Genomic DNA, 72,089 nt, shown 5'->3' with positions numbered 1-72,089 from the left:
CACTCACTTTTATCAGCCTGATGCTGTCCTGGGAGCTGTTCATCAACTGTCACCTCCCCAGGATCTGGGGTATCCTTTGCTATTTTAGTAAATTCCCTTTTTCTTTTTTTAATTAAAGCAAATAGAGTTGGTGTATTAGTCCATTTTCATGCTGCTGATATAGACATACCCGAGACTGGGCAATTTACAAAAGGAAGAGATTTAACTGAACTTACAGTTTCACGTGGCTAGGGAAGCCTCACAATCATGGTGGAAGGCAAGGAGGAGCAAGTCCCATCTTACATGAATGGCAGCAGGCAAAGAGAGAATGAGGAGGATGGAAAAGCAGAAACCCCTGATAAAACCATCAGATCTCATGAGACTTATTCTACCAGGAGAACAGTATGGGGGAAACTGCCCCCATGATTCAATTATCTCCCATCAGGTTCCTCCTACAACACATGGGAATTATGGGAGTACAATTCAAGATGAGATCTGGGTTGGGATATAGCCAAACCATATAAGTTGGTGTTTTCCCACTATTTTGCTGTTTCCAAGTGACTGAGGCACACTAAAAGCCTCTTATCTGCTATCTTGGGAAAAATTAAAAAGTAAAAATCCTTTTAGAAATGTACAAGACACTTTTCTTCAGTTTCATTGTTAAATACTGATAATAATACTTGTCTCATGGTGTTGTGCTTTTTTTTTTTTTTTGAGGATTAAGAAATTACACCTAGTACAATAACTAGGATAGAGTATACTTTTAAAATATATTTCCCACCCCTCTTCCTTTTACAAACACATATCCATATCTCCCTTTCCCAGCTGCCTCTTGCAATTGGTATAGAAGTACACTTGCATTAATAATGTCAAGTGACTTTATTGCTCAAAAATTTCTTAAAACTAATTATGAACTGGAAATGAATATTTTTACATATACATTTATCTTGACTTTTTTACTTAATATGTTTAAAATGTTTAAAATAGAGAGAATAGTATAATACAGTGGTTCTCAAACTTTGGCATGCATCAGAATCACCTGGAGAGTTTGTTAAAACACAGATTGCAGGGTCCTGTCCCCAGAGTTTCTGATTTAGTAGGTGTCAGGTGGGATCCAATGCACTTCTAGCAAGTTCCCAAGTAATGTTGATGCTAATGGTTAAGAGACCACAATTTGAGAAACTCTCATATGATGATGAACCTCTAAGTATTACCATGCTACCATCCATTTCGGCAATCTTGTTTCAGATATTTCCCCAATTTTTTTCAGAGGGTAGAGGTGGTGAGTGAAAGGAACTGGATTTTTTTTTTTTTTTTTTTTTTTTTTTTTTTTGAGACAGAGTCTTGCTGTGTCACCCAGGCTAGAGTGCAACGATGTGATCTCAGCTCATTGTGACCTCTGCCTCCTAGGTTCAAGCAATTCTCCTGCCTCAGCCTCCTGAGTAGCTGGGATTACAGGTGTAATCCCACCATGCCTGGCTGATTATTGTATTATTAGTAGAGACAGAGTATCACCATATTGGCTAGGCTGATCTTGAATTCCTGACCTCAAGTGATCTGCTCGCCTCAGCTTCCCAAAGTGCTGGGATTAAAGGCGTGAGCCACCATGCCCAGCCTGGAACTGGAGTATTTTAAAGGAAATTCTGACAGCATATGATTTCACCTGTAAATACTTAAAATTTTTGTAAACACAGTAATTAACAGCCTTAATTTATTATGTGAAGATAGAATCCTATATACAACTGTGTGAAAGTGTTCATTCTTCTAAAGCACACGTAGAACATTTATAAAAATTAATATGACACTGGGAGTGGTGGCTGATGACTGTAATCCCAACACTTTGGGAGGCTGGGGAGGGGCAGATGGCTTGAGCTCAGGAGTTCGAGACCAGCCTGGGCAACATGGTGAAACCCCTATCTTTACAAAAAAAAATACAAAAATTAGCGAGGCGTGATGGTACGTGCCTGTAGTCCCAGCTACCCGGGAGGCTGAGCTGGGAGGACTGCTTGAGCCTGGGAGGTCAAGCCTGGGAGGTCTTGGCTGCAGTGAGCCAAGATCACACCACTGAACTCCAGTGAGACCCTGTCACAAACAAAACAAGTGGCTAGGCATATTTCTGGAAAGACAAAAAATTTAATGAGTAGTATTTGGGGTAGTATACTAAACATAAAATACATGTTTTTTTTTTTAACTTTTATTGTAGATTCAGGGGGTACATGTGCAGTTTATTTACCTAGGTATATTGTGTGATGCTGAAGTATAGGTTACAAATGATCCCATCACCCAGGTGCCCAGGTACTGTGCATAGTACCCAAGTTACCTTTTCGGTCCTTGGCCCCCTTCCCTCCCCCCACCTTCTAATAGTCTCTAGTTTCTATTACTCCTATCTTTACGTCCATGGGTACCCATCGTTTAGCTCCCACTTATAAGCAATAACATTTTGTATTTGGTTTTCTGTTTCTGTGTTAATTTACTTAGGATAATGGCCTCTAGTTGCATCCATGGTGCTGCAGATGACATGATTTTGTTATTTTTTATGGTTATGTAGTATTCTGCGATGTATACGTACCACATTTTCTTGATCAAATCCATTGTTGATGGGTACCTAGATTGATTCCAGGTATTTGCTATTGTGAACTGTGCTGCAATGAACATATGAGCACATGTGTCCTTTGGTAGTATGATTTGGTTTCTTTTGGATGTATACTCAGTATTGGGATCAGGGGATGGAATGATAGTTCTGTTTTAAGTTCTTTGAAAAATCTCCAAACTGCTTTCCACAGGGGCTGAACAAATTTACATTCCCACCAACAGTGTATACGTAAGTGAGGTAGGAGAATAGAGAATTAGGATAACCAGGGGTTAAGGTGGAATCAAAAGAACAGCAGGTACATCTAGTTCTAGGAATTTAGGCAGCAGACAGGCTGCTCCTGTATAACAAGACAGAAGTTTCCACTTCAGCCTCTGATTGACCACAGGCCAAGTCTCTACTTAGCCTCTGATTGGTCACTGGCCAATCCTTCATGGGGTGTAACCAATTGGAGGCCTCTAAAGGGCACTTAGGAGTGTTACCAAATTCTTTTAGCTTAGTGAAAACCCTAAAGAACATTGTAATCGGAGCTCTTGAGCCGCTTGCTCAAGCCTGCTCCCACTCTTTGGAGTGTACTTTCATTTCGATAAATCTGCACTTTTGATGATGCTTCTTTCATTGCTTCATTCTTTTGTTGCCTTGTTTTTGCACTTTGTTCAACTCTTTGTTGGATGCACCAAGAACCTGGACAACTCGCGGATAAGACCTTCCATCTGGTAATGTAAGCATTTCCTTTTCTCTTCACCCTTGCCAGCATCTGTTGTTTTTTGACTTTCTAATAACACCTATTCTAACTTGTGTGCAATGGTATCTCATTGTGGTTTTGATTTGCATTTCTCTGATGATTAGTGATATAGAGCATTTTTTCATGTTTGTTGGTTGCTTGTGTGTTTTCTTTTGAGAAATGTCTGTTCGTGTTCTTTGCTCTTTTTTAATGGGTTTATTTGGTTCTTGTTTGTTGCCTTAAGTTCCTTATAGATTCTTGATATGAGACCTTTGCTGGATGCATAGTTTGCAAATATTTTCTCTCATTCTGTAGGTTATCTGTTTACTCTGCTGATAGTTTATTTTGCTTTGCAGAGCTCTTTAATATAATTAGCTTCTACTTGTCAATTTTTGTTTGTGTTGTAATTGCTTTAGAGGACTTAGTCATAAACTCTTTCCCAAGGCCTATGTCCAGAATGGTGTCTGTCTCCTAGGTTTTCTTCTAGGATTCTTGTAGTTTGAGGTTTTATATTTAAATATTTAATCCATCTTGAGTTAATTTTTGCATATGGTGAAAGATAAGGATGCAGGTTCAATCTTCTGCTTTTGACTAGCCAGCTAACCCAAGACCATTTATTGAATAGGGTGTCCTTTTCCCATTGCTTGTTTTTGTTGACTTTGTTAAACATCAGATGGCTATAAATATGCAGCTTTATTTCTTGAGTTTCTATTTTTTCCATTGGTCTATGTGTGTCTTTTTTTTTTTTTTTTTTTTTTTTTTTTTTTAACCAGTACAATCCTGTTTTTATTTCTGTACCCTTACAATATAATTTGAAGTCAGGTACTGTGATGCCTATGGCTTTCTTGTTTCTACTTAGATTACTTGACTATTTGGGCTTTTTTCTGGTTCCATATGAATTTTATAATAGTTATTTTCTATTTCTATGAAAAAAGACTTTGGTAGTTTTATAGGGGTAGTGTTGAATCTGTACATTGCTTTGGGCAATTAGGGCCATTTTAATGATATTGATTTGTCCAATCCATGAGCATGGAATGTTTTTTTCATTTCTTTGTGTCATCTTTGATTTCGTTTAGCATGTTTTGTAGTTCTCCTGATAGAGATATTTCACCTCGTCGGCTAGATGTATTCCTAGGTGATTTATTTTGTGCGTGTGGTTATTGTAAATGGGATTATGTTCTTAATTTGGCCTTCAGCTTAAACATTATTGGTGTACAGAAATGCTAGGTTTTTTTACACTGATTTTGTATCCTAAAACTTTACTGAAGTCATTTATGAGTTCTAGGAGCCTTTTGGTAGAGTCTTTAGGGTTTTCTAGCTATAAAATCATTATCTATGAAGAAAGATAGTTTGACTTCTTCTTTTTCTATGTGGATGCCTCTTGTTTCTTACTCTTGACTGATTGCTCTGGCTAGGCTTTCCCAGTTACTTTTAAATAACATTAGACAAATGGAATTCTTAATAATGGTACCAGTGTCCAACCTATAAATTAGGCTCTTTAATTATACTACCATATTTTAAGGTTTTTTTTTTTCCTTTCATGGCAGCAGTGTAGCCTGGATCTTAAGAGGCTGACGTTTTAATCCTCTCTCTGGGATTTCAGCAAATAGTTTCTTCAAGCTATAGTGTTTTTGTCTATTTAAAATGACATAATAATACTGTGATACAATAATACCACAGTAAGAATCAAATTAAATAATTGTGAAGGTTGCAAATCTAAAACTTCCAGGCAAAAGAATCTTATTTTTATGGCTGATGAAGAGGTGTAAACATGGTCAAATCCAGGCAGTCACAGAGTATAAACGTAGTTACTGGTAAACACCTCTGATCATAACAGAAAGACTCAGAAATCTCAGAGAGGGGAGGATGATTTATAGGCTGATTAGATTCTCCAGAAAGGATCCACTAAAGACAGGATACTGAAGATCTTTGATTATCATGCTGAGTAGTTTGGATCTTATTCTGTAGACAATGAAGAATAAAAATAATTCAAAACAGGTAAGTACAACAGTCAAAATTATGTTTTAGGAGAAAATTCAAAACTCAGTGGTAACCCTAAGGGGAACGAAAAGATAGGGAAAAAAAAACACCCAGACAGCTATACATCAATTAAAGCATGATGATACTCTGCCTGCAGTGACCAATGCAATGAAGCAAAATTAGAAGCTCACATGTTGGAACTCAATAACCATCTACCATCTCTTAATTATTAGAGCAAAGAGCTTATGTCTCTAAATAAAAATGTCATTAGTCAAGCAGAGGTCTAACCACAGGCATTTTTTTCAGATGGAGTCAACATTTTAAAGTTTGATAATGACACTCTTACCTACTTGCAAAATTTACTCAGAATTACAATTGAAAGTTGAATTTCAGGGGGTGGTTATAATCTTGTAAAGAATTACTAGTAATACTTATGAGAGTTAAATTATTTCCAAAGGCAATGTTGTAATATGATGACAGATCATCTTCTATTCTTGAAATCTGCAAGTTTTTCTTCTGAGACTACAGACATTAAAATCCTTCCCTCTATCTTTCCCCATACTTACCCTCCTCCAGGAACCTGGAAAGTTCCTTAACACATGTACAAGTGAGTGATAGCACTGCCAGCCCGTGGTTGATGTTGCCTCATTGGGTCAGAATGAATTGCTGTCTTAATTCTGAATTGAATTACAATCCATGGTAGATTCTTCTGCTAAGGGTCAGCTGATTCGAAATATGTTTACAAGTTAGTAGGACATAAGCCATAAATCAGCTTAAATCAGTAGAGGACTAGCTATGTACCTTCACAGGCACAGACGATGAGCTAACAACATGACTAGGGAACACAGAAGGCAAAAGCCAGTTGATTCTACAGTTGGACTATATTAGAACCCAAAAGCACGTCATCACATAATTCTAAGCTCCATCGCACCTCCGGGCATTGGCACATGGGGTCTTATAAAACCTTTTCTGAGTATCACAAGTTTCTGATTAGTGTGATTAATAAGGGTTGGAAGAAGTGTGCCACAAGTCAGAAAAAGGGTAAGAGCCTCAGGAGCCATAGCTAGTTTCTGGAGCATTCTACCTCACGGAAAATGCCATTATTTCCTAAGACATCACTGAAAGCATCACTAAAGCACAATTTTAATATCTGCCTAACCACAGTTTGGAAAGCAAATAACTATGTAATACATCTAATTTTAGCTTCTTTAATTCTCAGGACACTTTTTAGCTCTCTGTTTTATATTTTCTTTTGAGTAGCTCTGTGAGGAAATCACTAATCTTATAAAACCCAAATCGTAAAGTGATGACAAATGTCACGATCTTCAAAAAACGGTATACTATTGCCATTTTCAGCTCCTTGAATAGTTCCAGTTTTATGAATTAGGATACTTTACATGGAGATTTCAGAACAATAACATTTAAAGTGACTAATTAAAACATTTTAATCTGTGTTTATGTTTAATATTCTTTGTAAACCTCATAGGAGCCAATGACATATTCTTCTTAGGAAGGAGAGAAACTTTCCTGGATGGAACTATGTCTTGAAAAAGCATAGCCTGGACTTTTGCTTCTGCTGTTAGCTTTTCTGTTTTTCCTTACCTTTGAAATACCATTTGTTTGGAATTACATAAAAGACTCTGTATTTGTAATGTCTTTAGAGTGGCATTTTGCATCCAAGTATTTTTATTTGTTTTTGATTCCTTTATTCTCAACTGTCATTCTAATTATTTTGAATAAAATCCATTATAATAATTTACTTGTTCCAGAAGAAAAGGATTAGCATTGTATTTTATTTGGAAAATAAATGCCCAGTATCCCCTGGAGAGCCAACAACTTATTAAAGACTTATTTTACTAGAGTAGGAAATTATCTTAAGACCAACTGGACTGAAACAAGAGTGGAAAATACAAGGATCAAAGAAGATTATAAACATTGAAAGTGTAAGAATGAAAATGTAAAATTAATCCAAATGACCTGGAATTTTTAAAAAGAAGAAAAGCTTTGGTTAGAATAATAAAATATAAGCAATATTCCCAGAGATGACTATGGGAATTTTGCCTGTCTACATGATGACAATAATCATTTTGAAACCAATAAGAGATTTTAGACCAGCTAACCCTTGACTCACTTATGTGTTTTGGTTTTTTTCATTTTTTACTTTCAATTGATATCATCTCATGTTCTTGTCCCTTTCTGCACAGCTTTTACATTTTTCAGGTCTAAATGGTTTGGTGTTGAGGCAAAAAATACAATTTAGGAAACTGATAAAATTGCCAGTACTAAAAGAGTGGAGCCACTTTGCATTATCAAAAAGCTTCATGAGGCTGGGCAAGGTGGCTCATGCATTTTGGGAGGCCAAGGTGGGAGGATTGCTCAAGCGCAGGAAACCGTCTTGGGTAATACAGTGAGATGTGTTTCTACAAAAAATAAATAATAATTTTTTAAAAATTAGCTAGGCATGGTGGTGTGCACCTGTACCCAGCTGCTCAGGAGACTGAGGTGGGAGATGGCTTGAGCCCTGGAAGTTGAGGCTGCAGTGAGCCATGATTGTACCGCTACACTCCAGCCTGGGCAACAGAGTGGAACCTGTCTCAAAAAAAAATCTCCATGGTTATTACATATTTCTTATCATGCCATATAGCTGCTTAGCCTAGTTGATTTGGCCAGTCGTTCTCAAAGTCTGTTCCTAAGATTAGCATTGTCTGGGACCTGGTTAGAAATGTAAATTATCTGGCCCCTCCCTAGACCAACTGAATTAAGTCACTGATGTGGGGCCCAGCCATCTGATTTAGTAAATCCTCCATCTAAAAAGGATGCATGCTAATGTATGAGAGCAACTAGATTAGCTGTAGGGCCAATAAATCCAAATTAACAGACTCAGTACCTGTGTGGACCAGTTAGCATAGCTTTATGTCAACATCACTAACTATACTTTTGTTACAGACTGAATCGCGTCCATATAACAAATTTATATGTTGAAGTTCTAATCCCAAATCCTCCAAATGTGACTGTTTTCAGAAGTAGGATCTTTATAGAGATATTTATTAAATAAAGCCACTAGACTAAGCCCTAATCGAGTGACTGGTGTTCTTGTAAGAAGAAAAGATTGAGACATAGACACACACACAGAGGAAAGACTATATAAAGTCACAGGGAGAAGATAGTCATCTACAAGACAGACAGACAGGCCTCCGAAGAAACTAAACCTGTCCACACTTTGGTCTTAGACTTCTAGCCTCCAGAATTGTAAGGAAATAAATTTCTGTTCTAATCCCCCAGTCTGCATTACTTTGTTATGGCATCCCTAGCAACCCAATACAGCTCCTAACTACCCCCATTTAGCCATCTGGAAACTCAATGCTGTTGGTCATAGCAGACATCTGGCAAAAAGGGAAAATGGTGTTGCATAAAATTATGTTCTTTACTAGAAAAACTCGTGATAGGTCTTAAGGTCAATGTTGAATACTAAGGGTAGTATTATTTTTATTATTTTATGGTCTTACTAGTGTTTCCCAATCTGAGTAAATAACAGAGGCCAGATGAGATAAATTCAATATTTCAAAAAAACTAATGGAAACCTGTTGGAGGCCAAAAGAATGAGGGTCATGATCAGCTCAGTATGCCACTGGAGGCTATATGAGTAAACAGCAAACTGTTCTCATAAATGCAGAATGTTGGCAAACTGACAAACTGTGTCTGCTGTCCACAGGGGGTGCTGAGGGCAGTCATGCCTTAGGTGCAGGTGTTTCTTGTGATTAGGCACATCTGAAGCCTGTTAGCAATAATGTGAACCTGTGATCAACCAAGCAGTTGACCAATTGTTACCTCCTCCTCCCTGCTCTTTCTACCCAATAAATATGGAAGGCTGTGGAAGCTCAATGCCTTTGCTCACTAGGAGCCCCCGACTCCTTCTTTAAACAGATTCTTTTGTCTTAAGTTTTCATTTCTGTGTTCATCCTCTTTCGTTCAGTCCCGTAGTAACTGTCACAAGTGGCATTCATCCTTGTTTGTTCAGTCCCATAGTGACTGTCACAAAAACCTACCTCATATGATTTGGATTTGTGTCCCTGCCCAAATCTTACATTGAATTTAATCCCCAGTGTTGGAGGAGGAGCTTGATGAGAGGTGATTGGATCTTGGGGGTAGATTTTCTCCTTGCTGTTCTCATGATAGTGAGTTCTCATGACATCTGGTTATTTAAAAGTGTGTAGCAACTCCACCTTCTTTTTCTTCCTCCTGCTCCAGCCATGTAGGACATGCCTGCTTCCCTTTCACCATGACTATGTGTCCTGAGGCCTCCCCAGTCATGCTTTCATATAGCCTGTGAAGCTGTGAGCCAATTAAACCTCTTTATACGTTACCCAGTCTCCAGTAGTTCTTTATAGCAATGTGAGAATGGACTAATATACTACCTAAAGTAAGATTTCAAGAATGTAACTTAAAAACTATTAGTGTCTATTGACTATACATTTAGGGGAAAATAAAATTTCTAACTCACATGAGGCACAAAAAAATAAAATTCCATAAAATCTAGAAAATCTAAAGATAAAACTCTAATTGTAGAAAATGACAATGGGAATATATTTATAATCTTTGAGGACAGAAATGTTTTCTAAACAAGAAACAAATCAAAGAATCTGCAAAAGATAAGTCTTCCTTAAAACTTTGTAAAATTTTGTAAAACTCTTACATAGTAAACAACAAACCAACAAAACACCCTCACTGCAGAATAAAATGGCAGCCTGGAAAAAAAATTGTAACATATACTGTATTCGTTCATTTTCACACTGCTGATGAAGACGTACCTGAGACTGGGCAATTTACAAAAGAAAGCGATTTATTGGACTTACAGTTCCACATGGCTGGGGAGGCCTCATAGTCGTGGTGGAAGGCAAGGAGGAGCAAGTCACATCTTTGTGGATGACAGCAGGCAAAGAGAGCTTGTGCAGGGAAATTTCCGTTTTAAAATCCATCTGATCTCCTGAGACTTATTCACCATCATGAGAACAGCATGGGAAAGACCTGACCCCGTGATTTCATTACCTCCCACTGGGCACCTCCCATAACATGTGGGAATTCAAGATGAGATTTGGGTGGGGACACAGCCAAACAATATCATATATCTAAAAAAAAGGTAAATATCCTTAATATACATAGTCTTACTGCAAGTAAAAAAAAAAAATTAAAAATGGAAAAAAAGTCAAGAACAGGAAATTCATAGAAGTGGTATAAATGACTTACCAATGTATGAAAAGATGCCTCAACTTTATTAGCAATGGAAAATACAAGTAACATAAATATGATTTAAATGTGATTTAATTTTAGTCTATTAAACTGGTAAAAACAGAAAGATTGCTAAAATACACAGTGGGTGATACCAAGAATCAAGCATTTTTTCTTAGAAGAGAATGGGAGTACACAATACCTATTTTAGCAGAACATATCGACACTGAAAATGAGCATGTCTAATCTGGTGATTCTGCAAACTTCAAAAATAGTTAGAAATATAAGAACATACGTATTGAAATAGCATTATTTGAAAGAGGGAGCTGGACACAGTGGTTCATGCCTATAATCCCAGCACTTTGGGAGGCTGAGGTGGGCAGATCACTTGAGGTTAGGAGTTCAAGATCAGCCTGGCCAACGTGGTGAAACCCCATCTCTACTAAAAATACAAAAAGAAATTAGCTGGGCATGGTGGTGGACACCTTTAATCTCAGCTACTTGGGAGACTAAGGCAGGAGAATTGCTTGAACCCAGGAGATAGAGGTTGCAGTGAGCCAAGATTGCACCACTGCACTCCAGCCTGGGTGACAGAGAGAGACTCCATCTCAAAAAAAAAAAAAAAAAAAAAAAAAAAAAAAAAAAAAAAACAAGAAAAAAGCAAGTAACTGGAAATAAAAACAACTCTCCATCAATACAAAAATTGTTATTTAAATTATGATACATTCATGTTATGTAATACTTTTGATATGGTTTGGCTGTGTCCCCACCCAAATCTCATCTTGAATTTTAACTCCCACAGTTTCCATGTGTTCTGAGAGGAACCCAGTAGGAGGGTGATTGAATTGAATCTTTCCATGCTATTCATGAGTGAATGGGTCTCACCAGATCTGATGGTTTTAAAAATGGGAGTTTCCCTGCACAAGCTCTTTCTTTGCCTGTTGCTATCCATGTAAGATGTGACTTGCTCCTCCTTGCCTTCCTCCATGACTGTGAGGCCTCCACAGCCGTGTAGAACTGTAAGTTCATTAATCCTTTTTTTCTTCTCAGTCTCAGGTATGTCTTTATCAGCAGCATGAAAAGGGACTAATACAACTATTTAGCTGTTGAAAAGAATACTTTTATGTACTGACATGGACTATTGAAATAAAAATTTTCAGTACAACAGTATGTCTAGCATGGCCTCACTTTCTAAAACTAAAATTGTGTAACTATATACTAGTACAAGATTACCTCATTTAATATAGAATTTAGCACTACAACAACACAATACATTTTGTTAATTTGGGGTTTTACAATTCAGGCATTGAAAATAATTCAAATCAAGTTAAATATGAAACACTAAGACTGAGTTTAGATCCTTGTTAAAATTTAAAGTGCACTTCAAATTTAAGATATAGTTCCTTCGGATTTCAGTAATCTGCCTCTTCTTTATTATAAGATAAATATAAAGTGAAATGTTCATGATTTTCTCATAAACTATCTAGATTGTTTACTGAAAATACACTTTAGCAAATATGAGACTAATAGCATAAAAACCTTCAAACTACTTTCTCATAATCGCATATCTTATCTTCATCATATTGCTTTCAGTTGATATTTATGCAGGGCAGAAAAACAGCTCTGCCAAAAATTCTGTGCAATAACTTTCAGTTGAGGCTTAGAACAGAACATTTGGTTTATATGAACCTACATCTCAAGATTGCTATGATTTAATTTTACCAAGTTTCTGACTTACTTCATGTACTGTCATGTTTGAGTTCAAAATGAAGGCACTGTTCCCACTTGGAGAAAAAGAAAAGAAATTTACATTTTTATCTTGTTCTAGTGTGATTATACTTCAAGTTTTCCAATAATTTGATAGAACTCAGTGAATTGCCTTTATATCAAGGTAAATATATGCTATTATAGGGAAATTAAAAGTGCAAAGGTAAAATATGTTTTAGTCATTTTCTTTTATTAGAAAAGCATCCATTTCAGACAATACTGCAACAATGCTCGGTATTGTACAGAAATGTTTCAATTGTCTGAATTTTTAAGAACCAAGATTTCCCTCTTTCTATTATATTGTCCTTTTAGTCATCTAAAATTTCTTTTAGTTCATTTATTCTACCTTATCTTTACAGATTACAAGACCATGCTTGTCAGTACTTACAAAGAGTGAGTCCCAAATGTTTTTATGCCATGATGTTCCTAAATGTTAAACACAACTTTTAAAAATGGTTTCTGTTTAAATGCTATTAGGAAGATAATGAAATCATTAGTGCTGTCTACAAATTAGTTTCTGTTTTCCTCCTAACATATCATAGTATTGCACTTAGCTGCCCCCTGGGAAGTTAGTAAAGCCACATTATTTATGTTAGCTGGGGAAGTGTATGCAAATGTGTGTTGCCTCCAGATGGAAATTTTAACAGCCTGTGTGTGACTCACCATGCTCTGTTGCATGAGGAACAGCCGCATATAATGGTGGCTGTTTTGTCACCTGAGTTCTCTGAGTGATTATGGCAGCAGAGCTCCCCTTCAGAGTGGACAGGAGCCATAAGTGAGATATAAACTTTTGTGAAGTTTATGGCACTGTAATTTGGAGGTTGTTTCTTATTACAGACATATCTAGGCTTTTCTGAATGATATACCTAAACCTGGAGGTTTGGGAAATAATCAGATTTATATCTAAATTATGACTTGCCCACGTAAGTTGAGACACAGGTAAAAGAGTGAAGATATCACAGAAGAGTGGGTAGGGTGGGAGAGCAAAAGGTAGTAATGGAAAACAAGTTGAAATTCTTCCCATCCAGTAGCAGATAAAACGGGAGCTTAGGTTCAAGCGTTTCAAGTTTTATATGGCCCTCCTAAAAATAATCACTCTTGAAAAACATTAGTCCAAATTTATTATAAAATTACTTATTTGAAGTTTTAAGCTAGTCAAAGCACTGAAATTACATGAATTGCATACCAAAGCAAACAACAATATATACATATCACTATTTAATCTCTATACAATCCAACAAGTATGAAGAGCACAACATACATTTATTCACACAACAAAGAAAAACATGTTTCATCTACTATTAAAATGTGCCAGTAACAAGTTGAAGTCCAACATTATTTACCAGGTGGTAAAATCTTTGACACCTAGATTAAGAAGTAATAAAATGTATATTCCCAGCATTTATATTCTGACCCAAAACAGTTATTTAATTTCGAGCATTGATGATATACAGGTGAAGCTAGCAAGAGTTTTAACAAAAAGTTCACTCTATATTTAACAAGTGCTCTTATTTGGGTTCTAAACTCAGAGTAGGCACGAAACAAAAGCAGATTTCTCAAGTCCAAAAATGTGCAAAAAAGAAATATTTATCACATAACACAAATATATCTACATAAGTGTGTATTAACTTTCAGGTATTTTTCATTTTAGCTATATAGATAATTAGAAGCAACTTTCTGCCTCTAGGAAAAAAAAATTAAGCACACATTTCTATCACCTAGTTAGACCCATCAGTAAAATGTCTGCTGTTTTGGATACACCCATAGCTAATTGTGAATCAGCATTATCTACCTTTGTATTCATAGTAATAAAAACCTATGTGTGATGATTTTGCTTTTGTCTCATCTTTTTAGAAAAATTCACTAACACTTGTTAAAATCCTGACATGTTTAGGTTATTTGTCCAGAATAATATAATTACCCAGAAATCATGTTTAAATAGTATGTGAAGTTGCTTGGATAATGCCTTACCCAGTTCAAAAGGAAATTCAGTAACTCTGAAGATCAGTTATGAGTTTTGAAATAGAGCTGAAAACACTCAAATCGGTAAATTTATTGAAACTATTTGTACTATTTATTTTACAGTTTATTTCCAGAAACCTGAACAAATATACTTCCACTTTGAACATTTATATGAAAGGTATTGGTAGATATTCCAGTCTATTATACATTATACAGTAAATTGCCAAGCTACATGCAACACATATAATAACAGAAATAAAACTCTGAAATCAGATGTGCACATTGTTGCATTTGTTTTCTTTAATTTTGTTTTACTCAGAAGAAAAAAAACAATGAAAACATATTTTTTTTAAATTTTTGATGTCTACTTCTTGGGTTTAACATCATTTTTAAGACCAATTTGGTTACCCAAACCTATGCTCAGATAACATAGATAACCCTCCTGTGATATGTACACTTCTCTCTCACTCCTCAAAGCCTTACATGCTCATACATTCTCACACATGGTCACGTTGCAAGATCTCCCCAAGTCAGTACACATGGCCAGGGTGACATCATGGCAATACAGCAAGAATTCTGCCATTTGTTTAGAAGTCTCAAGAAGAAGGAGCCTGGAGCCCCTAAATGAGAGTTCCTTCTCCATGTCTCTCCCCAGTCAAAATACATGGAAATATTCATGGAAGCATTGTACCTAGCATGATGAGGAAGGATGGAGAATGGTTCCTTATGTCTCTGTTCACAAGATATCAACACTCTTAAGTAACTGTATGAAATAAATTCTCCTCTGAAAGCAAATAAACCATCTGAAAGGTCTTCTGGGCTTTAAGATTTCGTGAAACAAATGAGAGCATTTATGTAATGTAATAACAGTCACTAATTGCAGCAGCTTTTTTAAAAGTATATGCACTATAGAAACACATATCACACACATATTCATTTGTGTATATACATACATACACTCATATATACTACAAAAATCTATAACCATCAGTTTAAATTAAAACTGCACAAAACTTTGCAATTCTGTGTTCATTTTGCACCAAGAGGTTCTTGTCTGTAGTTCAACCTGGCAAGTATTTACCAAGCATCTACTATGTGCTCTATAAATGAGAATAACCTAAATTTGTGTTATTAATTATTTACTGGCCTTAAAATCAGAATATCATGTGCCAATATGTTTGTGTTTCTCTTCTTTAAACTTACTGGAAAAGTATTGCCTTTAAATCTTCAGTGAGGCTATTTGCTTAATTCCTTTTAATTTACTTATGGGAATTTACAAAGAAATCACTAAAAGTTAACATGACTTCCAATGTAAATTACCAATCAAAAGCAGATATTTATGAGCATAATAATTTAAGTCTCATTGAATTACACAGATTTCCTAGAGAATCTGAAATCAGCCTAACAGAGAAGATTAATTTTTAAATGAATCCAAGTTCATGAAAGCAAAGAACTCTTATACAGAAATGCATTTTCCTATTATAAAGCAGGACTACCTACCCTTATTTCTGATAGACCTAGGACAATTTGAATGAGTACTGAAATTCTTTTGGTTGAATTACACAAACAAGCAAAGAAAAAGTCTCAATTATTACTGGAAAATTTGGAGAGAGATTATCTCTTGATCGCCTAGTTAATCGTTATAATAATCCCCAAGTACTTGGCAAATTGCCATTCTTCCTCTCTTAGTACTGGTAGCACAGGCTTTAGAATATGCCATCTTACAAATTTAATGAACCTGCTATCAACAGAATTTTCTGATGTCTGTATGTATATGTGTGTAAAGAAGAAACATACTAGCGGCAGATAGTCTTTGAATATTGTATATTGATTATGTTTCTTTTGTTCTCTGACACAAATAATGGCTCAAAGTAAAGCACCTTTTGCCAATATTATTTGCACCTATCACTGACATGTAGCTTCTGTTTGTTTGCATTATCCATGGTAGAGTTTTGAAACTGCTGTAATTCTAGTTGTCCATCAGTGTGCTGAGATAGAGCCTTTGTTTCTCTAAAAATTATTTATTGCGCAATCATGCGCAAAATTTTCAGAGAAAAAAATGATTATTTGAAAATCGCTAATCTGTGACATCAAAAAACACTTCCAACAACAATCGACCTTCATAATAATAAATGTAAGTAATCCTGTTTGTCAAATATGACAAGAATGGGCCCATTCTAGATAGGATTGCAAGATCAGGCAACCTGTCTGCCAGACCTGGAATATGCAAAGGTTGTTACAATAAACCGTCATGACTTCCGGGTGTCATGACCATGCATGTATTAATTAAGGCTACATAATGACGGGCAAAATAGGCCAGATCAAAAAATAAGAGTGCTTTATTTTATTGAGCCTAATTTATAAGGATTAGCTACAGAGCAGTGATCTCAAAATAACCATTTCACTATGCAGGCCGCAATAAGATGTTCTCTGGCAAACAGGCCAAATAAAGTCATTAGACCTCAACAGATGATCACTCAAAGCATGAATAAGACAGATAAAGCTCAAAATTGCTTTCAGTGTGACTCCCATGGCATTATTTCATTGTGTCTACCTCCCATTGGCAAAAACAAGTGAAAAATGTACAATTATACTGTTTATTTGACAAATTTCAAAACTTGAATCTGACAAAAGTATTTTCAAACTACATGATGAGGTCTGAATTTTCCAGTTAGGCTACAGGTATTTAACTAACTGAAATATTGCCAAACATGTCTTAATTTTGTTCTAGCCCTACACTGACTTACTGTCCTATTAAATTAGGTGCTTGCTGATTTCTCTGCAACTGGTGACTCAGAAATAGCAGCAACCTTTAAGGAATTTTTAATGGAGCTAAGCTCCCAAATATGTAAGCTGATAACATGCACTCCACAGCATCGACTGGCAAACTTGTAGAGATTCTTAAGGACAGCCTTCCGTAGAAGAATATATACCCAAGGATCTAAGATCTGATTCCATGTTGCCATTCGGAGAGCAAAAAGTGTTGTTTCACAGGTTTCCAGAGAATGATTTCCATTTATTCCAATGTTGGCCATTGTCACCTAGAAAAGAAGAAAACAGGGAAATTAGTTGATGCAGCCTTTTTTCAATCCTATAATTTTTTAAAACTTAACTAGCTATGCTGGATGACATTCATTTCACTTTCCACAGAGTGATGCTATTGTGCAAAATACTGATAGAAAGAAATGAATGATAGCAGAAACACTCATGGAGACAATTGAATCATTTGAATTCAAATTGACATTAGAACTACAAAATTGATAAATTCTATAGAAAGTCAAATATGCATAAACAGAATCACCTAAGGGAGGACAAACATTGATATCAGTAACTGACCTTCTCATACTTCTGAGAATAGTAAATGCAAAGCCAACACACATCTGTTTTATTTCAATGAAGTATTTTTAAATAAATAAATTATAGATAAGCTAACAAATAGTTTTACAAAATGAATTTAGACCATCTGATATTAATTTGTAAATGGTATATGACGAATGTTACTTTTAGATTTTCTGCTTGTTAACTACAAGGATACCACTCTCCTCAATTTTATATTTCTTTTTCTACATCTCTTTGCTCTAGCCTTAACTTGGCTAAAACATTTCAGAAAGTATGCAATGGAATTTTCTAAGGACTTTGAGGAAAGGAGTTTCTCTCTACACTACCATTGTGACTTAACAGTACCAATGTATTTCGTGGTTTCATGTGTCCATTTCCTGACCACCCATGATTTTGAAGAGATCATTTCATGGAATCAGTTCTATAAAATTGTCCCAGCTATATGTTAGAACTAAGCAAATCACTGGTCCCAGCTTTGACTTCCAAACAAACAGTTGTGGAACATATAAGGTGACTTTGAAAACGTCTTGGATGTACAAACAAATAAGAAATAAATAAACAAAGGGTAAAACTGAAAAGTGAAATTTGGGTCAATTTGCCACCATTAAAAGATGATGTAACAAAGACCAAAACACAAGTAAAAAGAAAATCAAGATCCATTACTAGAAAGAAATGTACATCTTAATTTGACCCAATGATACCAATGGTTGAAGATCTTTATCAAAACCTTCTTTGTCTACACAATAAAGTACAAACTCCTCAGCTAGCTTCTTGATGATGCATCTGAAGTCTACTTCTATATTCTCATCTCCCCTGCAAATTCCCTATGATACAACCACTGTGAAGGTCTCATCTGTCCCAGATGCACCATGCCCTTCTGAGCTTTTGTTTGTATAACTCCTTTTGTTTTGAGTTACATGGTGCACACTTTTCTGATTCTCCTCTCTCCCCTATAAACAGCAGTGTAGTCACGAGATATGGAAAGGCATGGAGTCCTCTTCTGAGGGGTCCCAGTGCCCAGGTTTCTCCCCAGAACAGTAGGGCACTGCCCAAGCACTCATTACTCTCTCCCCACCTTTAACGCCCAACCCCAGCCTTGGATAGGGGTTACTCCACAGCCTGACTTGGAAGAAGCACTAATTATTTAGCCACCAATAAATGTGGGGAAAGTATTTCTGTAAAAGAAATATCATTTATCATTGGTATATTAATAATAACAAATACATTCATAATATTGATAATTCAGGACCACCTAAGTATCCAACAGAAGATAAATTATAGTACTTTCACATAATTGAGATTTAGGCAGACTTCAATGTTTGTGATTCGGTGTTAACTTTTTAAAAAGCAAACTGCCAAACTGTATTGATTATGTGGTTCCATTTTTTAAAAAAACTCAAATATGTAATTTTGTGCACAGATAAAAGCCTAGCGTGTATGTCATTGTTTTCACTGGTTAACTCTAGACAGCAGAACTACAGAGACTTTTGATTTCCTCGTTTTGTTTGTCTCAAATTCACTAATTTTCTACATACATCATGCATTACTTTTATAAATCATGTTTTTTCCTAAGAAATGTGTGGAAATATACTATTTTACTAAAGAATCAAAACTGATGTGGATTATTTGTGTACATCTCTGTGGATGTAAGTAGAGCAGCACTGAAGTTACCACAGAATCTCCGGAAAACTGAAGCCCTGCTAAGACTGGCAAGGGACATGAGGGAACCCGGGTCAGAACAAGGATGTCTGCAAGCTGGTTCGACAAAAGCAGTCGGAAGCCGTTTTCTCTGGTCTCTGGCAACAGCCTCCTGACAAGCCTTGAGAACATTATTGTCTGTCTAGCCCACCTGCACTTGTATTCCAGACACTTATGTACAGAGTCTCATCATACACACAGCCTTTCATAGAGTTTCCAAGAGCTACCCAGTACATGGAACTAAAGGAATATGGGTTATTTTCTAAAATATCTTCCTGCGAACCTTGGCACATTACAGTTGTATATCTTTGTTGATGATTAGAGTTCTGAGAAGTAGACAGGACAAAGTATTTGAATATTCTATGAAAAAATTAATCAATTCACCTGATGACTGTAAAACACTGGACACTAACATAAGAGAAATAATGAGGTCAAAGAAGCATGGAGGAAGGAGAGTATATGTTTATTGCCAGGTTGCAAAGAACAAAATAGTTGGTAATACAATGGATCTCCATTCATTTGGGCCACCTAAAACAATTCTATCAACTGTTAAGGTCACTAAAGTTAATGAATATGCCACCTACTTTATTCATAGATAATAGAGCCTATGTTTGCTAAGGTTTCATTCTGGATGTTATCCCATCATCTCTCCCCCATGTCTGTACATGTTTTGGCCAGAGTCAGGCTCTGTGGCTGTTTACTCTTCAAAGCAATGGTAAATTCAATAATTATGCTTCCATTCCTTTGCATATTTATAAATGTAAATCAATCCAGCAGCAAGTAGTTTTGAGTGTCTACTGTATCTAGGCATTGTGCTAGATGGCACTACCACCAAGACCCAAGTTAATGTGAATAAAACAGAAATGTAACTGAGGGGATTCTGAGAACAGAAAGAAGCAAAATGGGCTCCATTTATTATGCACATAGAGGACTGTCTACATCACCTCTCATGAGAAGACAGAATCACAAATCTTACAGGGTGCAGGAAAATGTTATCTAGTCCAGACTTCTATACAAAGCAGAAATTACTTAGGGATGCCACTAAGTATGTGAGAAGAAAGTCTCAGCACTACTCAGGAAAAAATCTTTTCCATTTGAGCTGTATGAGTTGTAGAATGTTTTCTGTTACCAGGAACTAAAATTTACTCAACATATTTTAATGTTGTTTTCTAGAGCATCATGGGATAATCAGTCCATTTACTAAGTGTCAGCCTTTCACATATCTTAAAATAATACTAGTCTTATATTTCTTCAGCTGCTTTTCATACAAAACGGTTTGCAAACCCCTACCTCTTATACTCTAGTTTCTCAATCTTTCTTTAAGAAAATACACTGGACAGAAATAAACTAACTCTATATATGGTCCAATAACTGCAAAGCTCAATGGAGGATCAATTCCTTTTGGACAAACTATTCCTATCTGTGCCTCCAGGACTACATTAGCTACTTTCTCCCTTGCATATTCCCTTGTGAATTGATCCTAGTTCATAGTATATTACAGAAAATACTCTCTTACTTAATAATTTTACTCAGTGGATATGTAGAGTAAAACAAGCTTCAATTTTCCCTGCTTATTTTTCAAATTATTCAAATACTTAGAAAATATGGATATATAAATATTTGTACATACATATGTGGAGTTACAGTGACATATCTGTGACTTGATATTAATGAATTTAGCAGCTAGGCATGGTGGCACCTGCCTGTAGTCCCAGCTACTCAGGAGGCTGAGGCACGAGAATCACTTGAACCTGAGAGGCAGAGATTGCAGTGAGCAGAGATCACACCACTGCACTCCAGCCTGGGTAACAGAGTGAGACTCTGTAAACTTCCAATTCTGGAGCCTCAGATGTCACATGTGAGGCAGCACCCACGTATAAGTTGTTTGATCCGCTTTCATGTTGCCTCTCAACCCACACCTTGTTTTTCTGTCCTTTCTCGTTGAGTGTCTTATCACTTTAAAAGCAAACATAGTATTATAGACTCCTAAGTGGTTTTCTAGTCTCTATTTATTTGTTCTTCTTATTTCATTTTGTTTACTCTAGTTACAGAATATTTCGCAAATGCCAAAAACATGCCATTTTTCCTGCCCGTCCCTCACTAAAAATTACCTATCTAAATCCTCCTATCCTTCCTGTCCCATCTTCTGCAGAAAACGTTTCTTGATCTCTCTGTAGCTGAGTAATCTCTCATTCTATACAGCCGTTATGTGTGACACCACTTCTTTAACATTGATAAACATAGTATCAGTATAATATGTAGAACATATTGAAATGAGATAATGTCAGTATGTGTATCATAGTCCCTCGTGTCTTGAGGGTAGGAACTATGTCTTTAACTTTCTCAAATCCTTCTCCTCTGCTTTGTACAACATCTTTTAGGAAGAGATTCCTACGGTTGAATTGGGGAAGACAAGAAGAAACAGGCAATTACAAGTACAGGAGTTAGGAGGGTTACACAAAAAGTAGGCCAGGCAACCTCAGGTCAAAAGAGTCAAGTTGGATTTAAAGTTAAAAAAAAAAAAAATATATATATATATATATATATATATATATATATATAAGGAAAGAAAACTTAAATGAACTTTTGTTTCAAGGAATTCCTCGGATTCTCTGTAACCTTTAACTTCTAGTCTGCACAGAAGTTTCTATTTACTCAAGATAAGAAATCCTAGTAAAGTTAAAGTGAGTTTTAACTTGTTTAATTGTTATGGTGATAAACCTTACATCTCCCCATAAGCCTTTGCTGTTCTTAAGGAAGGGCCGCAATTGAAGATCACTGGGGCAGGTGAAGAGAAGGAGGCAGGGGTGCAGAGACTCCTACCTGAGCCAGATCCCAGAAGGGTTTGGGAACTGGGATGGGGGTGGTGGGATTCGAGGTGCTACAACAGGGACATCTCTGTCTTAGACGACTTGTTCTTGTTTAAAGAAACTCTGCCATCCCTGCATCCTCTGCATAATAGGTTGTCAGTTCCATCTTTTTAAATCAAACTCACTGACTAATCAATTAATTTGATTCAACTTTAAAGCTTTGACCCACCTACTGCTGGTCATCAAATATACCTGTCTGTCTCAAACCTCCAGCCACAGGGGTGGTGCAAGAAGACCAGGTCCACTGGCGTGGCTTAGGCACAGCAGGGATCATGGAATTTCTTTACCCCAGTGTGTCTTCAAGGAAGGAGGAAAGGGAAGGAGAAAGTCGTGTTAACACTTTATAAATATGAACCCATTTCATCCTCCTAAAACCCCCCAGAGGTGGTTGCTGTGTTTCTGATATTGCCAAAAAGAAAGCCAAGTCCCAGACACATTAACTTGCCCAAGTTCACACTGCTGGTAAGTGGCAAAGGCAAAATTTCAGCCCAAGTCTATCAGGATTCCAAGTCTGTCTTCCACTACACCATTCCCAGTAATGAGGCCAGTGGTGCTACGTTTTATTTACGAATAAGATGATTTTAAAAACTAACATTTATTACTTAGTATGTTTCAGGCACTATTTTAATATTAACATCTATTGTCTCATTTAATCCTGCTAACACCTCTGAGAGATGAAGCTGAGGTACAGAGTGGTTAACTTGCCCTAGGTCAGGCCTAACAAAAATGTGGTGGAGTCAAGATTTGAATAGTTGGAGATGATGACTAAGGATTTGTGTGTGAGCCTCTGTGGCACTAGGAGAGCTCATTTTTAATTCTCCATGATTCTAGTTCCATCTGCCTATGTCTAGTTGTCTTTCAAGCTGATTCTAGCCCTCTCTCATCCAATATTTCTATGATTATATTTTTACTAGCATCTCTTTAAAAAATTAGGATCTGGTGCTAATAAATATTTTGCTCCAAATCTCCTGTGCCCATAACAACAGATATAACCAATAGGAAAATCAAATGAGTAAACACCACGTAACCAAGGTGTCCTTCAGAAGGATGGACGTCAAAACAATGAATGTGCAGAGGACAGCTATCTGTCCCAGAATGAAAAGGTAATTGTAAAAAAGTATCACCAATAGATTCACTAATAGTGATAGATGGAATAAAACAATGCTCAGTGCCTTTTATCTTCCTTCTTCTTATCTGTCCCATGATGAATGGCATGATTTTCATTTCAGTAGTTCTTTTTCTCTCATTCTTTAGATCAGCAGTCCCCAACCTTTTTGGCACCAGAGACCAGTTTCGTAGAAGACAATTTTTCCTTGGAGGTGGAGATGGTTTTGGGATGAAACTGTTCCACCTCATATCATCAGGCATTAGATTCTCATAAGGAGTGTGCAATCTAAACCCCTCCCATGTGTTCACAATAGGGTTTGTGCTCCTATGAGAATCTAATGCCGCCACTGATCTGACAGAAGGCAGAGCTCAGGTGGTAATGTTTGCTCACCTGCCACTCACCTCCTACTGTGCGGCCCATTTCCTAAAAGGCCTGGGCCTGGGGACTGGAGACCCCTGCTTTAGACTAATATTCAGATGTCCTTTTGGACCTTGTTTTTACTTTTTTAATCCAAACTTTTGTATTCACCTAAGAGTTATCCTTATTTTATCATTTCTATTCCTTGGCAGCGGTGGAAATTAAAAACTCAGTAGGTAAATTCAAAGTCTTAGAAGAAGAAAACACATCTATGAAATCTTATATTTGTATGTATGCCTTGCTTTGGCACAAAAGGAATTTGAGGCATTTTACTTCATGCTTGTAATATCATCATAAACTCTAGCTCATTCCAGATATGATTACCTACATCAAACATAGAGTTACACTAAGAAAATATCAGTTATGCTCCAAATATTGGTAATAATAGATGATAAGACATTTTCATCCTAATAAAAAATGTTTATTACGACTGAAGTAATTATTAGCATCTCATTTATGAATTAAAGAAAAAGCTAGTCCAGTAGTTAGTTGTAATATTGGAGGTACAATGATTCAGGAATAAAAGACTACTTTATTTGACTGCTGGCAACGTTGTTTTAATAGCAAAAGCAGACTGTACCAGTTAGGTGTTTCAGTAAACCATCCCTCCTATAACACATTATGTTTTTTCCAGCAAGAAATTTCCAACTGGCCCATTTAGTTTATTGTTACAGTAGTTTGGAAAGATTTTCCAAAGCATTCTCAAAGTTGTAGTACAATAATTAATTATTTAATGAGAATGTTTTTTCTCATCTATCTACTTATTGAAATATGTATAGGCTTTTTGTGCCTGGGCATCTATCTATTGTTGAAATGTGTGTGTTGGTTCACTGTGCCTCAGCCTCTATCTGCGTATTGAAACTGTGTGTATTAGTTCACGGTCTCAGCATCCAACTACTTATTGAAATGTATGTGTTGGTCTTCTGTGCCTTGGCATCTACTTATTTATTGAAGTTTGTGTGTGTTGCTTACTGTGCCTGGACATCTAACTATGTATAAAATGCATTTGTTGCTTCACTGTTTGGGGATCTAGCTCTTTACTGAAATGTATGTGCTTGTTCCCTGTGCCTCGGCATCTACCTATTTTATTTGATGGAAATTTTTAATGAGAAGAGTGTCCTTTCAAAAATAAAAGATACCCATACATTTTAGAGAAATCAGTCTTTGAAAAAGCCAATCTAAACCTGTAGACCAAATGCAAAGATACCAGAAGACCAACAAATTAAGGCACATGGAACACACAGAAAAGAGTTGAGCCAGAATTAATAAAAAATGTCTATTTAACCCTAAAGCATAATATGAGTCTAGTTAAAGATAAAATCCATATATACTTCTGGTCAGGACAAAAGAGTCAGCCCTTCCTGATAATCCAGTCAATTTCATTAAAATTAGTTCAGTGTAATGCTGGTACTTGAGTCAATCTGGTTGTTTGGTCACGAGGATAAGACAACTTGAGTGTTGTGCTTTTTTTTTTTTTTTTTTTTTTTTTTTTTTTTTTTTTTGTTAACTTTCTGAACTTACTTCTCTGGAGTTACACTTTTAATTTTTCTTCAGCATACCAAAGCAGCAAATTGAAATTCATCTTTCTTCATTATAAGTCAATGTATACCCAAGCATTCTCTAGGTAATAGCCTATGGCTTAAATCTCTGATCATACTCTCTCCCATGTAATTTTCAGCTCTTTGAATATATTTCCTATCTCATGGCCTAAAATATTAGCCACAAAGTTCAGTGCCAATCTCTCTCCTCTACAAAACAATCTGGTGTAATGGTTATACCCCACATAATTTTCTCCTGACAATTTTCTGTGTATTACTCACCCTTCAACTGTTTCGGAAGCATATGCCATGACTCCATTAGATCGTCAACTCCATCAAGAAAAAGATTTTGTCTTCTGGACACCCTTATTCCCAGTGCCATGCTCAATACTTGGTACATACTGGCATTCAGTAAATATCAAGTGAAGGAATTAATTAATGAGAAGAAATGTTAGAACCCATGGAGGTCACAAACCATGACTCTTCTTTTCCTATGTGTTGGGCACATAGTGCGTGTCTATTTGTTAACTGGCATACAACCTTCTCTGTAATGCACAAAACTATACCAATTGCTTCAGCAGCCTCATCATCATCATAAATGAATAACCAACTTTCATCACGTTCCTGATACTGTTATGTTCAACATGCAATAGAAGACAGATTTAATGTGTTGTAAGATTTGGGGAGAGAGGGAGTCATTTTTTCTCTTTCTTTTTTTTAGCATAAGTATGTCACTAATGTATCTCATTGACATAATTTGGGTAATACAATTACAATTACATTTTTATACTTCATTAATCATTACTTCCCTAAGATCTCAAAAGGCAGTTGTTTACTGGTATATTTGCATAATACTGATAATCAAAAAAGTGCAGTAAGTCCTTTTGTTTAAGATACAGTCAAGAGAGGCCATCAATCATTGTCTAAAATTCAAACAATTTTACTACTATATGAAAACTGGCTGTCTTTATGCCATTTAAACTTTTAAATGAAGATTTACATTACTTTTTTAAATCACAAAAATCCAACTTTTAAATAAAAATAAATGTCACAATGCAGTATACAGCCATAGGCTGAGCTGACGTTCTTTCTGAAAAAAAGTACCAATCTCCAGATTTCTGACTAACAATCTTTTAAGAAGCATTTTCTCTTACCTAAAAATTCATAGTCGGTAGTACATATTATATTTGCTGCCATTGTAACTGAAGTCTATGTCTTGTGGTAATGTATACAAATAAAACCTTGAGAATTTATCAAAGTAGTCCACTACAGAGAAAATTTCAGCCTGCTGACTATCATCTGTCCTTAACAAAGCTACAAGGCCCTTCAAGTATGCCTTCTATAAAACAGATTGTATCCTCCATTTATTTTATGGAGAAGTCACAGTTAATTCTACAATCAGCACAGTTGTGTTCTATCCCTTTTAATGAGTGACTGTAGCCCATCTTTGAAATGGCTCCTTGACTCACTGTTGGGCCCAAACCTTTGCTTCATCAAGGCACCTCATTCACAATACAGGTCAGAGTCTGTCTTGAGTATTTCCTTGTCATGCTACTGACTGAGGATTGCTTACTGTCTCATTTGTCACTTGCCAAACAATGATATACATGGTGACCTTATTCTTTTTATTTGTTCATTCTTCAGAGCTATATTATAAAGAGCATATAAAAATGTTATTGTCTTGGCTTCATTCCAATAAAATCACTGGTGTTCTCGTCCTGCCCTCCATGTTCAGGAAGATCTAGGAGAAAATGTGAGGAGCCCTGGATGTCTGTGGCTATGATGTTAAAACTGCATAGGTCCTCTCTACTCTGCCAATTTATACCTCACATTTCAACCATTCCCTGCTGATGAATGACACCAAACATACAGCAAAAGAGCACTAGAAAATGCTTAGCAGGATCCAGTGATCTCATTTAACACTATCTCTAGAAATGCATCAAATCTCAGCTCTCAGTGTGTTGAACTTGATGCCACAGCAATCCCATACTCCACAGCCTCTCATAAAGAAAGCATTAATTATCTTCAATTTTCTGCTGCTGAATAGGAGACCACTTTAAAATAAAGATCTAGCAATAATTTTTTAGTCCCAGTGAATAACATAAATTGTGTATAATTCTTGCAGTGTTGGGCAGGACCTTTCTTTCACTTGTTTGTTTTTGTTTTTAAAGGCATGCTGTAAATCTAGTACAAACAAGTCTCAGCAATCAACCAAAATCAACTGTTTCCTTGGTATGATCATTATGTGAAGAATTATTAATATAAGAATATGCTAATTCCAGAAGACTACTTCCAATTGGAACAGTTTCTAAGATTTTAAAACAAACAAAACATTCTGATACTACTTTTAGGTCTTCCTGTGTAATAGAGTTTGACTAGTCATTGTCCCTGGTTCCTGGAAGGGAGTCTCTAAGCCCTTGGAATTTCCTTAATGATAAGAGTGTCTTTATTAGTTCTGGTGGACACCTTGGACCATGTCTCAATTTCTGTTAATGAGGTGACTCATTGTGGAACCCTAAAGAATTTCAGGATGGGGACTGGCCATACTTGAAAGACCAACCATGTGATTAGAGGGTCAGGGCTTTGAACCACATAATATCAGCCTGACCTTCTAGAGACTGAGTTCAGCCACATGATCAATTATTCAATCAATTATGTCTACAGACTGAAACCTAATTAAAAACCCTGGATACCCACAATTCAAATGATCTTCCCTGGTTGATGATACCCATTAATACAGTAGGAGGTGTATTAATCCTAAGGACATGGAAGCTCAGTGTCTGGGACCCTCCCAGACCTTGCCATGGGGGTCTCTACTTTTGACTGGTCCTAATTTGTATCCTCTATAATAAAATTGTAAGTATAGTACTTTTCTGAGTTCTACAAGTCGTTCTAGTAAATCATCAAATGCAAGAGGATAGTGGGAAAACTGAATTTGTAGCCAGTTTGTCAGAAGTGCAGGTGGTTGGGAATCTCCCAGGCTTGCAGATGGTGTCTGAAGTCAGGGCAGTGTTGTGGGGGACTCGGCTGTATATCTATGAAATTTGAACTAAGTCCATGTAGTTAGTGTCAGAATTGCACTGCTGGTTCCTTGTTACATCTTTGAGCATGGCAGTATGACAGAGGTTAAGTAAGGCTGGAAGTATTACAATAGTCTTGGGCTGCTTCAGTTTAGGCTTCCTGATACTCATCTGGCATGTTGGAATTGGGGATGGGGTAACAATTTTCATACCATTAAGAAGCAGTTGGAGGATTTATGTGAACTTTAGTTAAGCCAAGGTGGTTATCTTAGGTCAAATACATTAACAGTAAAAAAAAAAAAAAAAATCTTGCATTTTTCCAAAGTGTAGAGCTTTAGATGAAGTTATTCCACATTTCCCTCTGATTGGTATAAGACAAATATTTTATTAGAGAAAGATATAAAAGGTTAGAACTGGAAAGAATATAAAAATTGTGTAGTCTAATTTGTTCATTTCACAGGAGAAAAAATAACCAAGGCAAGAGGCATCAGTGATATGCCCAAGATAATAGCCATTTAGTATCAGAGGTGGGACTACATCAGATCTATAACATCTAAAATTACACTGTGATTCCCAAGCTCCTTTAGTTAGGACATTGTTCACTAGCTAAGGTAGATAAATTCTCATCAGGTTGTATTGCCAGTGAGAAAGAAAGCATGCAGGATGTAATTAAATGTCTTGCCTTTCTTTTACTGGTAATTCAAATAGAACTTTTTTTTTTTTTTTTTTTTTTTTTTTTTTTTTTTTGAGACGGAGTCTTGCTCTGTCGCCCAGGCTGGGGTGCAGTGGCCGGATCTCAGCTCACTGCAAGCTCCACCTCCTGGGTTTACGCCATTCTCCTGCCTCAGCCTCCTGAGTAGCTGGGACTACAGGCGCCCGCCACCTCGCCCGGCTAGTTTTTTGTATTTTTTAGTAGAGATGGGGTTTCACCGTGTTAGCCAGGATGGTCTCGATCTCCTGACCTCGTGATCCACCCATCTCGGCCTCCCAAAGTGCTGGGATTACAGGCTTGAGCCACCGCGCCCGGCCCAAATAGAACTTTTAATGTCTTTTTAACTTTTTTGCTGACTTACATAACTGAACAGTTGGCCTATGCAAATATTCATTCCAGAAGCATTTATAAGGCATCTATTATAAATCAAATCTAGACATTTGGTTCTGAAGTCACTTCAAGAACTAATAAAAGTCCAGTAATCCTCTAGATAACATGTATTTATCCTTTACCTCATTTTGTTGATACCAAATGGATTACTCTTGCTCCAGTGCATTGTGAAGCCAACCAACTCATCAAGCCCTATGTGTGTGCAGTTGTTGAGTATGGTGTGGAAGGGATGGGGGTTTAAAGAGGAAGGATGCATACAGGGATGGAGACAGGTTCACACCCTTGAACAAGTGCCCTCATCATGTGATGTCATTCTTTTCTAGTAAACTAATGGATATACTCAATAGGAGCAACTACACCAGCTGCCCAAAAGGCAACATTAAGATTAAGCAATCCACACATTGTTGTATTATGTAAGTTGCACTAGATCTTTGTATTCCAAAGGAGTTGCTGAAATTTCACTTTTTTATTTTCAGAAATCTGATACTGAGATATTAGCTGGATTAGATGCTAGGCATATAGTTCCCAAAAGGTAGGAGTGTATCATTCAACATTTAAATTAAGTAATCACCAGAGTACTTGAAAAACCCTTTGGGTCTCTTCTTTAAACAATGAAATGCAGACAGACCCCACCTAACAAACTTTAAAACATCACTCATTTATAAGTTATCATTTAAGCCACAGAATATGGTTCACCATAATAATGTGTCATCTCTTTATTATATAAGCTAGTTTAAAATATTGTGCCATGTATAAAAATTAAATAAAATTCTGTTGCAGTGTTAGTAATCCTTACCAAAACCTTTGTCATATCTGAGAGCTACGTGTAGATCCTATCCACCCTACCTGTGCCAGACTCCCTATTTCCTGGTTAGTCCAAAAGTATTTATACATGTTTTTCACATTCTCCTTTCCCACAAAACTTATTCTTCAACTCAGACTTCTTTTCATGACCACTTCCCCCATGAGTTTTGACTTGAATTATTTCTCCTTTTTCTTCCACTGTCTCAAGGTACCGACTACCTATGACTCAGTCTCTAAAGATAATATTCTACAATATAAAAAGGGTCATTAAAAGTAAATGATATTTCTGGGACTAAGAGGAAGGAAATGTGCAGATTAGTTCAATCTTTCTATTGGGCAATTTGAGCAATTTGGAAAAATATATCACAAGCCTTTGTAAGCCAGTTCTCCTTAAATCAATTCCATGTCTATGAATTTATTCTAAGGAATCAAATAAAAATAGTGTACAACAACCTACAAGTTGTTCATCTCAGTGTAGTTTATAAAATGAAAAAATATATAAGCAATCTCCAACAAGCAGGGATTTCTAAAAAGAGATTACAGTACACCTACACAACGAAATACTTTGCAGCCATTAAAATGATGTCACCTAGGAATGCTTGAATATAAGGGAAAATAATTATAATGTAGTTAAGAAAATAAAGAAGATTACAAAGTAATAGTGTTTTAGTTTAGTTAACATAGTAATAATTACATAGATAAAACTTACTGCATAATTCCTATGTACTTTCTGAGATAGGTGCTACTAATATTCCCATTTCAATGATAAGGAAAAGGAGACAAAAGGAATTTAATTAACCTGAGTAAGGCCAAACAGATAGTAAAGATAAATTGGGTTCACAAAGTCAAACCGATTTTTTTAGAAAAAGTAGATTTGCAGGGGTGTCCACGGGAGAGAATAGTCACGGGTTCTTAGTTTCTGTTTCTTGTTGGGCCAGTAAAGCCCCTTCCTCATCCCCCTTTTCTGCTTATCACTAGAGACAGAAGCTAAAAACTATGGCTTCAGGCTGCTAAAAGCCTAAAACAAAACAAAATAGAACAACAATAACAAAATAAGTCTGGTTGGGCAAGCTTGATAAAGCCTCTCTAATACATGTGTATATGCTTTGAGAAAGGAGTAGAAGAATATGAACAAAAATATAACAGTACAAAACAAAAGTTGGGTATGTACTTGTGTTAGGCAGAATTTCAAAAATGACCCCCTTAATATGCCCAACCTAGTCTCTGGAACCTGTGAATATAATGAGATATGATCCCCATGATTGTGTTATATTATATGGCATGGCCGACCTTAAGATAGTGAGTAAGTGGGCCTAATTTAATCACATGAGTCCCTTTAAAGGCAGAGAACTTTCTCTAGCTGGTAGCAAGAGAAGCCAGAGAGATTCCCAGTGGGAGAAGAATTCCTTGCATATTTTCTGGTTTGTGCATAGAGGGGCCACAGAAGAAGGAATGCAAGCTGCCTCTAGGAGCAGAAGACAGCCCCAACCTGAGGGCCAGTCAGGAAACAAGGACCTCAGATCTACAGTCACAAGGAAATGGATTCTGCCTGAATGAACTCTGAAAATGATTCTTCCCCCAAGCCTCTAGGTAACAGCCCAACACTGCTCCTACCTTCATCTCAGACACTTGTTGAGACCCTGAGCAGAGAACTCAGTTGAATGCACCCAGACTTCTGACCTACAGAACTGTGAGATAAGATGAGCACTGTTTCACGCTGCCAAGTTATAGGACTCTGTTATGCAGTGATAGAAAACTAATACAGTACTTATGAGTGATTTAAAGTTAGGAAACAGTGAAATTTCTTTTTTTTTTTTTTTTTTGAGACGGAGTCTCGCTCTGTCGCCCAGGCTGGAGTGCAGTGGCCGGATCTCAGCTCACTGCAAGCTCCGCCTCCCGGGTTCGGGCCATTCTCCTGTCTCAGCCTCCTGAGTAGCTGGGACTACAGGCGCCCGCCACCTCGCCCGGCTAGTTTTTTGTATTTTTTAGTAGAGACGGGGTTTCACCGTGTTAGCCAGGATGGGGAAACAGTGAAATTTCTATACAGTAGATCAAAAACCTACAACAGCCATTACACTTAATGGAGAAAGTATAGATGCACTTTAAGATCTGGAACAAGACAAGGGTGCCCACTATTACTATTACTGTTTAACATACTATTGACAATGCTATAAGAAACAAAAAATGAAGTATAAGAATCAGGAGAAAAGAGATAAACTTCTGTTACCTAAAAAAATGATTAGACTCAATAAACAATTGAAACCAATGAGTTCAACCTGTTGCTGAATATATAACCAACTTAGAAAACTCAAAATCACTTCTCTACGCTAACAATACCAACTATAGAATAAAATAAAACAATTATTTCTGTATTTTTCAAATTTTATATAATGAACACATATAACTTTGTTAGTAAGTACATGCCCTATCAATGGTCATTGTCAAAATATTTAGAACATTGTTATCAATCAATCAGAATGGCACAGGCAATAATCAAGTAGTTCAGCCATATATGTATGTACCAGATGAATAAGAGCATCACTTCTTATAATTGTCAAGTGATTATTATATTTCTCTTTTTGAAATCACTGGGAAGGGCAAACTTTAGCTACCCACTTTTGCCAAGGAGAATTTCTCTCAATAATTGTTTTCCCCATAGTCAGGGGAAAAGGTAAGTAATTCCTCTGGAGTGTAATTAAAGCAACAAGGCAAAGTGGCTTACTTAAAAGGTTGCAGTGAGCAAAAATCACAGCTGGTACAGAAGGGAGTGGAGTGTCTACAGAGCTGGGGAATGGGAAATTAAGAGAGAGGAGCCAGCCTGGCGGCCGCATGTGACAGTACTATCCTACCTGAGCAGATAAGATTAAAAAGTGTAGCTCAGATTTCCTCCCCTACATGAACTCAGAGTTGTTGCAAGCATGTGAATGCTGGGGGCCTTGCCATTACTTGCCTTCAAATTATGAAATGACAAGGTTATAAGTCCCTCATGGAACTAATTCTCACACTCCAAGTAACAAAAAAACAGCAATTAAAACATATCTACCTACCTAACAAGTACTTGACAAAGTCCACCACAGTGGTAGGTGAATTTTAACATAAAAAACAGCTTACTAGATCAAATTATTTTGACTTTATAACACATTCAAGATAAGCAATGGAGACATTCTCTGTATACTTTAACCATGATCGATCCCAAACCGATGGCAAATCATCACCAAATTCCACTAATGACTCACTCACATAACTAAGAAAGCTCTAAGTCATCCGAAGAGTAGATCTGAAAATGACCACCAAAGACTGTCCTGCTCTTAGGAGATTGTCAGCAAAAGCTCCGGAAATTTCTTTATTGCACTGCTGTAAAACTTTAGCTCCAATTCCACAATTCTCTTTCCAGTATATAAATTCTCTTATTTTTTCCATTAAGCTACCAAGTTTTGTGGTATTATTTCCAATGCCAGAAAGCCAAACCCATTCTCTGTGGTTATATGGAAGATATTGTATTCTTAAGAGGTTTTACAAATAATACCACAAAAATGGCCTCACTTAAAAGAACAGGACTTTTTAAAGAAATAAGAGGAGATAAATATATACAACCAACAAGTATATATTTGTATTCGGGTAAGTTGTTTCATAAAGAAGATGGGCTGAACTAACTAAGATTTCTCTGGTTGTTTAACCAGTGAAAGACACAAGATCCAAAACCCCCTAACTCAGAATGGCATAAGCCCAAAATCCCAAAAGATAATGGTGTCTGGTTGGCATCTTGGAGGAGAATTGACCTTATTAAACACATTCATATTAGGAAGCACAGCATGAAAAGAAAGGAAGTGGTATAAACCTGAAATGACATTTACTACAAGTTTATGGAAAAGAAATCAGTGTGAAGAAAAGATGAGATAATTTAACCCATGGAAAAAAGAAAAAAGGAAATTTATAAATCAACAAGTCAAAAGAGAAGAGTTGCAATTTTAGAAGAGAATCCATTCTCATAATTGGTAGGTAAGAACCTACTCCACTAAGCCCAGGGACCACCAGACACCACAATGTATATGAACTCAGGAGGCCTTTGGTCCAGAATTCTTTTAGTTGCTTGGCACAGATTAAACATAAATGAAGTTTCTTAGCAAAGCTGTTCCTTGGAAGGCCAAGGGCACTTGTTCACAGGATTCTTTTGTAACAAAACTGGTTCAGTTCATGCCTCCCCAAATAAACTACAAATTCCTTTGAGGTTAGTATCCCATTTTAGTCATGTTTATATACCCTGTAGCACATGTGCACAGGCCCGTGGTAGCCACTCATTGAACATTTTCATATGTTACTACTGAGTTTTACTAGCGTACCAAATGGAATCATGGCCATAACAGTAACAATAACAATCACACAGCACCTTTCACTGGATGCTTACCAGATATCATGTGAAAACTGTTACCTGACTAAATCAGTGATAGAATCAAAAATATCATCTATATTTTACAGAGGTTATTATCTATTATCTAATATCTATATTTTACTGAAGCTCACAAATATCCTTAATAATTTGCCAAAGACACGTGGCTACTATGTTCAAACTCAGGTAGTGAGAAATTTCTGCACACTACAATAGGCTATATGAACTTATTTAATTAGAAGGAGAGGTTCAAATATAGACTTGGGAGACAAGCTTTTCACTCTCAGAGACGGTTTCAGTGTAGTCACATATTGTGGAGTAGCCATGATGAAGATGCTTATTGATAGAGACAAAAATCAAGATAGCTTTGCATATAGTAAGTGCCTTATAAATATTTGATAGGCGATTTCAGAGCCAAATTAGGAAACCTAAACAGTTTCCCAAGTCAAGGAATTCTATTCAACTGGGAATGAATACTGATCCTTTTTCCCAGTGACAGAAGCTGAAGAGTAGTTAAGCACCTTGACTCAGACAAGTCAGAATTCACTGAGGCTAGCTACGGTGGGGCTGTCTCTTTTGCTCCCCAGAAAGATTCGCTTCTGCAGGGTACTCAATTTTTAAAATATTTTAAGGCCTTATGGAAAAGCGCTGCAAAATAAAATGATAACCCCTGCTCATGTTTTACACATTTGAAATAATGGGAGATGTGATATTAAAATCAATCGTGAAAAAAATGTTTTTTTAAATTCCAGAATTAAACCCTAACTGAATCCCAAATAAGGGTGTCTAAATTCCTAGTTCATTGTCCATCTAACATGGAATACATGCTCTGCTATAAATGCATGTGTGTGTCTGTCTTTCATACTGTAATTACAAATGCTGTAGTGTTGGAACCTTTCTCTTTTGTATTAAAATAATTATTAGGACACTTCAAAACTGATTTCTCTAGGGTCAAAAAAATAGAACAATTTGTAGCTAAAACATGGAGCTGCCTAATTTTTTGTGTGTGTACAAAGCTGTGCAAAACCAAAGCCAAAAAGAAATAATAAAAGAGTAATAAAAAGAGTCAAATAACTCCACCTCAAAAAAAGAAAAATGTAGATACATAACTTTATATTCTCAGCCAAATGAACGTCTATCAAAATGTTCTTTGCTAAACTAACAGAGAAGTTATATTGAGATTATTAACCAAGTGGAATAGACAAGATATATCTGAATGTTTCCATTGAAATTTTTCCACAAAACATAATTGTGTTTTAAGCCATAAGGAAAATTATTTTGAAAGTATTTTCTTTTTTTAATTTATTTTATTTTAAGTTCTGGCATACATGTGCAGAATGTGCAGGTTTGTTAGGTAGGTGTACATGTGTCATGGTGGTTGCCTGCACCTATCAACCCGTCATCTAGGTTGAAAGCATTTTCTTTGTTATTTACAAACTAATCTTGGCATAATAGTAATTTATTATTTGTCTTACTTCCTAATACAAATTCCAGAAAAGCAATCACTTATTACTCATGCATTAAATGAAATTTCTAACAAAAAATTTTTCCAAAATAAAACTTTCTGCTATATCCTGCTCCATTATAATCCATTCTCTACAAAGCAGCCAAAATGATCTTTTTAAATCATGCATTAGATCATACCTTTCCCTTGTTAAAAACCCTTCCAATGGCTTCCAAAAAATTTTTAATTGAAACTCACCATAGCTTCCAAAGTCCTAGACAATCTGACTCCTACCTTCTTCTGTGTCCTCAAATTCTACCACTTTCATCTATACTCCCCTTGCTCCAGTGAATGACCTTTGCTTTGTTCCTCATTACAAGAAGTTCATCCCTGCTATTGGGTTTTTGTGCTGGATTTTCCCTCTGCTCAACCACCCTGCCCCAATAATTTCCCATGGCTGGCTCCTTTTTTTCACCCAGGACTAAGCTCATGGTGAGGATGTCCTTGAATATCTAATCTAAAATAGTTCCATTCCCACCCACAATCACAGCACTTATCACTCTTTGAAATCATCCTGTAAATGTATTTGTTTACATATTATCTACCCTTTTCCAAACCATCCTTACCCCTCTTCGACCACCACCTTCAGAAGACTGTAACCCATAAGAGGAGGGATATTGCTTTGCCCAGCAACACAGCCAGCACCATAGCCCTAGCATCTAGTGCAGTATCTTACACATGGAAGGCATTGATAAAAAAATTTATTGAATAATTGAATGAGTATTTCTAAACTCATTTATGGTACATTTTATGGTATATTTTAAGTGCCTAGGTATGGTATTTATGGTAATATTTTAAGTGCCTTCATATGGTGAATTTTTACTAAGGACATTTATCTTTGGTTCTTTAAAAATAAAGAACTATGGTATCCTGCAGCTGCAAATATGCTTAGGTAGGATTGCAAACAGTAGTGTTCTGATAGCAAACACGTCAGATTTTGCAAGACACTTAGGATAAACAGGCTACTCAGTGAGAGATGAACACATTTTCAAGACAAAAGTTTGTTTTGTTGTCATCAACATTCTGGAACTGGCTCCTTCTTGCACCCTCTGATTTTAATCAAAGCCTGATGACTGGTTCCTCACAACACTCAGCAGTGACTTCTCTCTCCCCTGGATGTGGTTTTAACGTTTCAATGACAGAATAGGAGAGAAAAACGACTTCTCCAAGGTAAAAAAAAGAAAATTCTGTACAAAATCTAGGTTATTTTTAACACTCATTGCCAACTAACATAGCTGTCCATTTTTTAAATTTTGAGTTCTAAAATTTACTCAGATAAATTAATACCTATTTAGGTTGGAGACAGAAAAGGGTATGAGACTGAGGGCATTGTCAATGCTCTGGAAGGGAGAACAGAGGCAAAAATTACTTTTAAAACACTATTAAAGGCAACCTTGTTTAGCAAATTTGCTTAAAGATTGCTCTCAATCAGCCCTGTGTCAGCATAACGACAGAGTACAAAAATCATCCTCCTTTTAATGTTTACTTTTCTCTACATATCACAACCACCTTCATGTCTTTGTGTTTTCTTCATGTCAGAGTTTTTCTCCTTGAATATTGACTTATATCTGAAGACATTTTAATTTTAACTAAAATTTCAAATATAATATATGGCCAATAATGTTGTGCAACTGCTCACGATGTTGTATTATATGATTGCATCCCTTAGGTGAACCCTCTGAACATACATAGTCATAAATATTTTCCACATCTAAGGAAATCTACGTTCTACAAAATGTCTTGAAGATTCAGTGAGTTAACAACTGTAAAGCACTTAGAATCTTGTCTGGCATATAGTAGAAGTTATGCATGTGGTTTTTTAAAAAAAAATTGATTGGTTCTTACAGAAAAATTCTTAAGCAAGAACTTTAAATTTAAAACGATCATCACAATTACAGTTTTATAGTTACATTTCAAAAAACTTGACTCTTTTTACAAGAAATAGCATTTTAAAAATAAAATCCTTATGTGACATTCAAATGCATTTCATAACCACAGCTATAAGGATGTTGTATCATTCACCAATTTTATTCGTGGTGAAGGATTCTAAAGGATCCTAAAGGATGAGCTGCATTTTTCTTGAACTTTTCCAAGTAGTGTGTGAGGCAGCATAGGAAACAGAGTAGAAACATATGAAATTCACTCTGTCACTGAGGAGCTTTCTAGCCACTTGACAGATTAGATTAGTCACAAAACAAACAGCACAAAATCTATAATCGTATAGAATTAGATGCTATATTTTATCTACAGAAAGAGAGATAAATATAAGGTAGAATAATCAGAGCAGATTTCTTGGAGAATGTTACATGTATAAATAAAGACAAAGAGTGTCCAGAATTGTAATTTCTCTAATTAAAAAAACTCAGATTTGAATCAGTATAATGTGCTAGAGTAACATATTCTTTTTAGAGAGGTGATTTTTAGCCACCAGTCACATATACATTTGACTACACTTCATGTGAAGTCATGTAATTTTGGCATTTCATTTACAAAATATTGGACTTTCTTTAAGAAAATTTGGAGGGAAAATGTTAGTTACTTAACCAGTATTCATATTTGAGTGTTCTGATTTTAATTATAAAATAATCAGTTAATAAATGGTATTTACCTGTTCTTAAAGTCATGATAGCACATTAATCCCCCTCCCCTCTGCAGGTTGGGTGGTATAGGCCAGTCATTGAGAAGGGAAATCTAAAACCAGTTTTCTCCCTCTACCCACCACAAAGAAGCCTCCTCACTGTTTCCCACACATTCCAGTGTGCTTCAATTGACAGAAAAATGAGATTAATTCCAAAAGAGAAAACTTTATCAGTATAGTTTAGATGTTTGTCCTCTCAAAATCTTACGTCGCAATGTGATCCCCATTGTGTTAGTCCATTTTTACACTGCTATAAAACAAAAATACCTGAGACTGGGTAATTTATAAAGAAAAGAGGTTTAGTTGACCCACAGTTTTCAGGCTGTACAGGAAGCATGGTGCTGGCATCTGTGTCTGGTAAAGGCCTAAGAAAGCTAACAGTCATGGCAGCATGTTAAGGGGGCGCAGGTGCATCACCTGGTGAGGAGGGGAGCAAGAAAGAGAAGGGGGAGGTCCCAGACTCTTTAAACAACCACATCTCATATGAACTAACTGAGTGAGCACTCACTTATCATCAAGGTATTGATGCTAAATCATTCACGAAGGATTCGTCCCTATAATTCAATAACCTTTCACCGGGCCGCACCTCCAACTTTAGGAATCACATTTCAACATGAAATTTGGAGGGGAGAAATATCCAAACTATATCATTCCACCCCTGGGCCCCAAATCTCATGTCCTTCTCACATTTCGAAATACAGTCATGCCTTCGCAATAGTCCTCCAAAGCATTAACTCAAAAGTCCCAAGTCCAAAGTCTCATCTGGAGATGAGTTTCTTCCACCTATAAAATTATGAAATAAAAGACAAGTTATTTAGTTCCAAGATACGAGGGGGTACAGACATTGGGTTTACTTTCCCATTCCAAAAGGGAAAAATAGGCCAAAATAAAGAGGCAGCAGGCCCCACACAAGTGCTAAACCCAGCAGGCAGTCATTAAATCTTAAAGCTCCTAAATGAATCTCCCTTAATGCCACATCCTGCATCGAGTACACACTGATGCAAGGAGTGAGCTCCCAAGGTCTTGGGAAGATCCACCTGTGGCTTTGCAAGGTGCAGCCACTGTGGCTGCTCACACAGGTTGTGGTTGAGAGCCTGTGGCCTTTTAAAGCCACAGGGTGCAAGCAAACAGTGGCTGTACCATTCTGGGGTCTAGAGATTGGTGGCCCCCTTCCTACAGCTCCACTAGGCAGTGCTTCTCTGGGGACTCTGTGTAGGGGCTCCAATCCAAAATTGTCCCTCTACACTACCCAAGAAGAGGCTTTCTGTGGGGGTTCCACCCCTGCAACAGGCTTCTGCCTGGGAATCCAGCTGTCCCCTTACATCCTCTAAAATCTAGGTAGAAGCCACCAAGCCGCCTTCACTTCTGCATTCTGTGTGCGTACAGGCTTAACACCATATGGAAGATGCCAAGGCCATAGGCTTACACACTTGGCAGTGGCAGCCCAAGATCTGCCTGAGGCCCTTTGAGCCACAGGTGAAGCCAGAGCACCCTGGATGTGGGAAACAGCATTGCAAGGCTGTGCAGGTCCTGCTAGGTCTCTGGGCCTGTGATGGGAGGGGCTGCCTCAAAGACTTCTGAAATGGCTTTCAGGCCTTTTTTCCATTGTCTTGGATATTAGCACATGGCTACATTTTAGTCATGCTAATATCTCTAGCAAGTGATTGCTCCACAGACTGCTTGGAATCTTTCTCTACCAGAGGACTAAACTGCAAATTTTCCAAACTTTTACCCTCTGCTTCCCTTTTAAATATGAGTTCCAACTTTAAGTCATTCCTTTGCTTCTCTATCTGATCATAAGTTGTTAGAGATAGCCACACCATTTCTTAAATGCTTTGCTACTTAGAGATTTCTTCTGCCAGATACCCTAGGCCATCACTCTGAAATTCAAATTTCCACAGATCCCTGGGTCATGAAAACAATGCAGCCAAGTTATTTGCTAGGGCATAACATGGATGATTTTCACACCAGTTCCCATTAACATCCCCATTTCCATCTGAAACCTCATCAGCTTGGCCTTCTCTGTCCATATTTCTATCAGCATTTTGGTCACAACCATGTAATCAGTCTCTAACTTTCCCTCATCTTCCTGTGTTCTTCTGAGCCCTCCAAACTCTTCCAACCTCTGCCCGTTTTACAGTTCCAAAGCCACTTCCACATCTTCAGGGATCTTTACAGCAACACTCCACTCCTGGTATAAATTTTCTGCGTTAGTCCTTTCTCACATTGCTATAAAAAATAGCCAAGACGAGACTGGGAAATTTATAAAGAAAAGTGGTTTATTTCAGCTCGAGATTCTACAGGCTGAACAGGAAACATGGTGCCAGCACCCATTTCTGGTGAGGATATTAGGAAGCATATAGTTATAAAGGAAGGCAAAGGGGGAGCAGGCATGTCACATGGCAAAAGCAGGAGACAGAAGGGGGAGGTCCCACACTTTGAAACAACCAGATATCATGCCAGATATCATAACCAGATATCATGAGAGAGAACTCACTTACCAAGGAGTTGGTGCTAAACCATTTGTAAGGAATCTGCCTCCATGATTCTATCACCTCTCACCAGGCCCTACCTCTAGTGTTGAGAATGACATTTCAACATGAGATTTGGAAGGAACAAACATCTAAACCGCATCACCCAATGTTGGGGGTAGGGGCTGGAGAAAGGTGTTTAGGTCATAGGGGTAGATCCCTCATGAATGACTTGGTGCCCTCCTTATGATAATGAATGATTTATGATTTATCACTCTGAGTTCAAGCAAGATGGTAATGAGTAATTTCTTGCTCTGAGTCCATGCAAGATCTGATTCTTTAAAAAAGTGTAGCATCTCCCCTCACCTTTCCTGCTCCCTCTCTCACCTGTGACGTGCCTGCTCTGGCTTCACCTTCTACCATAAGCAAAAGCTCTCTGAGGCCTCCCCAGAAGCTGAGCACAGCTGGCATCACACTTCCTGTACAGCCTGCAGAACCATGAGCCAATTAAACCTCTTTTCTTTAAAAATTACCCAGTCTCAGGTATTTCTTTATAGCAATATAAAAAATGAGCTAACACTGAAAATTCATATTGCTATAAAGATCCCTGAAGATGTGGAAGCAGCTTTGGAACTGTGAAAGGGGCAGAGGTTGGAAGAGTTTGGAGGGCTCAAAAGAACACAGGAAGATGAGGGAAATTTAGAAACTTGTTAGACACTGATTAAATGGTTGTGACCAAAATCACAACCTGATGGAAATATGGACAGTGAAGACCAGGCTGATGAGGTAGCAGATGGAAATTAGGAAGTTATTAGGAATTGGAGTGAAGGTCACACATTTTACCCTCTAGCAAATAACTTGACTGTATTGTGTTCATGTCCTAGGGATCTGTGGAAGTTTGAATTTAAGGGTAATAACCTGGGATATCTGGCACAAGAAGCAAGCAGTAAAGTGTTCAAGATGTGGCATGGCTGCTTCTAACAGCCTATGATCAGATACAGGGAAAAAGGAATGACTTAAAGTTGGAACTTATATTTACAAGGGAAGCAGAGGATAAACGTTTCAAAAAATCACAACCTAGCCACGTGATAGAGAAAAAAAAGCATTTTTCAGGAGAGGAATTTATGTGGGCTGGGAGCAACCAGTTGCTAGAGAGATTTGCATGACTAAAAGGGAGCCATGTGCTAATATGCAAGACAATGAGGGAAAAGCCTCAAAGACATTTCAGAAGTCTTTGAGGCATCTCCCTCCCATCACAGGCCCATAGGCCTAGGAAGACATAATGGTTTCAGGAGCCAGGGCCAGGGCACCAGTGCCCTGTGCAGCTTCACAATGCTACTCGCCATGTTCAGGTTGCTTCAGTTCCAGCTATGGCTCAAAGGGCCTCAGATAAATCTCCTGCCATCACACCTGAGGGCATGAGCCATAAGTCTTGGCATTTTCCACATGGTATTAAACCTATAGGTGCACAGAATGCAAAACTGAAGGAGGCTTGGTGACTTCCCCCTGGATTTTAGGGAATATATGGGGAAAGTTGGGTGCCCAGGCAGAAGGCTGCTTCACTGGAGGGCCCCCAAAGAGAGTCTCTACTAGGGAAGTGCAGAGGAAAAGTTTTGGGTTGAAGCCCCCATACCAAGTCCCCAAAGGGACATTGCCTAGTAGAGCTGTGGGAAGGGGACTACCACCCTCCAGACCCTGGAATGGTACAGCCACTTGCAGCTTGCACCATAAGCCTGAAAAAGCCACAGGCACTCAACTCCAACCCATGGGAGCAGCCATGGTGGCTGCACCCTGCAAAGCCAAAGGGATGGATTTTCCTCAACCTTGGGAGCCTACCTCTTACACTAGTGCGCCCTGAGTGTGGGACATGGAGTCAAGGACTATTTAAGCTTTAAAATTCAATGACTGACGTCCTGGGCTTTGGACTTGTGTGGGGCCTGTCGTCTCTTTTTTTTAGCCTATTTCCCCCTTTTGAAATGAGAATGTTTACCTAACGCTTATACCACCATTGTACCATGAAAGTAAATAACTTTTCCTTGTGCTCACATGCTCATAGGTGGAAGGAATCTGACTTGAGTCTCAGATGATATTCAAGAATTTGGGTCTTTTGAGTTGACACTAGAATGCCTTGAGACTTTTGAGTACTACTGTGAGGGGATGGTTGTATTTTGCAGTATGAGTAGGATATGAGATTTGGGAGGCCAAGGATGGAATGATATAGTTTGTGTGTTTGTCCCCTCCAAATCTCATATTGAAATGTAATCTCCAGTGTTGGATGTGGGGCCTGGCGGGAGGTGAATGCATCCTGGGAGTGGATCTCTCATGAATGGCTTCGTGCCTTCTTTGTGGTAATGAATGAGATCTCACTCTGAGTTCTCATGAGATCTGGTTGTTTAAAAGAGTGTGCACCTCCCTTCCTCTTTCTTACTCTCTCTGTCTTGCCATGTGATGTGCCTGTTTCCACTTCACCTCCTGCCATGGGTTAGAGCTCACTGGGACCTCAACAGAAGCTGAGAAGATGCCAGCACCATGCTTTCTCTACAACCTGCAGAACCATGACCCAATTAAACCTCTTTTCCTCATAATTACCCAGTTTCAATAATTCCCTCCTAATCATACAAAAATGCACTAATGCACTCATCCTGCATGCTCAGTACTTTCTAAGAGAGCTTTTGCCTTCTAGAAGAGAGGGATAGCAGAGAAATCCCTCAGGACTTACTGGGTTAGTACCTGAATGAACAGGACATCTTTCAGAGGCATCACTGTGATGCATGATTTGTAATTGGTTGCTGTTTATCTCTTTATACCATTTAGCAGGTAATCTTTGCATGGGTTGAACTGATTTAAGTTTGAATTTTTAGCAACCATGTAAAACAACCCAAGAAGTCCAAGAGAAAGGTGGCACCAATGCTGTGGTTACATTCTAATGTCAATTCATACCTGAGGGAGGTGTTTAAGATCAGAGTGTTGATATAGGTAACACAGGTCATTCAGTCACCTTTACCACCAAACATAAAATGGCTTGCTAAATCAATGAATTGGAAACCCACATAAATGTAAAACTATATAAATAAGCAGGCTAGCTTTTATATTATGACCATTTAGTTTATACAGACAATCTAAATTTGGCAACTAACAGAAAGTCAATAGCACACAATGGAAATTACTCCTAGATAGATTGCTGTCTTCTCTGCTATCCAGGAAAGCTATATTTCAGTAACAAAAAAAAAAAAGTGTCATTATAGAAACATTTAAAAATTAAGATGTATCAGAAACTATCTTTTCACCGCAATGAATACAAGCATAATGACAGAGATATCAGTTGCTACTTTTTGTTGCAATTTAAAAATAAGCTTTTATTCTAGGAAATAAGGAACAAGACAGCACTCATACTGTTCTTTATATGCAATTCTAGTCCAGCGTTTCCCCAAAAGGTGCATTTCTAATGTAAGCAGACACAAAGGATATGCTAGTTTGGAGAAATATTCTAAGAAGTTTCTTCTGAATGCACAGGTTTTGAGCAATTCCAAACCACTAGACAGGTCTGGATGAGGGATAGGCCAATTACAGGTTTTGATGACCACCACTGTCAGCATCATATTCCTGGCACTAGGCAGAATGGGCCTACCTTCTATAGTGGAAATTTAGCTATACTCTTTCATCCACTGATTCCTTTCTGATTTAGTAGAACTGAAACAGCTACCAGAATACAGGCAGGAGAAGGTAAGTAGTAAAGTTACTCTCCATGTTAAAATTTTTTTAATATCAGAATTCTGGAGTCCAACCAAGAGGCACTGCAAGCATGAGACAGAATGAAAGAAAATCTCTATTTGGTCTGTTCGAATTTGATGGCCTATATTCCATTAATAAGAATGGCACTAAAATTCCTTAGACTATACCAAAGTACCTAAACATCTCACTAATTCAATTTTAAAAATCAGCTCAGTAAAAAGAATTGACTGTAACATTCATATCAGTATCTTGTGGCCAAAATGACTGAAATGACAAAAATTATATACTAGATTGATTTTCCACTTTAAGGCTTGCCTTTAGAATTTATACAGAATATGATGAGAAATATGCATTTTAAAGTAATAATGACCCCTCTGGGTTAAGAAGGTAATTTTACCTTTACATTTTGCATTCTTCCTGCCCAAATTCCCATTTGAACAACTCAGTTAGAAACAATACATATACCCACCAATGCCGGCAAAGGCAGGCCAGACTGTTGAGAGTGGGTCAGAGATAGAGGTCAAGGGACAGTTTGAACCACATGAATTTCGCTGAGGTGCACAGCAGGGCACTAGCACTTGCTATGGGGACAGTGACATTCATTTCTAGGCTATACTTGGTGCAGTAAAGGGGGTCATGACAGCTGCACACTCCTAATGAAGGGCATGATGATTCAAAAGAGAGCAGTGCCTCAGGTAACTTTGGACTACAGTAATACTCATGAAAAGAAGCTGTTCGGCAAAACCATGAAGTTTCTAGCCACAGACTAGAAGAAAAATACTATTACTAAATTTCAAAATATAATGAATGCAATAAAAATGGAATACCAAATCTGTCTAGGCAATTTTTGTAAAAAGAATAAATATATATATATGTATGATGCATGAAAAGATAAATATTATGAGTAATAAATCAAGAAGCTCTGATATACTTGTAATAAGTATTTCATAAGGAAAAACAAGCAGAAAACTTTGTTTTTCAGAAGCTTCAGTATTTCAGAAGCACAAACAGAAAAAAAGAAAATAGAACATTTCTGTGGGGTTAAAAAAATCAAGTTAAAAAAGTATCCTGAGTATAAGCAAAATGTAATAAAAGTATTCCCACACTGAAACAAATTCCAAAGATAAGTAACCACACAGGAAGGAAAAGAATTAAATTGGTTTCAAACTCCTTCTTTGTAGAAGTAAATGAAGAAAACAAAATGGAATAAGGTCAGCAAGGTCTTTAAGGGAAAATAATTTTGATATAACAACTCAATAATCAGCAAAATTATTGGCCAAGATAAGTACATTTTCGAACATTCTAGTTTGACGCCTCATCCTTATTCTTCACATTAAGAGTTTAATTTTATACTTCAGCAATCTAGAAATCAATCAAAATACCAAACATTAGAATGGAGACAGTATGATCAAAAAGAAATTGCAGAAATAACAAAGCCAATAAAACAAAATATCAGTCAAATTCTACATAATTTTTCAATTGTTTATAGTATGGTTATGAAACTTATTTTATTCAACATTTTACAAATTTTCTTGAATACTCACTGTGTGACATGTCCTGTATTAGGCTCTGCAAATACAATGATTAGCAAAGCAGACATAGACTATATTCCTATGGAACTTCCAAAAATGTCAAAAATAATTTTAGAAAAGGGAGAATTTTCTAAATTTCTAAAATGGAAATTTTAGAATTTTTCTAAAAAATAACAATTCAAATCTAAAATCTAAATGTGCTGTTTCATTCCAGTACGGCCAAATAAGCTCCTATGGAATCAACCTTCACTCAATAGCTATGAACTCTGCCAAAAACAAAAACAAACACACTACCTGAAGACCCTGGAGAATAACCAAAAGCAGGAAAATTCTAGAGAATAATCAATTATTCTCTGGAAAAAAGGATGAGTTTCCTATTCCACAGTTTCCAGTCTGAAAACACACCCCAGTCTGTGCCATGCAGAGTAGCTAAACTCTGATACCAAACCCACAGTCTTTCCAGCCTGAAGAACCAGAGGACAGAGTTCTCCTGGAAACAAAAGAGCCAGAGAGGGGAAGCCCCAAATATTATATATAAACTCTGACCAAATCTTGGGCTGACCTTTGAACCATGCTTGTCTAGGGTAGATTCCATGTAACCTAGTTAAGGATAAAATAACTGGTATTTGAGCTGCTGTTTGAAGTTTGAGTCTGGTCAGGTTAATTTCCTGTTAAAACAGAAATATTAACACTCTTCAGAGGAATATAACAGAATGCAGAGTCTCCCTAACATAACATTCACAATGCCCAAGATACAATTCAATAATGTTCAATAAACAAAGAAACAGGAAACAGTGACTTGCTCTCAAAAGAAAATAGAATCAACAGAGACTGACTCCAGGATACAGAAATGCTGGAATTAGCCAAAAAGAACTTTATATTCTTAGAATATTAAGATATTATATCTTATTCAAATATGCTATTATTTTTATTATGTTCTTATATTTTATTAGAATATACTCAGTATCCTTGAGAGTATAAATTTAGTAGCAAATTTGTACTGAAATCAAACAAACCAATCACTAGGAAAAAAATTAAAACTGTCAAAAAAATGCTGAAATAATGTCAAATCATAAAGCAACTAACATCCAAATTCCATTTTACTTATTCTAGTACCTGGAAAAATAAGAATTTCCCTACTGGTTTCTAAAACTAGAATAATTCTAATATTAAAAGTAAAAGAATAAAATAAAACAGGGAAATTACAGACCAATATAACTTTTTACACACAAAAATAAAAAGATTTTTTCCAAAAATATATACAAATAGCCAACAAGTGCATTAAAAGATGCTCAACATTAAGAAAATGAAACTCAAAGTACAATGAGTTACTATGACATCCACTAGAGCCATTATGATAAAATATAAATAAAAATAGGAAGAGAAAATAAAAAGTGTTGGCAAAAAAAATGTGGAATAATTGGGACACTCACACATTACTGTCAGGAATGGAAAATGGTACATCTGCTGTGAAAAGGTTTGGTGGTTTCTCAAGAAGTTAAACAGAATTACTATATTACCAAGAATTCCACTCCTAGTTATATACCCAAAAGAATTGTAAACAGGTGTTCAAAAACTTGTACACAAATGTTCATAGTGGCATTATTATTCACAATAGCCAAAAGATGGAAACAGCCCAAATGTTCATCAACTTCTGAAAAGATAAACAAAATGTGGTATATTGATACAAATGAATTTACTCAGCTACAAAAAGGAAAGATGTACTGATACACGCTACAATGTAGATGAACCTTGAAAACCTTATGCTAACCAAAAGAAGCCAGACACAAAAGATGACATATTGTAAGATTCTGTTTATGCAAAATAACCATAATAAACCCAGAAGGAGAGAAATTAGTGGTTGCCATGGACTTTGGAGTGTGGGGAGTGACTACTGTTGGATATGGGGTTTTCTTTGCGGGTAAAAAAAAAATGTTCTGTACAAGATGGTGGTGACAACTGCACAACGTTGTGAATGAATTGTACACTTTAAAATGGTTAAAATGGTAAATTTTATATTATGCAAATTTTACCACAATAAACAACAAATGTATCAAGATCACTGCTTTCTTATATACTTGTATATGTGAAAGAAAATAATATGATTATATTTAGAATAGAAACAAAAAATTTTAAAAAGTTAGAATAGGCCAGGTGCAATGGCTGATGCCTGTAATCCCAGCAGTTTGGGAGGCCGAGGTGAGTGGATCACCTGAGGTCAGGGGTTTGAGAACAGCCTGGCCAACGTGGTGAAACCCCATCTCTACTAAAAATACAAAAATTAGACAGGTGTGGTGGTGGGTGCCTGTAATCCCAACTACTTAGGAGGCTGAGGCAGGAGAATCACTTGAACCTGGGAAGCGGAGGTTGCAGTGAGCCAAGGTCATGCCACTGCAGTCCAGCCTGGACAACAAGAGCAAAACTCCATCTCAAAAAAATAGAAAGTTAGAATGAAAGTGTTATAAAACTAACACAACTAATTTGCCTCACTATTATGAGGAAAATTACAAAATTTTTATTCAAAACATGACTTTGATAATAAGATAGATTGTGATCAAGATAAGAAACACTCTATATTAAAACTGATAAATTGAACCCAAGTCTAAATAAAATGTAAAGATGATAATTGTACATAAAGCTAATGCTAATTGTATGTAAAGATCAATAGGATAAGAAAAAGGATCCAAAAATATCCAAGCACATGTTAGAATGTTATATATACTAAATGTAGGAATTTAAAACAGTTTGCAGGAAGATCATTCAATAAATAATTTGAGGACAACTGGCTAACCATTCAATAGAAAATTCAGATCATTAACTTGCAAATCAAACCAAAGTAAGTCATAAATGTATTAAAACATAAATACAAATGATGAATGGGGAAAATTGCTAGAAGAAGAAAAGAGATAAATGCTGATATCATCTCAGCCTGAGAAAAGCATTTTTTAAACATGAAACAAAGCAGTAACCACAAAAGAAATTATTAATTCACTACTGTTGTAAACTCAAATACTGAATTAAAAGGCAAACAATAAACCTGGAAAAGCAACTGCTTTTATAACAGTTTATTTCATAAGTATTTTTATATATCAGAATTATCTGTTCTTTGCTATCCAAAGAGTTCTTGAACATCATTTAGAAAAATACAAATACCTGTACATTCGTAAAAGGGATAATGCCCAACAACTGTAATAAAAAATGTTTACTCTATTAATCAAAGAATTAAAATAATGTATTTTCCCCATTAGCTAGGTAAAAGGATACATGTACCCAGAATACTAACAGTAGTTATCTCTGGATAGTGGGATTTGGAAGATTTTTTTTAAAACCTTAATGTGTAGTTTGCTATAATTTTTTACAATGAAATTTTATAGCTAAAGAAAATATTATATTTTTTCAAATAGCTTGGGGAATATAATACATGAAATTTAATATTCCTCAATAAAGGAGAAGATGTCTGTGAAAATAAAAGAAGGTCTCATCTTTCCAACAGAGTTCCTGAAACATGAGAGTGCCTCTCTTCACCCTCACACTACCGGCTTTCTGCTGCCCTAATTGCCTTGTTTTCACCCTTGCATTCTGTTTCTCCTTCACTCATGTGACTTTTATTTTTCCTTCTATTTTCTGGTCCACAGCCATGGTCATAAATGCAAGAAGCAAAATAAAGGGTGATATAATAACAATAACAACAAATATTGCTGCCACTGCTGCTACAACAATGTTCTTGCTGTGTATTTAGTACTTACTAATTCACCTTTGTGATCAGAGGTTCCTTCAGTATTACTAAGACATTACCTCCCTGACCTGCTACAAAGCAACGCCAGAAAAATACAAATAGCTATGTTTACCCCATAGTAAAAGTGGAAAAAGTAGGCAGAGGATGCATGTGGAGTTTGGAGAAGAGAATGCAAGGTCAAAGACAAAATGAAGGAGACAGAAAGCATGAGTCTTAGAATTTGTCTCAGGAATATTTTCCCAGGTCATGTCTCTGTCTCTATCCTTTACCCTCCACCTGGAGAGACACCCACCCATTTCCTCAGCAAAGTCTGCTGAAAGAGTAAATCAATGAGTAAATTATTCATGAGTAAATGAAAGCATAAATGAACTTTTTGGTTTTCTTCCTATTACTCATGTTCACAGCAATGTAATGATTTAATTGTTTTTCTTTATTTCTAAAACTTCCTTGGATTCTTAGAAAGTGTTAGAAGCTTTTGTAATGCTTCATTTCACCCAAAATTTATTTCTCTTCTATATCCTGAGTCACTTTCCTTATCAAAAGATAGTATAAAATACTAATTTGAATTATTAAATTTGTATTATCTAACTTAATTTTTCTACTACTCATATTTTATTACTTGAAAAATTTTTCTTTTAATATTAACCTGCTGTATTCTAATCCTGTTAAAGCCTGGCCCAAATACTAAAGAGTTTCTCTTCTCATTTTCACACTTCTATATCTCCGGGAATTATATGCATTATTTTCTCATTGGTTCTTATAGCTTACATTAACTGACTTTCAATTACATTTATTTCCAGTAATTTTTCTTTGTAAATGATAGCCCAGAGAAATTTTTTCCTTTTCATAAGTTGTCACAAATAATCCCATCCACAAACATTCATAATAAAATACCTGCTATTCTGTTGTAACAAAACACAGAATCGTTATATTTCAATTTCCTGCATATCTCTTCTCTTTTTATCTTATAAGTACAATTGTTTAAGGCCATAGACATTATGAACAGTTAAATTGCAGAGATTGTTATTCTAGAATCTAGAACAGTGCCTGATACATGTTAGATGCCCAATAAATATTTGTCAGATCAATAAACAAATAATAACTTATGGATCATCTAATTAGAAGTGACAAATCCCTTTTATAAGTCTCATTATTCATTTAATAAATAATTTTAAAGTGCCTTTGATCATCTCATTGACAAAATGATTAGCAGGCAAAATTATTATTTAATAGTAACAGAAACAGCAATGAGAATAGTATAATAACTGAAGCATATGGTACTTGTTATATGTCAAACACTATTTTAAGTGCTTTACATACATTAATTTATTTAATTCTCACAACCACCCTATAAAGTGGGTACTATTACTACTTATTTCACTTTATTTTACTTATTTTACTTTGCTTTATTACTACTTAATTATGAGGAAACAGAGGCACAGAGTGGCTACAGTCACATGGTCAGGAAGTGAAAGAAACAGGACTTGAACCCAGATTCTTAAACCACTAAACTATACTGCTTCTTCAAAGGCCAATATCTTACATCTTTTGCTTCAACTAAATTATAAGTTCCTTGAAGAAAGATCTGTATCCTTTACTCCCTGGTACCACTCACAACTCTAATCTAATAATTAATATCTTACAAATTATTAGAATATTTAGGAGGTTAGCAGGCAACATCTTCACTTCTGATGAGATAGTGAAATAAGGACCTATAATTTGAAACTTGGAGTGGAAACATTCAAGTTTTCTGAAGCTATGAGCTTCTTCCTCTCTTCCTTTCTACTGCAACCAATCTTTCTTAATGGAAGAGAAAATGGAAAACATCTGAACTAACACAGATGATTATTTTTCATTGAGATGGTGGGCAGCATTAATACCAATAAACTTTTTGAGTATTTATGGATTTTCTTGTATATTTACTATGCACCAATCACTCTGTGATGAGATTTTAGGGAAGTCAAGTTACTTAATCTGACAGTACATCTGAGTATACTATGATTTTAATCACAGATAGGCACAATTGTCTTAGAGTAACTCTAAGGTCATAGCTAAGGAGTGGTGAGGCTGAGATTCATGTTCCCCGCCTGTACTCTGAATAACTACACTGTTCTCAAAGGAAGCCTTGATTTGGGACTATGCACAAAAACCTAAAATAATTCATTTTACGTAATCCAATTGTCTCTGTCTCCTTCACCATCACACCACAGCCACACTCCATTTCAGCATTCCACAGTCTGAATTTCATTTGGGATACAATAGCTGAGGAGGAGTGAGAAAAAACACCTCCCTACCTATGTAAAACCACAACTATATTCACTCTTCTATGGCATTAGCTGTATTACACCCAGAAAAGAGGACAGACAGGAGACAGGTTTACACAAGCTCTGATACAAGTATCACAAGACAAATTTATCCTACTGGATGAAGTCCTCTCTGAGTACAGATAAATGACACTGATGTATCAGGTAAAATTGGGGTGGCTATACACGCCTTCCAAAACAAACGGAATGCATTTTATATACTTCCTATAAAGATAAGTCTTAAGCAAATAAAGCTAAAACTGGCAACCCAAAGAGCTTTGGGACACATCAACATCTTGAATTGTTCTTCAAATGTTTTGGAGCTTAATAAAAAGCCCAAAACCCTTTAAGCCAGAAGATTTTTATATCCATGAGGGTATAAATTTAATACACGTTTCTTATTCGTTTACACTTAAGTCATTCAAGTAATGTTTTGTAAGTGTCGTCTCGATGTCTATGATATCTTTGGGCATTTTTATAAGTCTTTCTTCTTAAAAAAAAAAAAAGGTCATGTTTTTCCAAGAGTAAGTAAATTTAAAATAACAAAGTATTCCAGATCACTGTGCTCATCCAAAGCAACAAATTCTTGTGTAGATTCTCATCCTGGCAATGTCTTTTAAAACTGGACTGACATTTGCCAATTTTACACTATACACTTTTACGGAGGGAGATAGTTTTATACTTAAATGAGCTCAATTCCATACACATAGCCTATACATAGCTCATATATTTATCAAATAATACTGTAAATCAATGTGTAATGCACTTTATATGCAGATAGTACATGAACACAAATAGATTTCTGAAAAGTTGTACTAAGGTAGACTGTGGAGGCAATAGACTTCGGGGCAGAGATTTGCATGCAGGAAGCTTCCCAGGGGAAGAGTGAAGTGGGGAAGGAAGCAGGATTGGGCAGGAGAGGAGCTGCAATGCAGTTGCAAGGAAACTCCTCAACAGATGCCTCAGCAAGTCCTGAAACATGAATGGACCTTCAGAAATATCCCAACAAGGCAAAGGAACAAGTTCCCTGTATCCCCACATCCACCAGTCACTGCACATAGACTGACCCCAAGAGATAGGGACACAATCTTGGACAAAGCAGCTACTTTCAGCTAAAGGAAATTTCCTTGAGAAAAGGAAGATCAGGGAGGAGTACCACAGTGTCCGCTAAAAAGGTCTGTCGGGATTTTTTGAGAATTAATCCGCTGTGAATATAAAACCTACCTAATCTTTTAGTCTGATAACAGTACAAATTAAGGCACATACATTCACTTAATCAGCTGGTAAAGACATGATGTAAGCAAGCCCATTTCAAATTTCCACATTTACCATAGAGCTTTCATTTTATGGCAAGGCACATGCAATATCTGGAGGTCTTTACTCAAAGTAAGTTCTCCTCTTGTCCCCTGACATTCTCTCAGAGATAAAATACTAATAAAAAAATACATTATGAAAAAAATGTGTGGCTGTAGAGAAAATAACAGTGTTAAAGACTCTGGGGTGAAAATAATCCAAATTTCTATTACCTAATATTTTCCTTTGCCTTTGATACTTCCCATTCAATACTTGATTCATTATCTTATTCATTCAACAAACATTGATTAATGGCTCATTATATTTGAAATTAAAACATAAACTAATAAGGTAGAGTAAAGCCACCCAGCACCATTTGGAATAACAGAGAAAACACATAAATAAATCATTGTAATATCATAAAATAAAATACCAAGCCTAGTATATCCATGAAATTCCTCTAGAAGCTGACAAAATTCCTAAATTCTCATTCTGGACTCAAACTTCAGAAAGTCCAAGATTCTCCAGGACACTACTTCCAACTTACATTCTTAGGGAACTCCTGAACACAGAATTTCTCCCTCTCAGACCTCTCCAGCTCGAATCACAATTCAAAGTACTAGAAGTATTCCCAGGGCCTATCAACCAGGTCCTGACCTCCTCAGCAGAGCTAATCCAAAGTGGAAATGAGTGTAGTCAACAACTGGGCCCTCCTTTACGTAGGATTCCTTTGACAGAGCCTTACTGACCCCAACTATATGCCAGGCACTGGTCTAGGAGCCGAACACAGAACCATCAGCAAGGCCCTTCCCTCAGGAGCTTGTGTGCTAGGGGCAAAAGCCCAGCAACAACCAGATAAACAGAGAAATGTGTATTATGTTATCACATCCTGCTAGGTCCTATGAGGGAGATAAAGCAGAGGAAAGGAAGACAGGAAAAGAGAACAGGAACTTTTTAAGATAGCCTGGCTAGAGGAGGGAATATTTGAGAAAACAGAGAAGAAAGAGGGAGAGAGTCACATGGATGTCAAGAGGAGAGTGTTCCAGGCAGGAGAACACCAAGGCTCAGGGACAGGAACGTGCTCCCTGATCTCCCAGAACAGCTCCTCTGCTAGCTATTGTTGGTCATTCACCCCATGGCACTTACTTCATGCTTTCCCCAATGTGAGAAAGCCATCTGAATGCCAATGATTAAAGTACATTAACATATCTCTAAAATATGTCTTTTCTGCTAGATACGAATTTTGAGTCATTTAGGTCTAAGTTACAAACTTCGCAGGAGTAGAACCCAGGTGTCATCAGTCCTGTATCCAGACAACTTCACTGCTGCTTCCACGTTCCAAACAGAGGGACACTCCCTCTTCACAAAGAAAACTAGCTAAAACGATTTATGAAAATATTGCCTCTGAAATCAGCAGAAATCCAAGGTTAAACCTGAAAGACCTACATTCCAAGATCTAATATAAGACTATAGAACAGTCCATTTTGTTTGTTTGTTTGTTTGTTTGTTTGTTTTTAGAGTCAGGGGATACCTGTACAGGTTTGTTGCATGTGTATATTGCACAATACTGAGGTTTAGGCTTCTAATATCACCCAAGTAGTGAACACAGTATCTGATAGCTATGCCACCCACTAGAATCTCTCTTATTTGATCCAATGGCAATTGGTTAATTTTTTAAATTTGGGAAGTAATTTAACATTTATGTGTGTATTTGTATATATACATACACACACAGGTATGTATGTACACATCTATACTTTTATGTATGTACCTAAATACATAAGCAATATACACACTACATATACACATGTACACATTTATATTGTACATGTGCAATTTTCCACATTATCTCTTCACTTAAAACATATAAACGTACATCCACTCACCATCCTTTGGGTATTGAGGCAAGTGCTCAAGACACATACATAGATTTCCATTACACCATTCTTAAATATGATGATGGGGGTCAGCCTTTCAAAGAAAATATTCTTCACTAATAGTCAAAATGTGTCATGCTACTCCATCATTTGTCATTAGCCCTTTAAGACCTGGTCATTATGAAGTCAATACCTTTAGTAATTTCAGGCAAAGTTCAATTAGCCACCCTGTTCTTTGATCTATATCTGACAAACACCTTAGTGACCAAACAATGTTTAACTATGTTGACTAGAAATATTAGCATAAGAGTAATCTTAGGAAAATCAAGCTCCAACTCTACATTTGCAAGAGAACACATTTCTTGGGTAAACTCACCTACATAAGAAATCACTTTGCTCTTCATGTACTTTATATTTCTCTTTCCATTCAAAATTATTCTGTATCCCTGAAGAGAAGGTAAAACAAACATATGGCCTTCCAGTAAAAGACAGCTGAAGTTTAATAGAGTCCCAGGTCTACCGTTGGTGATTAGGGAACAGATTAAAATTACCATTTGGTTTCAGAGTTTGCTTGGTTGTTAACCTACAAAACTCAGAATCCATATACTGGTCAATCATTTCCAATCTTTTGACATTCATACTACTTAAGTTACAGTCAACCAGTCAACAAGTATTTGTTGCTCTGCCAAATAGGTGAACTACACATAGCACTAATAATTAATTCCTTTTAGGGTTGCATATTCTAGAAGTGGAGCATTACAAAGAATCATTACCCATATAAAAGTAGAAACAAAACAATATTGAGAAAATGTTTCTCAAAAGTGCTGGTAAATCTCTTTTTTCCCCTTCACAATAGAGACATCAGGAGAATGTGTTCAAGATTTATTTATTAAGGAAAAGTGATTCATCTAGGAAGAACACGAGACAATTTTATAATTGCTGTTTCACTTTCAAAGATGTTTAGAATTAACTTGTTGCTAAATGGAACTGTAAGATAATAAGCATCGGTTGTAGTTTCCTGTATTTTTTGGTTAGCATTATAATTAAATGAATGTGAATGAATTAACTGTGTTTAAAAACTACAAAACCCAGATATTGTGAAAATTTAAGTAAATAACAAGTTATATTTTAAACAAATGTTATGTTTGTACTACATTTCTACATTTCAATTACTAGAAGGAGGAAAGCACATTTTCCCCTTTTGGAAAAATAAAACACATTATAATGCCACAAGGGATTTTTAGGATAAGGAAACTATTCTGCATGATACTGTAATGGTGGACACATGTCATTCTAGATTTTCAAAACCCATAGAATGTACAACACAAAGAGATAGCCCTAATGTAAACTACAAACTTTAGTTAATAATAATATAGCAGTGTTGACTCATCGATTGTAACGAATATGCCACATCAAAGCAAGATGTTAATAATAAAGGTGATGGGTGGGAGAAGGGGAAGGGAGTATTTGTAAATTCTCTCTACTTTCTACTCATTTTTCTGTAGACCCAAAACTACTCAAAAAAGTAAAATAGAGTCTATTAACATGAGAGAGAATTCAAACATTATGATCATTTTACCTTTGTATTGATTAAAACTCAACAAATTCAAGTATCACCTTACTCCTTTCCTCCTTTTAGTGTATGTACCTCTACCTTTGTTCCAGCTTGAGACTTGAAAATGACTGTGAACACTGATCAAAGAGTGTGTGCAGATTTTCATTCAAATACAAATCCAACAATTCACACTTAATCAGAGAGAAAAGGCACATGGTATGAAATGCGGCATTGACCTGGAAGCTGTCACTATTACAGTGCATCTGTGGGAATCCAGAAGCTTGGTTTCAGAGGTATTTTTAAAAATCAGAAGCTTTTAAAATACAAGGTGGACAGGAAAATGATGGCTCAGTAATTAATATCTATTAAAATCCTCCTAGATGTGTGAGAGAGAAAAAGAGAAAATTTTCAACTGAAGTATTAGTACTGGATGTTATTTTGAGATTCTCAAGCCTGTATTTATATAAGATTATTTATACCTGTCTGAGGACCTTAACTTAATCCCCAAGGCACTTGTGTCCAGAACACCAAAGTTCTGATGAAATCTTTTAGTCAGAAATTTTCATGAAGACTCAAATCCCCACAAAAGAAGCCAGGAGGCCAAGAATGCTTAAAATAACTCAAAATATCAGCCCGTTAAGTAATACCTGTGGTGTATCTACTACCCATCTAACACAGAAATAATTTTCATGCCAAAAGTATTCATACGTTGTGACATAGATATATCAGTAATTCATAGTTAAAGAGAAAGTGGACCTCAGAAAATGTTCTGTAAAAAATGAAACTTTATTTCCACTAGGAAATATGTTCAAAATATGAATTACATTGTAATATTTATTCCAAACCGAACCAAAAATCCAGGAATGGAGAAATTAGGGGAAAACATCCATGCCAAGAGTCTGAAATGTTGCTTCCTTCCATAGTCTTGCAGGAGTAAGTCTATGACTCCTATTCCTCAAAGTCGAAATCCAGTAACTAAACAGAATTTTTAAGTTGCCTCAGAATAAACAAAAAACAAAATACAAGTGATTACCTCAGTTGTCCAGATTATGTCTCTCATTTATTGATGCTTCACTATTTCACTGTTCTGAGGTATTCTCCAGAGACACAACCTTCATTGTAAAAGTTTATTTAAACATTTTTAGCCACTTCTTTTCTCACTTTCGTTGTGTTTCTTTCACCACCCCCAAATTCATTTCAACTCATTCAGACTCATTTTTCAGTTTTAAAAGCTACTTTACTTCAAAGCTTAACTACAGAAAACTAAAAAAGCATTATACTCAGGAAATTTCTTTAGTCAAGTGACATACATTAACCTCCTCAAAAATAAACAATGAAGTGGTTCCAGTGTTGTTAGAAATGGTTTCTGTTATTCAATTCACACAACTATACCCTAATCACAGATCAGATTCTTACTGGGTTCACCCAAGTAATTGTCAATTAACAATAAGCAGGTCTCCAAAGGTTGACTTGCCATTGATAGACCCACTCTCCCGTTGGGTAAGCTCTTGTGACCTGGCCAACTCAGGAACAACACAAAAAATATTTAAATGACTTAACAATTCAAGAAGCCAAATTCAGGTTGTGAGGCAATAATATGAATAGTAATTTTTTAAATATTAGAAAAGTAGAACTCCCTTTGTAAAATAAACTCAACTCTGTCATAGAATCTGTCTGCAGTAGCAGCTATCACAAACTTTTATGTGTATCAAAATCATCTGGATCATTAATTAAAACTGTACTAGTGGGCTGGGCACGGTGGCTCACGGCTGTAATCCCAGCACTTTGGGAGGCTGAGGCAGGTGGATCACGAGGTCAGGCGTTTGAGACTAGCCTGACCAACATGGTGAAACCCCATCTCTACTAAAAATACAAAAATTAGCCGAGTGTGGTGGCGCACGCCTGTAATCCCAGCTACTCAGGAGGTTGAGGCAGAATTGCTTGAACCCAGGAGGCGGACATTGCAGTGAGCCAAAATCACATCACTGCACTCCAGTCTGGGTGACACAGCAAGACTCTGTCTCAAAAAAGAAAAAAAAAATTGCACTAGCAACAATTCTTGGGAAATCAGCCTGTTTGGAGCCTTGGAAAACTGCATTAGTAACAAGCACCTTCATTCTACCGGGTAAGATACAATCACTACCTTTGTCTTACCTCTACCTTTGCCTCACTTCCACCCGACCTGTATTGCTATCTCTGGATGCCCTCCCACTTCCCCATTGTTAGAGACAAGGGAAAAAAGAAAATCTTTGCCTCACTTGCTCGCTACAGAGGGTTTTGTTTTTGTTTTCTTTCATGGCATGTTGTCACTTCTTACATTATAAAGCAAAATGTTAGAAAGAGTTAAGGTCTTACTTATCTATGATAAATATGATTTTTGTCTTCTATCTGGAAAATGACATGATTTATGTTTGTTTCTAATAGCTTCACTTTAGCTTTCGTTTCCAAATTAAACTATTAAGCTATCACATATAGATGCTGGTTAAATTAAAATGTTAAATGAATGAAACAATAAGGGAGGAATCTCTGGCCTTCCTGCCAAAAGTACCACTCCCTGGACTAATGGCATTGTCCCTGTATTAGTGAACTACTGATTTCTTCACTTGAACTATCCATGCAGTGCACCTGAACTATCCAGCTATCTCAATTCAGCACCACCCTTTGCAGTTCTGGTCATTACATGCTTAGGAGAACCCAGTAGCTAATATGCCCTGTTTACAAGTTAAAAGTCCATGTAACTTTCTATCAAGACTTACTGCAATCTGTTCAAATGTTGTTTTATAGTTGGTCATTTTGTTCACATTTTAGAAATAATCATATTCAGTATATTAAAAATATGTAACTTCTGTTAGAACTACACTGCTTTGAAGCAGCTAACACTATGGTTAGAATTGTTTAGCAACACATTTCTTTTACTTCAGGGCTTGTGGGAAAATAACCATATGTGTCATATCCCATGTAATTCTACGCCAGAACTGAGTGCTGAAATAAATTTTGAGTAGGGGTCATTCTCAGCATTTAAAAGATCGAACTTCCAGACTAACAACTTTGAAAAAGATAACCTTGAATTGAATATGGATTAACACAAGAAAGCAGAAGTCAAAATTTCAGGCTCTTACCAGAAATGGACTCCAACAAATACAGGAGACACACATTATTGCCAGGAGCTGGATCACCATTTCCAAATGATGAGATCTGCCTTGTCTGTGCTGCTGACTTTTAAATTTAACTCTTAAAAGTGTAATTCCTGTGATTGCATTGCACAACAATGAAACACCAAGGGCTAAGAGCCCCAGAAAAGAAAACAGTAGAAGATAAAATCTATCTTCCCAGTCTTTGATGTCTTCTGTGTTGTAGAAACACCAGGTCCTCGACGCCTGAATTTTATAGTCTCGATGTCCAAGGATGGGCAGCAAAGCTATAAAAACAGCAAACAAGCACACACCACTTAACATCATTTTCACATGTTTGGATGTAATTTTCGTAGAATGAAATATTGGTTTTGTGACTCCAATACACCGCTCAATGGCCATCACACTGCCTAGAAGAAGTGGGCACAGACCGGAAAACACCATGCAGATACCAAAAACGCTGCAAAGGACATTTGATTGGTCAAAGCGGATCCAGTCTTTATCAGAAGCATATACAAATACTGCTATCGCTCCATTGATGAGATGGCCAAAGAAGTCCGTGATTACCAGGCCACTAGCCAAAAGCAGAAATGATGCCTTGGACTTCTGTCTAAATCTCTGATATGCCTTCATGAGAATGGCAATGGCAAGGCTGTTTGACAAGATTCCCACTGTCATGAAGATTACTGAAAAAAATACGGAAAGCCGATTTTCCGTCTGGCAGGTTGTGTTTGAAAGAAGCCCAGCTGCAGAAGACACTGGCTGTTTGGAATTGTTCATGGACATTGTTGTGGAGATAAAAGTCGACCACTCAAGTCATCTCCCTCTCAAAACTGTGCAAGCTTGCAGTCCAGACATCTGTAGGTTAAAGAGAGAGGAATTATGAACAACGCATTACTGCTCATCTGACGTTTATGACTGACGTGCCCCAGCACCCTGTGGTGGGATAGGTTTTATCTGGCCTATCACAAGCAAGGTTGCATCATACTGAAAGCAGCTCATATCTGCCTGCGGTTCCACATTTCATTTTCAAGGTGAAGAAACTGTCGAAATTGAGACCCCTTGGTTAACTTCTGTGGCCCCTCTGCAAATGAGCACCTCCTCCTGTATGTCCCCCTGACACATTACTGACACCTTATAATTTTCAGGTTTTACAAAATTGCTACCAAGATTGGATTTAAACCCAATAAGGTTTTTAAAATCATAAGTCTATTAAAACAAAACAAAAAAAACCTTTGTCCCCAAACTGCAGATTATTCCTCAGTTGAATGACCTCCTTGTCAGGCAGACATAACAATCTCCAAACTTTGGAAGGAGACTAGCAAGTTCATTGATGTTAAATGCAGATTTTCTGAATATGTTTCTAAGCATAAATCAAATAACAGCAAGCCACACACACGTTGAACCCATGAAAAGCAGAGTGGTGAGTCTCTAGGAAGGTTTTCTGGTCTAGCTGCCCCTGTGCAGAAATTCTGATTCGCCATAGGGAAGGGGGCGGGCCACGCTCACTGTGCACCTCCGCCAAGATACTGTCCAATTACAGCTTCAAAGTAGCAACATCCAAGGCGAAGTATTTATTTGTCACTCTTTCCCCTAGGGGGCTGAAGCCTGAGTCACAGACACTGGATACACAAGGCCACAGCCACTCTGCTCCGAGCTAATTCGATTGGCGTTTCCCGAGCAGCTAGCTTTCCCGGAGGCTGGGAATTCCGGAGCCAGCCTTTCCTGCGCCCAGCCGGAGTGGGACTGCCTAGGCTGCCCCCAGGACGGTCACCTCCTCCAGGTCTTACTCACAGTTCGACTTTCGCCCGTTACTACCCCCGCCGCCCTTTGGCCTGGTCTCACAACATCCTCTCCAAACTGACAAACTCGCTGAAACTTTCTGCAATTGCTCAAACGCCAAAGGGCTGTTTTCTCCCTCATCCCGGCACTAGGCGTGAGGAGGTCCCCGGCTGACAAACTCGAAGTGCCGCCCGCAGGGAACCCTGCAGCGGCAAGAAGCGGGATCTCTGCCGATTTCCCTCTTCTGAGACCCTTTCTACCCGGTCCCCACCCGAGCAGCTCAGAATGGGGACGGGTCAGCCCGAGTACCCTTCTTTCTCTGAGCGTCTCCCTAGCTTGGGGAATCTGGTCCAAACTCAGTGTCAGACGCAGCCGGCAGAAGCTGCGGCCGGGTGTCCCAGGGGGTGAGTTGGTTAAACCTGGGTCTGGATAGCATACGGAGGCCCATGCGTTGGGATCAGCCTCCGGAGGGGTGATACCTTGTCATCCCAGGCCGCCAACCGGGCTCTCTGCGGAGGAGAAGATCGAGCCGCTCGGTGAGCCATGGCGCCCTGGGCCGCCGCCACCTCAAGTTCCACTGAGCCCAGCGCGGAGATCCTGCTCGGGCGCCGGCTGTGGTCCTGCAGCTCGTCCCCTCCGCGCACTCGTTCCCTTAGCGCGGAACCTGCCGGGCGCGCTCCGCTCCTGGGATCCCTCTGTACCTAGCTGCGCTGGCAGCCTGGGAGGGATGGGGCGCGCGAGTGACCTCCGCCTCTTCGTCTTCTCTCTCGCCTCCGCCCCCTTTTCCATGGGCACAGAGCAGAACTGGGAAAAAAGGGGCACCGTGCTTGGATGCATCAGAGCTGCCCTTAGCCGCTGGACCAGCTAAAGAAAGTTTTGTTTTAAACTCATTTTTATCCCTAAGCCATCTCTGAGGATGCAAGACAGCAGTCTGGAGAGCCGAGGAAACCCTAAGATGGTGTGTTAGGCTGTCAGATGGTGGCTTGCAGACAATTCATTCCAAGTCCAGCTCGAAACGCATAAAGAAACCAGGTAGAAGGAGGTTGTGTGTTTGAGGGAGAATTTTGTGGCAAATATCTCCAGGGAGTTAAAAACAGGTATTCAAGCCCAGTAAATGAAAACACTCGCAGCCTTAGAGTTCACTGTCACACAGAGGACTGGGACTGTTTCCAGCTTTTTAAGGAATGTGAAAAGGAAAAGGGGTGAGATGCCTTCTTGAACAACACGAGCAGATAAGGGATTAGTAATATTTCAGTGATTTTAGAAGTTCACTGGAGAGAGAATTTCTAGTGATATGTATACTCCAAGAGATGTGCATCTAATAAATTTCGTGGAGATACATTTATGATGAAGTAATCTATTTTTTCATTAGGAATTATGATTTGAACCATTTTATTCTGTAATTGCTTTTATCTAATATTGCTTCGACACATACCCATTAGCTGTGTCTCGTTTTTCTAGCTAAACACTTATGTGAATCTATTACTGACTTTTGCTCTTTTTATTGTAGTAAAATGTTGTTACTACTTATGTGAAAAATCAGTACCACATGGAAATGAACTCTGTTTCTCCATTCTAAAATCAGAAGGAACCTCTAAATTCCTGGAAATTGGAAGGGATCAAAAAATGAAAAAGTGGGATAAAATAAATTAGCCATTAACTGTAGAAAAGAATGATTGCAGGTTTCCCCTGTGGTAGATATTGAAATTTTTAAAAATGATATGATCATAACTTGTAAACTAAACTGTTAGTCAATTATGGTGAGGGAATTAAACATTTTGGTTAGATAACCTGGTTACTAGAGAAATATTATACATGAATGGCCAGTATCCAAGAAACAAATATGTGACAAGCTATACTGAAAATATAACACAGAGTACTATTCTTTCCTTTTTTTAAAATATGTGAGTGCATATATAATTTTTTTCTTTTTTAAAAAACATGTAATTTTTGCACCTATTGACCTGTCCTCTAAGTTCCCTGCCCCTGCCCCCCACCCACTAACAGGCCCTGGTGCATGTTGCTCCCCTCCCTGTGTCCATGTGTTCTCATTGCTCAACTCTCATTTATAAGTGAAAACATGAGGTGTTTGGTTTTCTGTTGCTGTGCTAGTTTGCTGAGGGTAGCTTCCAAGTTCATCCATGTCCCTGCAAAGGACATGATCTCATTCCTTTTTATGGCTGCACAGTATTCCATGGTGTATATGTACCACATTTTCTTTATTCAGTCTATCATTGATGGGCATTTGGGTTGGTTATGTGACTTTGCTATTGTAAATAGTGCTGCAGTAAACATACGTGTGCATGTGTTTTCATAGTAGAATGGTTTGTAATCCTTTGGGTATATACCCAGTAATGAGATTGCTGGATCAAATGTTATTTCTGGTTCTAGATCCTTGAGGAATCACCATACTGTCTTCCGTAATGATTGAACTAATTTACATTCCCACCAACAGCATAAAAGCATTCCTATTTCGCCACAGCCTAGCCAGTATCTATTGTTTCTTGACTTTTTTTTTCTTTGAAGGCCATTCATATTTTATTTTACTTTTTTTTATTATTATTATGCTTTAAGTTCTGAGGTACATATGCAGAACATGCAGGTTTGTTAGATAGGTATACACGTGCCATGGTGGTCAACCTGTCATCTACATTAGGTATTTCTCCTAAAGCTATCCATTCCCAAGCCCCCCACGCCTCAACAGGCCCTGATGTGTGGTGTTCCACTCCCCTGTGTCCATGTGTTCATATTGTTCAACTCCCACTTATGAGTGAGAACATGCGGTGTTTGATTTTCTGTTCTTGTGTTAGTTTGCTGAGAATGATGGTTTCCAGCTTCATCCATGTCCCTGCAAAGGACATGAACTCATCCTTTGTTATGGCTGCACAGTATTCCATGGTGTATATGTGCCACATTTTCTTAATCCATTCTGTCACTGATGGACATTTGGGTTTGTTCCAAGTCTTTGCTATTGTGAATAGTGCTTCAATAAACATACTTGTGCATGTGTCTTTATAGCAGCATGATTTATAATCCTTTGGGTATATACCCAGTAATGAGATTGCTGGGTCAAATGGTATTTCTAGTTCTAGATCCTTGAGGAATCACCACACTGTCTTCCACAGTGGTTGAACTAGTTTACAGTCTCACCAACAGTGTAAAAGTGTTCCTATTTCTCCACATCCTCTCCAGCACCTGTTGTTTCTTGACTTTTTAATGATTGCCATTCTAGCTGGTGTGAGATGGTATCTCATTGTGGTTTTGATTTGCATTTCTCTGATGGCGAGTGATGATGAGCATTTTTTCATGTGTGTGTTGGCTGCATACATATCTTCTTTTGAGAAGTGTCTGTTCATATCCTTCGCCCACTTTTTGATGGGGTTGTTTTTTTCTTGTAAATTTGTTGGGGTTCTTTGTAGGTTCTGGATATTAGCCCTTGTGCTTCTCTGGTGAGACAAGGCCCCACTCTGCTTTTGTTCACCCTCCATGGGTGGCACCCACTGTCGAACCAGAAATTTGTCTATTTCTTCTAGACTTTCTATTTTATTTGCATAGAGGTGATTATAGTATTCTCTGATGGTAATTTGTATTTCTGTGGGGTCACTGGTGATATTCCCTTTATCATTTTTTACAGTGTCTATTTGATTTTTCTCCTTTTTCTTCTTTATTAGTCTAGCTAGTGGTCTATGTATTTTGTTAACTTTTTCAAAAAAAACAGCTCCAGGATTCATTGATTTTTTTGGAGCTTTTTTGTGTCTCTATCTACTTCAATTCTGCTCTGATCTTAGTTGTTTCTTGTCTTCTGCTAGCTTTTTTAATTAGTTTGCTCTTGCCTCTCTAGCTTTTTTAAATTGTGATGTCAGGGTGTTAATTTGAGATCTTTCTAGCTTTCTGATGTGGGCATTTAGTGCTACAAATTTCCATCTTAACACTGCTTTGGCCGTATCCCAGAAATTCTGGTACATTTTCTCTTTGTTTTAATTAGTTTCAAAGAACTTCCTGATTTCTCCCTTAATTTCATATTTACCCAGGAGTCATTCAGGAGAAGGTTGCTCCATTTCCATGTAATTGTGTGGTTTTGAGTGAGTTTCTTAATCCTGAGTTCTAATTTGATCGCACTGTAGTCTGAGAGACTGTTTGTTATTATTTCAGTTCTTTTGCATTTGCTGAGGAGTGTTTTACTACCAATTATGTGGTTGATTTTAGAATAAGTGCCATGTGGCACTGAGAAGAATGTATATGCTGTTGATTTGGGGTGGAAAGTTCTGTAGATATCTATTAGGTCCACTTGGTTCAGAGCTGAGTTCAAGGTGGGATATTAAAGTCTCCTACTATTATTGCATCACAGTCTAAGTCTTTGTAGGTCTCTAAGAACTTGTTTTATGAATCTGGGTGTTCCTGCATTGGGTGCCTATGTATTTAGAATAGTTAGCTCCTCTTGTTGCATTGTTCACTTTACTTTTATATAATGTCTTTCTTGTCTTTTTTGATTTTTGTTGGCTTAAACTCTGTTTTTTCAGAGACTAGAATTGCAACCTCTGCTTTTTTTGGATTTCTATTTGCTTGACAAATTTTCCTCCATCCCTTTATTTTGAGCCTATGTTTCTATGAGCCTATGTCTTTGCACATGAGATGGGTCTCCTGAAAACAGCACACTGATGGGTCTTGACTTTTTATCCAATTTGCCTATCTGTGTCTTCTAATTGGGGCATTTAGCCCATTTACATTTAAGGTTAGTATTATTATTGTGAATTTGATCCTGTCATCATGACGCTAGCTGGTTATTTTGCACACTAGGTGATGCAGTTTCTTCATAGTGTCATTGGGTTTTATATTTTGGTGTGTTTTGCAGGGGTTGGTACCTGATTTTCCTTTCCATATTTAGTGCTTACTTCAGGAACTCTTGCAATGCAGGCCTGGTAGTAATGAAATCCCTCAGCATTTGCTTTCCTGAAAAGGATTTTATTTCTTCTTCACTTATGAAGCTCAGTTTGGCTGAATGTGAAATTCTGGGCTGAAAATTCTTTTCTTTAAGAATGTTGAATATTGGCCCCCAAGCTCTTCTGGCTTGTAGAGTTTCTGCTGAGAGGTCTGCTGTTAGTCTGATGGGCTTCCCTTTGTAAGTGACCTGGCCCTTCTCTCTAGTTGCCCTTTACATTTTTTCCTTCATTTCAACGTTGGAGAATCTGAAGATTATGTGTCTTGGGATTGATGTGCTCATGGAGTAATCTTAGTGATATTCTCTGTATCTCCTGAATTTGCATGTTGGCCTGTCTTGCTAGGTTGGGGGAGTTCTCCTGGATAATATCGTGATGTGTGTTTTCCAGCTTGTTTCCATTATCCCCGTCTCCTTCAGGTATGCTAGTCAATCGTAGGTTTGGTCTTTATATATGATGTTCCATATTGTTTGAGGCTTTGTTCTTTCCTTTTCATTCTCTTTTGTCTAATATTGTCTGGATGCCTTATTTCAGCAAGGTGGTCTTCAGACTCTTGTATCCTTTCTTCTGCTTGTTCAATTTGGCTATTGATACTTGTGTATGCTTCACAAAGTTCTCATGCTGTGTTTTTCAGCTCCATCAGGTTATTTATGTTCCTGTCTAAACTGGTTATTCTAGTCAGCAGCTCCTCTAACCTTTCATCAAGGTTCTTAGCTTCTTTGCGTTGGGATAGAGCATGCTCTGTTAGCTCAGCATAGTTTTTTTATTACCCGTCTTCTGAAGCCTACTTCTGTCAATTTGTCCCTCTTGTCCTCTATCCAGTTTTGTGCCCTTGCTGGAGAGACATTGCGAACATCTGGAGAAGAGGCACTCTGGCCTTTTGGGTTTGCGGTGTTTTTTCATTGATTCTTTCTCATCTTCGTGAGTTTGTCTAGTTTCTATCTTTGAGGTTACTGACCCTGGGATGGGGTTTTTGTGAAAACTTTTTGTTGCTGTTGTTGCTTTCTGTTTGTTTGTTTTTCTTTCAATGGTCAAGTCACTCTTCTATAGGTCTGCTGTGGTTTGCTGGGGATTCACTTCAGGCCCTATTCATCTAGTTCACTCCCATTCTTGGAGATGTCACTCAAGGAGGCTGGAGAACAGCAAAGATGGGTGCCTGCTCCTTCTTCTGGGATCTCTGACCTTGAGAGTCACCAACCTGATGCCAGCAGGATCCCTCCTATATAGGGTGTCTGACAATCCCTGTTGGAGGGTCTCACCCAGTTGGGTGTCATGGGGAACAGGACCCATTTAACAAAGCACTTTGACTGTCCCTTGGTGGAGGGGGTGTGCTTAGCTAGGGGAAAACCCACTTATCTGGGCTGCCTGGATTCCTTAGAACTACCAGGAGGAAAGGTTAAGTCTGCTGGTCCACAGACTGTGGCCACCCCTTCTCCTAGGGGCTCAGGCCAAGGGAGATCGGGGTTCTATCCCTGAGCCTCTGGTTGGAATTTTTGGAGTTCTTACAGGAAGCCCCACCCAGTAAGGAAGGATGTGTCAGGGTCAGGCCTGAAGAGGCACTCTGGCTGCAGTCTATCACAGCTGATGTGTAAGGCTGTGGGGACACCTTTTAGGACCAAGTCATCCAGCCTCACTGACTCCAGCAAGTGAAAGGTGTGGTCTGGAGCTATAGAGATGGATGCCGCCCTTCCCCGACCGAGGGAGCTTAGCAAGTTAGGCAGTTGTGAGTCCCAGTGCTGGCTGCTGCCCCTCTCCCAAGGAGCTCAAATGACTTAAACAGCAGGCAGTCACAGCTGTGGTGCTGGTCGCCCCTCCCCCCAGCAGCTTGGCAGAGTTAAACAGATTCCAGCTGAGAGGCTGTTGAGAATCTGCATTGGCTTGCAAGTGGGATCTTCCAGTCCATGGGTTGCACAGTTCCATGGGAAAACGAAGTTTCCCCAGCTGGGTAGCACAGTGGCTAACCGCCTCCCTTGGCTGGGGAGTGGGATCTCCCCTGCCCCATGTGGCTCTCAGGTGGGCTGCTGCACCACACTGCTCTTCCTCACTCTCCATGGATCATGCCAGCCACCTAGTCAGTTCTGATGAGAGAACCTGGATACCTTGGTTGCTGGCGAAAGAATCACATGCTTTTTATGGTTCTTTTCTATGGGAGCCTCCAGTTGCCACTGTTTCTAGTCGGCAATCTTGGCCCCACCTCCTATTCTTTCCTTTAATGATTAATAACACTTAATGACATGACATTGTAATTATTGGTTTACTTATATCTCTCCCACTGAAATGAATGACTGCAGTAGTTTTGTTCATCTCTTCATTCTCACCTAAGACAATGCCTGCCTATTCATCAAATGTTGCTTAAATTAATAAATGCTACAGTCAGTATTTCCAGTATTAGAGTTCAGGATTTTGAAAATTTTCAGGCTCTCACTAGAGTATCTCACTAACATCAGCTGCTCTAGCTCCTGGGTATTTAAAAACAGAAAAAAAAATCACATTAATACAATGTCAAATTATAACATTCATTATGTAATATATTCAAAACAATATTAATTTCTTTTTCAATGTACTAGATAAACCCAATTTCAAAACAATATCTACTTTGTATGTACTCTTGATGTTCCTTTTTTAGAACCCATTCCTTAATCAAGACACATTTCACCTGAGCATTAATAAAAGACTCTACAATGCCTCCATCTCTTCTCTGCATGTTACTAGTCTATAAGGAAGAATAACTACCTTCAAAAGAAAAAAAAAAACTCACAAACACAGACAAACATGTGTGTCTGGTATTATGGGCCCCAAATCTGATCCTTATTCAAAGTACCCAAAGACAACCCTTGAGTGCTTGTACAAAAAGAAAAACTGAGGAATCCACAGATGAAAGGAACTAGCAGATCAAAATGTTGTGGAGAGTGGGAGATGCCTGATAAACCCTTCTGAAAAGTACTGCAGCTTGTCTTGTTTCAAAGAAGTGGACACTAATAGAACCATTCATTCATACATTCTTCAGCAAATTCATCGAGCATCTACTTTGCGCCACACTCCGTTTCTAGGAGGCAGAAACACGGTTGTATGAATAAGGCATCTTAGCCTCTGCTCTGGTGTGGCTTCTAGGCTAGGAGAAAACACTTACTTTTGTAGCATGCATGCTGGAAATCTTGATGTGATTTTGAGGTCCTTTTTGTGTTAAATAGAGGCAGAGTTGATGTCAGCCTGTCTACAAGAAGATAACATGCCATGACAGGTGTGTGTTTGTCAATCACCTTCATTCAGGATTACAAGCAAAACACTTCTCTCAGAAGATAGGCACACTATAATTGCAATCAGAGAAACAGAGACTCCATGTCACTGAGGTTGAGATAAAAACTCCATAAAAATCAAGAAGAGTTCTGGAAGTTGACTTTATAGTTTTAATAAAATTACCCAGAAAAGCTTTATTGGAATTTGCCATCAAGATTAATAGTGAAGGCTGGGCACAGTGGCTTATGCCTGTAATCTCAGTATTTTGAGGAGTCCAAGGTAGGCATATGGCTTCAGTGTAGGAGTTCCAGACCAGCCTGGGCAACATGGTGAAACCCCATCTCTACAAAAATATATATATATATACAAAAATTATCCAGGTGTAGTGGTACATGCCTATAGTCCCAGCTACTTGGGAGGCTGAGGTGGGAGGATTACTTGAGCCTGGAAGGCCAAGGCTGCAGTGAGCTGCGATTGTGCCACTGCACTCCACCCTGGGCAACATAGTGAGACCCTGTCAAAAAAAAAAGATTAATAGTAAATACGTGCCACCGTTTCATAGTGATAAAAATAATAACTTTGTCTTTTCATTTTTATTATGTAACTATTTAAATATAAAAAGTAGTATATGTACACATTTGTGAGTTTTAAATTATAAAATAAACATTATGAACTGCCACTTTATTTAAAAACTGTATTCATTTTCTAAGACTGCTGTAACAAAGTACTATAAACTAGGCAGCTTAAACAACAAAAATTTATTGTTTTCAAATCTGGAGGCTAGAAGTCCAAAATCAATGTGTTGACAGGATTGGCTCTTTCTGAGAACTGTGAGGGAAAATCTGTTCCATGCCTTTGCCTAGCTTCTGGTGATTTTCTGGCTATCTTTTACATTGTTAGGCTTGCAGAGGAATATGACTGTAATTTCTGCCTTTATTTTCACATACCCTTCTCCCTGTGTTTTCGTCTTCATGTAGCTGTCTTCTTATAAAGACCTCAGTCATGTTAGATTAGGGGTCTACCCTACTCCAATATGACCTGATCTTAACTAATTTTATCTGCAGCTACCCTATTTCCAAATAAGGTCACATTCTGAGATTCAAGGTGTTAGGGGTTCAACAAATCTTTTTTGGAATGGTCACAATTCAATCCATAGCAAGGACTATATTAGAACATTACCAATATTACATCTGCTATATGCCTCTCCCTCCATTTCATTTCTCTGTATCTTTCCCCCAGATAACCACTGTCCTGAATTGTGTCATAATTCTCTTGCATTTTATATTGTTTTGTTATATAAATATGCAGATGAGCCAATATATTAATTATTTTGGTTTGTAAATTTTCTGCAACTTGCTTTTTTATGCAAAATTTTTTAATGCATGTATATTGATATACACAGCAGTAGTTTACTCGTTTACAAAGTTCTATAATATCCCAATGTTAGGACAATCAAATTTTAAAATAGTATTCTGTTAATAGCTATGAAGTTATTTCCCCAGGTTTTGTTCTTATGAAATATTATACTATGAATGGTCTTGCACCCATCACCTTGTGGAAGAGTTTGTTTAGAATATATACCTAGAGTGAAATTACTGAGTCATAGCGTTCAACTTTACAAGATAATGTTAAGCTGTTGTATTAATTCACATTCCCTCAAGCTGTGTATGTGAGCTCCCCTTCATTCACATTCATGACAATGCTTAAAATTGTCTAGCTTTTTAATTTTTACCAACCAGATGATTATAAAATATCACACAATAGGCATAAATTACATTTCTCTGTCCATTCCTGTTTCTTCTTCTATGAAATGTCTGTTTTCTTTTGTCCAGTTTTTATTGGGTTGTCTT

The 72,089-nt window shown here is 37.4% G+C and overlaps 1 protein-coding gene across 1 annotated transcript; it reads right to left on the bottom strand.

The window, feature by feature from the left end:
* Positions 1-13,370: 13,370 nt before the first annotated feature.
* PTGFR (prostaglandin F receptor) lies at positions 13,371-62,978 on the bottom strand. The gene is made up of 3 exons (XM_050805617.1): positions 62,545-62,978; positions 60,272-61,141; positions 13,371-17,269 (listed from the first exon to the last, which is right to left on the bottom strand). The coding sequence occupies exons 2-3, from the start codon at positions 61,067-61,069 to the stop codon at positions 16,988-16,990; spliced, it is 1,080 nt and encodes a 359-aa protein (XP_050661574.1). The 5' UTR covers positions 61,070-61,141; positions 62,545-62,978; the 3' UTR covers positions 13,371-16,987.
* Between the last annotated feature and the right edge of the window lie 9,111 nt (positions 62,979-72,089).

This window comes from Macaca thibetana, chromosome 1, assembly GCF_024542745.1.
Source record: "Macaca thibetana thibetana isolate TM-01 chromosome 1, ASM2454274v1, whole genome shotgun sequence".
In the NCBI taxonomy this organism is placed as follows: Eukaryota; Metazoa; Chordata; class Mammalia; order Primates; family Cercopithecidae; genus Macaca; species Macaca thibetana.
Note: the sequence above shows the minus strand (reverse complement) of the source record. Positions and strands in the feature narration are given on the sequence as shown.

Bases quoted from the DNA above. Each gene is read 5' to 3' on its own strand.
- PTGFR (XM_050805617.1), bottom strand. From the start codon at position 61,069: ATGTCCATGAACAATTCCAAACAGCCAGTGTCTTCTGCAGCTGGGCTT. The intron at 17,270-60,271 runs GTAAGAGCCTGA...CTTCTTTTCTAG, and splicing joins TTTGTTGGAGTCCATTTCTG to GTGACAATGGCCAACATTGG.